Genomic DNA, 72,089 nt, shown 5'->3' on the forward strand with positions numbered 1-72,089 from the left:
CACACACACACACACACACACACACACACACACACACACACACACACACACACACACACACACACACACACACACACACACTGCACACATTTCAACATAACCTGATTTGACAATGATAAATCAGCAGCAAACTGAAACTGAGTATATTAAAATAAATAAATAAAATGAAAAAACCCTGGCAACATGAAATCAAATCAGATCAAACTTTATTTGTATAGCACATTTATAACGACCGAGGTCGAACCAAAGTGCTTCACATTACAGAGCATAATAACATACACCGAGGCAAACAGAGAAAAAGAGGATAGAATATAGAAAAAGTTAAGAGGAAGGAAAAGCACAATTTCAAGGTGTCAGAGAGCAAAATGTAAAATACAATAAGCAGTAGAAATAAAAGCGTGGATGACTCTCTCTCGAGGTCAGTACGGGGCAGATAGGCCTTTACTCTAGCTAGAAGCCTAAGCTGAAAGAAACTAGCCTTGACCACAGAGCTAATGTGCTTGTCGAATTTGAGGTTACTGTCAAACGTGACACCAAGGGCTCCATTTTCGTCACCGCTAAACCCCTTATCCCTAAACTTCTTTGCCTTTTTTTACTATTTTGAAACACATTTTTGAATAGTTTAACTAGCCAATCTACATAGACACGTTGTGAGCTTGTAGACTGGCCATTTTAACTATTCCAATGTTTTTTGCAAAATAGTAAAAAAAAAAAAAGGCAAAGACGTTTAGGGATAAGGGGTTTAGCGGTGACGAAAACGGAGCCCCAAGGCTCTTAACTGAAGAACGGATATTGGCACTGAGGGGACCGAGTGGGGTGATGGGAGAGCTAGGGTCATAGTTAAAAATGATGACTTCGGTCTTGCTTTCCTTCAGAGTGAGAAGACAGACAGCCTATTACTGATGATGTACGGCCAAAGGGCATGGATCCGCCGACAATAATCTCACTTTTGCCCTCAAACTGAGTTAATGACTTTGAGACCCTCTCTACTCTCATCCCTCTCTGGTGTCATAAGTGAGGCTGATTTCATTAAGCTCTCTCTCTCCGCGCAGAAATGAAAAACTAGGGACGGTTCATTCTGCTCGGCAGCTTGACACTGAGATTACTGGCGAGTCGTGATGCACGGCAGATTCATTTAAATATTTTTCAAATCTAGACCTCGAAAATGTGCTCATCATGCACCCCTGAGCTAATATAATATAAATGTTAATGAAGATTTGTGCAGTGAGCTGGGGAAATGAACATTGGCAATATACCCTAGCAAATAATCCCCCCCCCCCCCCCCCCCCCCCACACACACACACACAGTTCGTTCTGATAGTCACAGTGCATACTGCATTAGGTTTTTACATTATATTTTCTAATTTTCAGTGTCTAAGGAAGATAAGTAATGAGGTGAAAATGTGAGGGGAAACTCTAATTATGAGAAGGAAGCCCGCTTCCCGTTTGTTTATGTCGGCGTGGCTCCGCCAGAATTTTGTTATCACAATATCATTTTTAAGATAATTTCAATATGCAAATCTGGAACACCATGTTTCGAAACTGAGACGATAAGCGCGGCAGCGCGGGCCTCCTCTAATTTGCTTTCAGAGATGTAGCTATTGCGGTATAATATTACAGAATTGCACCTGTCAGCTGCTGTAAGTGCATTTTGGATTGAAGGTTGTCTGCCGGAATGAATAATAAAGTTGTTTAACCCTAGTGGTTTTCAACCCTTTTCATATCGGCCTACAACACACTGGTGTTGGCCTACAAAGCAACCAAGGGTATGGTACCCTAGCCTAGCGGGGCCAGACTCATATGGTGGATTCACTGACGCTTCCTCCCCGCATATGAGGGAAGAATCTTCAGTGAATCCCCGCTATGAGGCTGGCCAAGCCAGGCTAATGGCACCCTCTAGCATGGTCCATACTCCATAGCCCTAATGCCTTTTGCTGCCGAGGCATTAGAGCTATGGATCGGAGCTAGGCACCCTCATATCAGCTCGCTCAGATCAGCCAACACAGGGAGGCAGAACCTTCACTAAAACAGCCGGGACAACGCTCCACACATCCCGCCTCTAGCTGCCGCTGATTGGCCAGGCCGTTTGGTGGCTGGAGCATCAAGTCTGCCTGAGAGTTCCCAGATGGGAGCAGGAGGGGTACCCAGTGTACTCTCTGCTGCCCCATCTGGCAGAGTCAGGTTAAGAGACACTATAGATATGATCAATTAAACTTAACGTAATATCAAAAACCAACAGCCATTAAGTCATCAATAATGTTTACAGAACACATTGTTGTGAATTCTAAGTAGTTTATGTTCTATAAACATCATTGATGAATGAATGGATTTTTAAAATGTATATTATGAGAAGTTTCAGTGATCATATCTATAGAAAAGTGCCTCTTACCATGCGAATATATCAGGCCATTGTGTTGTGTTGGATCATGTCCATGCAATCAAGGAAAACATTCCAATCTGCCTCTAGCTTGTTTCATTTTCTAAAGTAGCGTTCCTTGTCGAGTGGCAACAAGGATCTGTGCATGTGAGCCATGACTCCTACTTTTAAATTAGTAGTATTTAAAGCATCTGCGTTTGAAAACCCAACACTCCACTGTTTATTCCGGTTGGGAGAACTCTGAACTTTCCCCGGGCTCCACCCCCAGCTATATTGACGCCCCTGATGACAAAAGTCTGTGTGAGCAGTCTCGTATTCATGTACAGTATATAACAGCCGAAACAGAAGTATTTGGCAAGTTTTTGGCTGTGTGTGTGTGCGTGTGCTCGACATTAAACGACGTTAAAGGACAACTTCGTTTTTTTCCAACCAAGGTTCATGGTTTAGTTTGTTTTTAGAGAAAGTAAAAGGTGAGTGTTATTCATTTATTTGTATTTATTTGCTGCCTTCTTTCGTTTCAGCCAATTTCAACAGGGGGCAGGGGCAAAGCAAGCAAGTGGCTAAATATAGGCCTATATATATTTTTTTTTTTACAAAGAGTATTTAATTATTGTTCGTTACTATAGTCCTACTAGACGACACCAGCAAATTACATCTGTTCACAAAAGATCACGGGTTCTACTGAATGTGAAGGGGATACTATAAGGGGATCCGGGATGCCATACTGTGTGTCGTTTGTCACCTCCCCCTTGTACATTGAGTAGATCCTGTGATCTTTTGTGGCCACATGTAATTTCCTGGGGTCTAGTAGGACTATAGTAAATAATTATAAATAAATCGCCGTAAGATTTTGTAAAATAAAAACATTTAGAAAGCAGCAAATGAAAATAAATAAATAACCCTTTTACTTTCTTTAATAACAACCTAAAACATGAACCTTGGTTCAAGTTGTCCTTTAAACTCACTTTGCCACTCACTTTGCAACTCTGCTGGTGTAAATAAAGCAGCATACTTTTTATATCTTTCTTTTTTTGTTTTTTTTTTACGATTTTGTAACCCATATTTCACCCGGTGCCAATTGCCTGAACTGTAATCCTGGGCCATACTCTTCCTCTGCCAACCTGGAGAGAGCCCCGAACCAACCTGAGCTCATATGCTTCCTTCATTGCATGAGAAGTGAGCAGGCATGCTTCATATCACCTGACGGGGGAGTTTCCCCAGTAGGACGTATAGAGCATGGAAGGAACACGCTATTCCAACCAGTTCCTTTTGCATCCATCAGGCGCCCCGGCTGACCAGGGGTACCCACTACAATGCAGTTTTCTAAAAACCTGTGTGCAAAACACATTTCCTCTAGTCTACAGTGCAGACCCTCAGTCCATTAGAAATAGTAGCTACATTCATGTCTTTGGAACGACGACACTCGGAGTAATTTCCACTATGTCGAAGACTCTCAGAAAGGTACTGGAGCAGCAACAGATGGCAGATTTAAAGCCCACCATAACAGTAAAAGTAGTAACTGCAGCAGGGTTAATGAGGGCTAACATCAATGCCACAGCCAATTAGTCTGCTGCTGTATAAAGTCCCACACTCCACTACTTGTCATGATGGCCCACAGCTGTTCCCATTTAACCTATGTATGAGGAAACCACTCAACCCTGACAAGGAAATGCAGTTGGTTGGCTCCGTCATGATTGAAAAGCCTGGAAAAAAAACTGGAAAACTGAAAAAATAATAATATTCAGAGCCATCAGTTAAGCTATTGAAAGATTCAGAATCTCTCTGCGGTTTATTACTAAGGGTGCGTTCGGAAATGCGCCCTGAACGCACTGGTGTGCTCTCTTGTCGTTCGTTTACTCAGTGCACTCGGTGCGTTGTCGTTCGAAAATCCAGTGCGCTGCGCACCGGGTGTGCCGAGTGCCCGCACTGAGCGACCCTACCCTGAAGCTGTCCGGTGTCGGCGGTGTGAATGCGTCACAGCTGTGGTCGTTCGTAAATAAGGCACACTGTGACGTCACCGCCCACCACACTCAACAAACTGACCACATTCCCGGTGCGCATTTCCGAACGCACCCTATGTGAAAATCGCATCATTCCGGGCCTGTTGCTAGTTTTTTCCCAGTCTGTCATTTCCATTCACACAAATTACTATTTAGACTAGTAATGCCGGAGAATATAGAAGCTTGGCTTTCACTTTGAATTTATTTGTAAAAGAAAGTGTCCATCGTTAAAATATTTTACCGGTTAATTATGTGTCACAAACAATAACATTTTTATTGACTGAGAAGAACACAAGTGACATGTCATTGTACTTTGACTTTTGCCATGTTTTATAGAAGCCTTAAAACAGTTTCAATCATACATACGGACATGAAATTAAAATACAAAGAGACACTAAACATGCCTTTGATTAAAAATCTTTACAAAAATGTACATTTCTATACAACAGTAGTCAATTGTAAGTCTCTACTAGTCCCCCGTTCGATATCCCACCCAACCATGATTCTAGATAAAACATATGGGGCGTTTACCAACAATTCAACATTCAATAATGTGGCCTCAGCCTATAATTTTATCCAACACAATAAAATGTTCAGTTAATCTACTATGTATTTTAAATAATAATGACAAAACCTATTTACAGGGCAAATAAACACTCTTAATGAGAGAGAGAGAGAGAGAGAGAGAGAGAGAGAGAGAGAGAGAGAGAGAGAGAGAGAGAGAGAGAGAGAGAGAGAGAGACAGAGACAGAGACAGAGACAGAGACAGAGAGGGTGGGTTATTGGGTTAATACTTTTGTGGAATGCGACAATGTTTTATCCTTGCAAAATATTTGACACGTCACTATGTTTATTAAATAATAGAGCACCAGCAATAAAATATAAACACATAGCACAGCCATTCTCTCAAATAAACGTTTTGCCATATAAATATGACCCAGTCTCATTGTTACTGACATGTAATAATTAGGCTAGTTGAATTGAGCAGTAGGAAAAGATGTCTTTTTGGTGCTGCCAGAATTTAAGCAAGGTGACTTTTCCATAGGACAAAAGTACTACAATACAATCATGGAGAAAAAAAAATACTTTAAAGGAGTAGTTCACCCCAAAAATGACTTATTTTCGTATCGATTACAGTTTTAGTTGTCACATTCCTAAGCCAATATTTTGATGACCAGTGAATGCTAAAACAGCCATAGCCGTCATCACAAATGTGATGAGGTCAGCACATTTGGGCACAAGTGGATATGGCCGAATTTAGCCAATGAGTGTTTTTTGTGCAAAACTAATGCTTGGAATGGATTCAGAATCATGAAAACTCCCTAGTTTCATATGTCACATGCTACTTAAAGAAGGATGAAATTTGGACTTTGTTGCCTTATATAGGATGTTAAAGGTATGGTCACATATTATGCTAATAACTCAAAATTTCCCACAGGAGTTGAATTTCAAACTTTTAGTACATGTTATTAGACACCTTTAGAAACACATTGGTGAAGTAATTTCTTGGTAACGATTTAGTTCCCAGATAAATACCTGATAAAATGTCCTTACTGGAGACTCCAACAGTCATCACATTATTGGCTTAGGAATGCGACAAAAACAAAGAAATCTCCATGAATTCAAGGCTTCATGGGGTGTATTTAGAAAATAATTAATATTTTCTGGGTGAACTACTCCTTTAAACTACTAAATATGGAATCAGTTAAACAGAAAGATATCAGCAAAAGTTAAAAAAAATCACACCTGTGCGAAGTGAGTGGTGCAACTCCGTGTGGGGGTCCCCGGCTAGGGGGCCGGGCCAGTTCCGGCGAGCCGCCCCACGTCCTAAACGAAAATGACAGAGTGGGGGTCCCCAAGGGGTCCCTCTACTGTACTGTACTGAACTGTACTGTACTGTACCACACAAAATCATCATATATACAGTTAATATGTGTGTGTGTGTGTTAGGCTGCACAATAGTGACACTTGGTGATGAAAACCAACCAAACACAATTTTCGTGCTTGGACACAGGGACCCAGGCAGGGACACAGAGACCCAGGCAGGGACACAGCGACCCAGGCAGGGACACAGAGACCCAGGCAGGGACACAGGGACCCAGGCAGGGACACAGGGACCCAGGCAGGGACACAGGGAGAGACCCACAACACTCCGTATAGGAGTGGTTGCACCACTCAAAAAGAACAATGTGCAGTAACTTTTGACAAACAGGATGTGAATGATCATTAATCAAAAAGAAGAACATTTCCATATGCAGTAACAGTTTATCCACTTCCCTATACATTGTTTATTTGTTAATTTGTTTATTTGCAAATATTCTGTTTAGCCTCGATAGGATACTTTTGCCATTTGATTTGTCCTAATGTTGGTGCTAAATAACACTTCAACTCACGGCCAGACCGGGCGGGGAGGAGGGGCCACTTTAGCTCTGAGCAGATCCATTATGTTATACTTTATCCATTGAAAAATAGCAGATCTACAAGCTCATGAACTTGTAGGTCTGCTATTTTTGAAAAATCGTAAAAATGTGCCTCAAATCTTTGAATATATATTATTACAGAGTGAACATTTTTTAACTCAAATCTTTGCTTCTGGAGGGTCCCTGGAACAACATATTTTCAGATGGAGGGGCGGAGGCATATTACATATAATTCTTGGGGTCCTTCATGAAATATTGAGCACCACTGATACAGAAACATAAGGTTTTTCAGAAAACTGTCAGGATTTTGAAGACATTTTTTTTTTAAATCTCGACGTCAGGCCTAAATGGCTTAAGCTAAGAGAGTGTGGTGCACTTTTGCATTACAATATTTTCCATTCTTTTGCAGAAAGTTTACTCCCCCCGCCGCCTGACCAAAAAAGGTCAAATCAATGCCATGACAGGCAAAGGGAGACTTGGGGGAGGGGGGGCGTCAATTCCATCACAGCAGCAGCAACAGTCCCATGTTGGGAGGCTGCATTAAGACAAAAGGGGCACTGCTTCCTGGCATGGGACCAATGCCAGTGGGCTGCCAACAGGGAGGCATTTCTGCCTCTGAAACTTGGCAGGAGCTTGGAATAATAATGATGGAACAACCTCAGAGGGCAGCCATGCAATAAATGCATAAGCTGGGTTACAGTTATGCTCACAGCTCTACTGGCTTATTAATGGGTTCGGAAATTCAAAACTTGCCAAAAACAGATGTTACATGTGTTCGTATATGGAGGTGGTTGATCGTGAGAATGCTGTTCATTTCTTCTTCTTTTTTTGTTCTTTTTTGTGTCGCAACAAAAACTTCAAAACATAGGGTGGAATATAGTCTCATAAATGTTGTGTACATTGATTTCACATTTTAAAAAGCAGTAACAATTGTCATCAACAGCAATGCTCCTGTCCATCAAAATAATTTCTTTAATCAGGAAAAAGTATATATTTTTCTTATTTTTTAATACTCTCTAGCAGGTAAACGAGTAGGGCAATTAAACACTTTAAATGGCGGCCATGTTGTGGTTCCATTCATTTTTCCTATAGAAATTTCCGAAAATATTTATGTTCATTATTTTAAGCCTTAAACAAAGCCAGGCTCCTGGTGAATCATGATCATTTGATTATGTGTAAAAACAAACAGCAAAAAGGGTATTAATTGAATATACTGTATATATATATATCCATCCATCCATCTTCAAGTGCTTATCCGGAATCGGGTCGCAGGGTAACAGTTCCAACAGAGATTTCCAATTTCCAGTCTTCCCTTTCCAGTGCAACCGAGGTGTTCCCAGGCCCACTCATGTGGTCTTTGGTCTGCCACGGGGTCTCTTCCCAGTGGGACGTGCAGCGAGGACCTCCCTAGGGAGAAGCTCGGGAGGCATCCGTACTAGATGCCCCAACCACCTAAGCTGGCTCCTTTCCAAATCAAGGAGCAGAAGTTCTCACATGAATGATTGCACTTCTCACCCTATCTAAGGCGAGTAGGAATGAATATTACTCGGCATATTGAGAGATTTGCCTTCTGGCTCAGCTCTCTTTTCGCATATACTATAAAATATTAAAATATTATTTGACACAGAATCAAATGTTTTATGGTCATGATTCACTGGGAGCCTGGGAGCTTAATTAGTTCCGGGCTTAACATAATTAATATAAATATTTTCAAAAATCTCGATGGGAAAAAACAATGGGCTTTCGATCTGTGGAACCACAGAAAAGGGCAGCCACTGCTATGCCCCTGACTCTTTCAGAAACGGTACACAATTCTGTCATACGATCGGAACAAAAAACGTCAGAAGAGGTCAAACTCATCAGGCCATTGGCCAATGCATTAAATTGATATATTTTCTTTTAAGAATGCACATCGCAGTCCGTTTTTGTGGCACAGACCACCATCTAAATGTTATTTATCTCGAGGATACAACGTGGGGTTTGGAGGGGTAGGCGAAGGGTTCTTGGTCACACCAGTGGTTCCCAAACCTTTTAGCTCAAGACCCAAAAAGAGTAATTTGATGTGTCCTCCCGGGACCCAAACTAGTGAAAATAGACAATCTACATATTTTGCTAATTCTTAAAAGTGTTTTTTTTCCTTCTTCCCTAATGTATGGCATGTCTTTAATTGCTTTTCTTATTCATCTATAAAATTATTTGAATTTCTTTTGAATTCATGAAGAATTTATGAAGAACTTTGTTTTTTATTGGAAGAATAATAATCAAAAACTAAATGTAGGTAACAAACCAAAAAAGGGATCCGTGACCCAAACATGGGTCTCGTCCCAGTGTTTGGGAAACGGTGGTTCACACCACAGAGGAGGGTCTTTCAATCCCCTCTTGAAGGCGGCGATGACTTCTTCTCACACTGCAGACAGACTGGGTTGGCTGTTCCTTCACCCTGAAGGGAGAGAAAATGATGAAAACACACTATCAGAGTTTTATTCCTTCCTTCTAAAACATAATGCCTGCTGCTATGTACAGTAAATCTGATGAGGATTAAGACAGAGCTTAAAAAAGCATATCCGGTTTGAACGGCCACAGAAATATCTTGGGAGAACATAAACCATTAACCCATTTTAGGCGGGAACCCCTTTTGGTGTTTTAAACATTGTTATACTTTAGCTATTGGTGGCGCGCTACGCACTTGTAAGTCTGCTATTTTTGAAAAAAATTAAAAAAATGTAATATATATTTTTTCAGAACAAACGTTTTTAAACTTAAATCTTTGCTTCTGGGGGGTCCCTGGAACAACATATTTTTAGATTGGGTTCAGCGGCCTCTTACATACAAATGTTGCTGGTTCCTTTACATGAAATATTGAGCACCGATATAGAAACATAGGTATTTCAGAAAACTGTCAGGATTTAGAGAAATTTTTTAAATTTCGATGTCAGGCCAAAATGGGTTAAGACCTGACGCTGATTCCACACATGGTCTCTGTCGGGTGGGAACCTCGTACTCGTATGTCCAAAACTGTTAACTTTACAGGATTCAAATTCAAAAACAGCAAAGGTAGCATAACTTTTGATGCTTTCGTGTGACGCTGTAGATCAATAAGGTAAGGCGTTAAGTTACAAAACAAACAAACAAACAAAAAGATACGAGATTTATGCCCGATAGCAACAAAATAACTTTAGAAAAACGTATGTTGCTATACTGTATATAGAGCTAACATCTAAAATGACACAGCCGCTTTCCCATTTTTAATAGGTTAAGAGATGCTTGCTTTGGAGCTGGCTGTCTATAATCTCTCTGGATATAGAACTTTGTATAAGATTCTTCACGCTGCTATTTTCTCTGCTCAGTAGCGCCTGCAAGCAGAACATTCACATTCTGTCCCCCCCACACACACACACTTTTATTTATGTATGTGCTCTGGAGAGGTTCTGCATCTTAGAAATATGGGCCACAGCTAGACATTTTAAGTACTGTAGTAGATATATATGGAAATGAACCGGACTGCTCCGTATGTAGCTGAGCAGAGGGAAAATAATCACACTCGTTTGAAGTGAGGGGCGGCCACTGTGGCGTACACGTGGCGTCACTGCTTAAAGCAAACATTAAAAGTCCATAGACTTGAATGCCATATGACGTCGCAGGTGGTGGCCTGTTTTTTAGCGGCTTTCATTTCTGAAAGCCAGAAGCGCCCCTCAAAAACCATGCACATGCCTGGAAACCAAGGCAGTGAAGGACTTGTGTGGTGTTAGAAGAGACTATTCCATATTTATTGGTTCTACAATTGGCCTTAGTGCCTTAATATAATATTTTTTCTACTTGACTATGCTCTACAAATGTATGTTAGCTTATGACAGTAGATGTGTGTGTGTGTGTGTGTGTGTCTGGGGGGGGGTGTCATTTGACTACTCTGATTATCTTCATATCTTCATTGCAAAGACAGCTTGTCGACCTGTGTATATAAAACACGCCTACTTTGTTATATACTCATTCCTGATGAAGACCCGGAGGGGTCGAAACGTTGATTCCTGATTCCTAATAAAATTGATGGGAGCTTAAAGAACGGTGTGCGGACTTGCTACCTTCTTCCTGGTGTTAAAAGTGAACATTCGTGTCATAAGGTCTTAATGGGTGAAGACTCCGACAAAAAAGTCAGACTTTTATGAACAAAATATTTTACATTTAAATGAAAAAGCCCCTGCGGTTAAACTTTTACCTAGATGTTAATATCTCCTCGTAAATAATAAAGGAAGAAGCAGCTTAACACAAGTTCTCTATTGATGATGTGACTGCATCATTACCCGTACCCTGAAGAGACGAGGGAACACTTTACCTTGGGCTGTGCCATTTGCAGCCACTTTTTTGCACAATTCAATTAGATGAATGTTGTTTATAGGGCCGTTCTGGGCCATTGGAAACATCATTATTGCTCCGTCTGTCAAAGTCTGCATTAGCTGCCCTTCACTAGACCCAGACTTCCAAGTGTCACAGAGCCTGATGACTTTAGGAGACCATTAATGGATATTTTGGAAGCTTGAGATCCAATCCATTGGCTGCACCTTTAAAGGGATAGTAAAAAAAACAAAAAAACTATCGATTACTCACCCCACAGGGTTTTTGTTTTTGTTGCATTCCTAAGCCAAAAATGTATAACCAGCAGTGGTTCTCTATGGAGACACAAAGAGTCTCTGCTATGTCTCCATAGGGAACCACTGTTAGTCATCAAAATATCCATTAATTCAAGTCTCCATGGGGTGAGTAATCACCCCCAAAAAAAAATCATTTTGGGGGTGAACTATCCCTTTAATGAGGACATTTAAAGAGCCCTGCACCCCCAGGACCGTAGGAATCTAGAAAGATCTACGAAGGGATTAACTGGGATCTACTGATCAAGGAATAGGCAAGCTAGGCCCAGGGCAGAAGGGTTAAAGGCATACAGTATAGCGTCACAGTCCCGCCCCCTTTCATGACGACGCCAGGCCCAGGAAATAATTCTCAATGCATTTTTCCCATAGACATTTCAAAAAGTATTTATTTAAAGACATTTTAAGCGTCGTACGAAGCCAACTCGAGTCGTGACAAATCATGACAAACACAATATTTTGGACCAAACAAATTACAAAGAAGAAAAACAACAAAAAAAGTGTTGTAACCTGCTGTTTTTTTCTTCTTTCCAATTCTTTGTTTGGTGCAAAACATTGTGTTTATTGTCATGATTTGTCACGACAAGAGTTGGCTTTGTCCGCTGCGTAAACGTCTTTAAATAAATACTTTTTGAAAAGTCTATGAGGAAAATGAACGGGGAGTTATTTTCCGGGTCTCTTGAGGGGGCGGGACGCTCTATAACCCAATAAATTAACTTTTGTCTATCGTTTACCTAGTGTCATAGAAATTTAGATGTAAACATTTAATAATACCCCTTTATAAAAGAGTATCTCCTCTAAATTACAGTAAAGCCATTTCCTCTGAGATTATCTCATCTGTCACACCCCTGTGGTGCCGTTTTGTCTCACAATGTTACTGTCCCATTTGTTGAACTGATAGGCTCAAGTCTTGAGGCTGTGTTGGGGGCTGGCTGTTGTGGGAGTGAAAGCTATAAAGGCTGTGATCCTATGTTACTCTGGGAGTCAGACTGGGGTTTCCATTAACATGAACAGGTCATAGTAAGGCTCGATAGTAACTTGATGAATGGAATTAAATCAGAGAGTTCATGTAACAACAGGCAGCAAAACGATATAAAAAAAGATCTGTCCATAAAGTCCAACAACTGCTTAGAATAATAATGCAGTCGGGTGTCTCTTCACGTTCCACATGTTTTCTTCTGCGGTTGTAGAACGAGAACATACACTCTGGTTGAAACCTAAGGGCACGTCCTTGCGCGCTCTTCGCTCCTGCATGAGCCGGTTTAGCTTCGGTGGGGTTTAAAAGTTCATTTTACTTCTCTGGTGATATTTCTGGAATGTTTCAGAGCGGACTTCGGTAGAAGAGAATCTAAATGAGAATATGAGCGATGTTTTGGAGTTTATGGACAGAACTCTTATATTGTTTTGCTGTTGTTACACTGAGTCTCTGATTAATTCCATTCATCAAGCTTTTTCTTCCGTTTTTTTATTCTGGATTCACAGTAAAGGAATGTTTTCCAAACTAAAACACTGTTGAAGTGTGGGTGGCTGATAATATATTCACCACTTCCTTGTATTATGATAATTAAATAATTCACCACAGTGCAAGTCAGGACCCAGGAGAAAGTGCCCCCTTTCCGTTTAACCCATTTAGGCCTGACGTCGAAATTTAATTTTTCTTTTTTTCTAAATCATGACAATTTTCGGAAAGATTTGAGGCACATTTTAACGATTTTTCAAAAATAGCAGACCTACAAATGAGCTTGTAGATCTGCTATTTTTCAATAGCTAAATTATAACATAATGTTTAAAACACCAAAAGGGGTTCCCGCCCAAAATGGGTTAAATGTCTGAATCTACTGTAAGTAAGTACATATTTAAATCTCCAATCCATAACCTTTTTTTGTGAATACAACTTTAACGTTGCAATCTAATAACCTATTCCATCCCTGCTCTGTCTGAAAAGCTGTGCAGTTGTTTATTAAGAGTTTACTGGTGCAGATCCTTGTGAAAACAAACAACAACGAAAAATATTCAATGTTTTTACCAGTTTTTCCTCAGTTGTCAATATCTGATACGTGGTTCTCTATCTGAAAATGAAAGGAGAGAAATAGCACTGGCATTTAGGATACAACAGCCATTTGAGTTACACAATTGTCAATTATCATGACAAAAAAACACCCGCACGCGCACGCACATGCACACGCACACACTCAAATCTTTAATCATCAGCCTTCCTCTCAACTTGTTTATTTGACCTTGTGAAGTAAAATTGGCTTTTGCCATCAGTCTAACAGTCAACTCTGAGTGTTTAACTCCACAGTTACATCTTCATATCTTAATTTGTACTCATGCCAGTTTGCATGCGGCTCTACCAGCTCTCTCTTCTTCTTAATGCCAGCAGCATTCTGCTTTAATTACAGCTTGTGACATTCTGAGCGTGTCTCCCCTTTCCGCTGCGTTTGTGCGCGTGTGTGTGTGTGTGTGCATGCGTGCGTGCGTGCGTTCGTGCGTGCAGCAGGGAGATTTGTGCCGCCACTTCTTCTTGAGCCAGGGTCGACAGGGAGAGAGAAACTGTCAGCCGAGGCGCCCTCACCACTCACTCATGTGCAAAACCTCTCGCTCTCTCAGATCCGAGAGCCATGAATAATTCCGGAGAGTTACAGACAGACAAGCTTGTTTGCCCATTTGAGATTCCTCCCCCGCACCTCCCCACTCTGTGTGTGTGTGTGTGTGTGTGTGTGTGTGCTTTTTGTTTTTATCCCACGATTTAGCATTTTTCACCCAGTGTCAATTATCTAATGAAATCTTGGGCGCTACACTCCCTCTGCCAGCCTGGGGAGGGCAGCGGACTGACCTCATGCTTCCTTCTATGCATGAGGAGTACAAGCTGCTTCTTTTTACCTGACAGGGGAGCGTTTCCCCGGCCGGACGTAGCACGTGGAAGAAACACGTTATTCCAACCAGTTCCTTTCCCCTCCATCAGGCGCCCCGGCTGGCCAGGGGGAGGTGAAAGATCTTTTGAAACATTCTAACAACACAAATCTGGTACGGGGGCTCCCTGGCACAAACAAAATTTAAGACTTTTTAAGACCCTTTTAAGGACCCGCGGGAACCATGACAGAACATTTTCAGTCTTTCAGATGGAGGTTAGGGGACAAAACACATGCCTATTAATTTGGGCCAATTAATCTGGGGGTCCATGAGTCATGGACCCCCAGATTAATACCATGACATGGAAACGTTTGAGAACCACTGGTTTAAATAATAATAAAAATATGTGTAAGCAAGCCGTAAATAAGCAACTACACTACAATTTAGAAACAAGCCCGCCACAAAACGCAACCCGCAATATTTACAAGCAACTTTACAAAAAAGAAGCCCCTCAGTCCGTTGCTCTCCCCAGGTTTGCAGAGGGAGTGTAGCGCCCAGGATTACACTAGACAAATCAACACTGTGTGAAACAAATGGGGTTACAAAATCATGGGATAACAAATATCAACAAAAAAAAGAAAGGAAAAGGAAGCACAAAGTCGCTTATAACAAGCGGACACGGCAACACTGCAGTGTCCCCTCCCCTCCCCTCCCCGCCCCAATCCCCCCCCCCCCCCCTCCTCCTCTGTCCACTGACAGGCCCCTACAGCTGTCAGACGGTTTCACCTCGTACCAGATGGTGGCTGCTCTCCTCGTCGTAATCGTCCTCTCCGCCGTCGGTCATCTCCCCCGCCTCAACGTCGTGCGGCCCCTCCTCGCCCGCCTCCTCCCCGGAGTTGTCCGCCGTCTCCGACACGGACTCCTCGTGCAGGGAGTCGCAGTTGTCCTCGTACTTTCTCTGGGCGTCTGAAACCGAGGTTGACATCGAACGCTTTTTAAGACAGTGGTTCTCAACCAGTGGTCCCCCAGCTAAATGATGAAGTTGATAACCAAATGGACCACTTAGGCTAACTCTTGAGAGTCTGGCCCGGGCCGCTGGCGCGGTGGTCCGGGCACCCTAGGCGATCCTGACAACCTTTGCTGCGTGTCACTCCCCATCTCTCTCCCCATTTCCTATACCATTCTACTGTCAATAAAGGCATAGCCTAGCCCTATAGAAGCCCAAAAATACATCAACAAAACTCTTGAGTGTAAAATGAAACCGGGTCCATTTAGTTTCGTCTTTCAGTTTTAGAATTTAAATCAAATACCACTGAAGCGGGAAAACGCGGCACTCCAAAGTAAACAGTGCAAGACAGCCTTCATCAAAGCAGATTCAATCTTTAATATGCTCTGAGGAAGTCTGAGGCTGAAACTTCGGTGGTATTTGATTTAACCCATTCTGAACAGGAACCCCTTTTGGTGTTAATTATGTTATACTTTAGCTGTTGAAAAATAGCAGATCTACAAGCTCATAGCACGGCACAGAGTGCCGCTCTACGAGCTTGTAGATCTGCTATTTTTGGGAAATTGTGAAAATATGGCGCAAATCTTTGAATATATGAGTGAACATTTTTAACTCAAATCTTTGCTTCTCCCTGGAACAACACATTTTCAGATGGGGGTCCGTGGCCAAATAAAGATAATTCTGGGGGTCCTTGTTATGAAAAAGGTTGAGCACCACTGACATAGAAACAGGTTTTTCAGAAAACTGTTATTTATTTATTTTTTTAGAATCGGCCTCTTTTTAGGTCTAAATGGGTTAAGTTATTATTTATAGCTGAGCACCCACTGCCTAAAATAAAAAGGAAGGAAGTGCACCTGATTTTCTTTCTTGCCAGTTTGAGATAATGAATTTATTTTAATTCAAACATGTGTTGCATGAATGAATAATATAGGGCATAAGTGGTTAAGAAAATGATCAGATTTCTTTGCTGCTGGATAGAGTGATGCTGTGCCTCCCAGTCTTTTTTAACTTAAGTAAAAGTATCAATACTGCAATATAGAAGTACTCTGTTACAAGTAAAAGTGCGGAATTCAAAATGTACTTGAGTAAAAGTACAATATTTGGATCTGAGTACAAATAATTCAAAATTGTACTTAAGTACAGTACTTGAGTACAATAGATGTCCTCCGGTGGAGGACATCTATAAAGACCTCTCATATAAAGTGAGTGAATGCTGTAATGGCACCTGTCTGCTGTTATGACAGAGAGCCTGCTCGCTCGTATCTGCCTTGTGATGTCAGGAAGACAGATGGCCCGTGTGCGCTATTCATTTTCTTCCCCCATAGTGTTTCCGGGGACCCATGTTCGGCTCACGCGGACCAGAGCCGGAGAAGAAGAGAGTCGCGACATGCTTTGATCTCGCCGCAAAGCGGGTGCTATTATGGGCTATTATATGGGCTGTATAGTTCCAAACATTGGAATTGAGATAGAATGAGCACTTCCGCATTAGCTCTAGTTGTTTCAGGTTTTATAATTGAATAGCTTCCTGGCATGTTGTGGAGAGCTCCCCTCACCAGACTCTGCTCTCTGTTGCTTCTCGATCTTGTCGAGGCGTCCAAGAAGGGAGTCGATCTTCACCTTGATCTGAGTCAGCTCACGCTTGATGGTCTGAAGCTGGTCCGTCTTCACGGCTGAGGCACGGAGAAAATAAACAAAACAGCATATATTAATGTGTACGTTTTAGTTTGGCTAACCTCACCTCATGGTATTCTAGCACCTCAAACTAAAACGCAGTAAAATAAAACTACAGACCTTTCAAAACAAGCTAGTCAGACTACTACTAGACCTCACACCTATAGGATTCACCTAACCCCTGCTCATTATGCTAGGGTGGGATGGCCCAGGGTAGAGTACAGCAAATTCAAGATAGCCAAGGGACCAGTGCCCATTCATGTACCTTGTTAAAAGAGAGGGAGGGAGCACCAGAGGAAGCTCCACTGATGTCATTCCCCCCAGATTGGGCACAAACATGTGGATTACAGTAATTCGTTCTACTATTATCCCACCAAAAGGTGGATTGCCCTACCAACAGCCATCAAAAACAGTGACTCCCAACCAGAGTCCTGCACGGGTCCAATTTTCGAAAAACCTGCATCTGCCCCGCCCGTCAATCATCAGTTCCGTGACCCGCCCGTTACCTGTGATGATCCGCCAGTTCCGCCCCGCCCGCCAAAAAAATGGGCCCGTTGCCCGCCCCGTTACCTGTTCGTATCACCGCTCGCTATCTTTGACTTTATTTCATCCAACACTGCATGTGATGTGGTGGTGGTGGTGGGCGGGCTGCGGTGCATCACGTTGCACACGGAAGTGGTGATGTAAGTTGACTGAGGCTACTGCTGCTTATTATCAATTTACAATTTACAATTTAGGCATTTAGCAGACGCTCTTAATCCAGAGCGACTTACAACAAGCAATAACAAAAGCATGGCATACATCACATATATAAAAAGTAAACTAAGAACGTAACAGTGGAGTATCTATGTTAACTATACATACTATACTATATAATATATTATACATGTGTACTATAAAGTGCTATGACTACATAAAGTGCAATTCTAGAGCTGTCTACGTAACAAGCTATAAGTCTGTTTAAAATACTATCTAAGTCTACATAATGTGCTATCTAAGGGGCTAGGCTAGGGCAAGTGCTACTTATTATCACAACATAAAGTTATATTATGATTTTGACCTAAATGGTGTTATATATCAACAACGATAGGATGATTAAAAAAGATTAGCCTGATGACCGTCTTGATCCAAGGCTCAAGGCTGTGTCTGTATCACAAATTACGTTAGAACTTTAGTTAAACTTTCAGAGTGACGCATTACTTTACCTGGGTTAGAGCCTACAGTACATCTTGTACTGTAGACATTATAATCCCTTGGTGTTTCATTAGCGCGAGGTGACGAAAATAGGCTACAGGCTACAGCTCAAAGTAGTGATAATCACAACACGTGAAATGCCACGATAAGGATGCAAGGATTCGGCCGTGATGTCACTGCTATGCAACAAGGAAGTATAGCACAGGAGCAGAAACAGAACGGCATTATGAAGGAATCGTCAGTGATGTGACATCACAGTGACATCACAGATAAAAAATGAAACGCTCGATTAACACCAATTCATCAATTCTCGCTATCTCTGGCGTGGCATCTAAATAGTGAATAGCGCCCTCATGCCCAGGCCGGCTTGTGATTGGCTGAGACCGCGGCCGCCATGTGGGTATAGGGAGCGATCTGCTATGTTGACTTGGACCACGCACGAGGCGGTGCAGACATGTCGGAAGGTACAGAAACTAGTGTGGGCGAGGATTTATGATTCTGTCCCTATCGGAACGTAACTTGGATGGTGCGTCGTCTCAAACGAACTTGAGACGACTCGGCACCATCCAACGTTCCGCACGCCTCCGTCATGGTCCCGAAAACAAGTGCTCCCAGACGTCTCGCCTCCGATGGAAACAATAATAGGGTCCACTCTGCCCAGGTAACTCCTCTTTCATATTATACTGTCCTTTACTGTTGAGCACTGCAGCCATCCTCTACTCATAACTTCACTTCTTAACACTTAGCCCGCTAGCATTTATTGAAAAATTAGGATCTAATTCACGCCAGCATTTTTTTCCAGTTGAGCTCTTATTTTGAAAAGCCAATTACCAGACTTCCGGAAGTAGACTTATCCTAGTAAGTTTAACGGGTCTCGTTCAACTGTCGTTTACAATATGGATCTATGCCGGGGCACTGGAGGGCTCCTCATCGCCGGCTCTGTGCCATCAAAGAAACGCTGTTTTGACCAAAAATGCCATCTGGGACAAGGAATAGGAATTACAGGCGATTGAAAGAAACATAGAATGGAAGACGGAGTCTTGTGACAACAACAGCTAGCTACCCGATGCTAACGTAAGTAGCATTATGGCTTGATCGATCGAATGCACTATAAAAGCGCAATTGCCATTGATCTACGGCAATGGCGTTAAGCGTAATAACAAAAAATAGGCTTCAATTGCCATTGATCAATGTCAATGGCGCGGAACCTGTTAATTGCCCTCATAGCTTGGGGGGGGGGGGGGGGGGGGGACGCTCCTCCTGCGTTTCAGTTGCTTTGCAGAAATCTTATCAGAGATCAAAGGCCACAGCATGCTATCATCTGTTAATACTTATAGAGCGCTTTTTTATCACACCCATCAGCTTAAATGACACTTTCTTCAGGGACCAACCCCCCTCTGCTTTGGAGATTAGAAAATAGGCTTACACCCACCATGCTGTGCAGTTCCATTTCTGTCTTACTAGTGCCAGTACTGTAGCTGTAGATACCTTGTTATGGTAGTATTGGACTATCAAATATTGAGCTATAATTTCATATTGATCTACCATTCCATGATTGAATTATATTGAGACTCCAATCCATTTACTAAGAAAACTTGGCAATTTGGTGAAATAAAAACTAGACACAAATGTTAGGAAGGGACTATAGTGGAGAAGTGATCCAGTAGAACTAAATAAAAAGAAAGCTCATTTTATGCTTGGTTTCACTCTAACAATCCAATCCATCTTTTACTGGTTTCCATATAATAGAGGGTATGCACGTGACATCATCATCAAAGTCAAAGTCGTACGATTTGTCACACACGTTACCACAGTGAAATTTGTTCTCCACATTTGACCCATTACATCTCTTGGAGCGGTGAGCCGCAACCAAGGAACGGTGAGCTGCAGCTGTGCCGCGCTCGGGAATAATTTGATTAGTAGATTTGATCCCCCAATCCAACCCTTTTGATGCCGAGTGTCAAGCAGGGAGGCATTGGGTTCCATTTTTACAGTCTTTGGTATGACCCGGACAAGGATCGAACCCCGGGCCGACCTCCCAGTTTCAGGGAAGACACTCTAACCACAAGGCCATATAGTCTAACCTTTCTTTTTTTGTAAATTAACATACTTCAGTGGGTTTCAATCTTTTTCATAATCAAGGCCTATTCTTTTTTCGGCATTTGAGCCACGTACGGACCACCATTTGATGAGATTTAGCCTCTTACCATATAGGCATACGTTGATCATAATGTCAATCATTCTACATTCTCTACTCATTCTTGAAAAAAGTAATGCAGATGTTTAACATCAATTTAACAATTTAATGAAATTGAATGAAATTTAACAATTTAATGAAACCAAATGGACCCATACGGGTCCATTTGGTTTCATTTTACGCTCTCAAGATTTAAAGATCTAATAAGGGTCCATTTGATTACCAACTCCCCATCATTTAGCATGGGAACCACAAGGAACCCCCTCAAGGATCACTGGTGGTTCCCGGACCACTGGTTGAAAACCAATGTCCTACTTCAGTGGTTCCCAAAGTGGGGTCCGGGGACCCCCAGGGGTACCTGAGGGAGTTCCAGGGGTCCCCAGATAAATGATAGTTTGGAACCAAATGGACCATTATGGGTCTGTAACTCAGAGAGTGTACAAATGGAACCAAATGGGTTCCATTTGTACACTCTCAGAGTTAAATTAACATTGATTTTACAATATAAATTGGGGTCCCAGAGATAGAAATGCCATTAAATGGGGGGTCCGTAGCCTAATGCATGTGAAACTTGGGTTCCTTGAAATTAAACGCGGGCTAATTAGTGTCAATTTGGGGATCCTTGACATGAAACATTTTGGGAACCAATGCCCTACTTGATCATACACATACTGTAACAGTGTCAAACAAAAGCATCAAAAGTAGCAGATCTGCAAGCTTCGAAGCGCAAAGCTAAGTTGTTTGTTTTGAGCTTGTCAATCTGCTACTTTTTCCTATCAATTTGAATCGTGAAAATGTAACCGTTTTGGAAATATGTCAGGTTTCCACCTAACAGAGACAATATGATAATGATGCCCTATAACCCAATTGGCAGTGCAAAGTGTGTCATGTTTTGAAAAGGGAAATAAACAGACATCATCACAAGCTGAGAGGCAAACATAAAATTCTCTTTGACACCTATGAGATCCTGGCTGGCTGTGAGGGGTGGGTTCTGAGTGGAGAGTAAACAAACCCCACTCCTTCTGGCGTGCAATTGACCCAGAATTACAGGGTCCCAATGGGTGAGGACTTCATTTAATTATTCAAGTGCATATTTTCTTAATTTGCTACTACTTGTATTTGCCTGTATCTCACTCTCTGTCTCTCCTTCTCTCTCTCCGCCCACCCTAGAGTCTGGGTCTGCTATAGTTTTCTAGTTAAGGGGGTAATGTGTAATGTTAATGTAACGTTTCTTTGACACTTGTGATTTGACACTTTAATAAAATTGAATTAATTTCAGCATGAAACTTAGTGAACTTACAGCTCATCAGCTGTAAATCATTGTCTGTCGACAAGTCTGTCGATCTGCTATTTTCTGCGAAAGCTGTGAAAGAATGGTTAATATTGAGAATATGGCCAAAAAGAATAAGAATCAGCTGAACATAGCCACTGCTGTGTGAGTCTTTGCACAGAGTGGCGAGAGGAGAGAGAGAGATAAGAGATGGATTATTTCAACAGATAATCCTACACTATTTTTTGGACCCGGCAGTTTTTGTTTACAATGCCTAACAGAAATGCCATTTTTGTTTACTGTTCCAATGCGGAATGTATTATTAAAGATGGAGTGCCGTGGTTTTTGTATATATTTTTTCAATGTGTTGTGTTTATGAGGTGACAGTACTTCATTCGACACCATTCGGTGTGGTTTATCATACAACAACAGCTGTGGGTGCGGCTTCAGTTCAGGTGGATCACCACCCATCAGTCAAACCAGGCATACTTAATGAAAGACATTTTAACAAATGCTGTACACTTTAAAAAAAACGAAATCTTCCCCATTATATAATAATAATACCTGATGATCATGTTTTAGAGAGGAAATAAATCACGGCACTCCATCTTTAAACTATTAAACCGTGTCATAAAATGGACCCAAGAAGACAATAAACTCATTATTGCAATTGTTAATCGTCAACTGGAATGTCATATCGTGACAGTATGAGGCGGATAGCCTTCCGAAAATCTATAACCCACATTTGGAACGTGCAGTGCAGTTTGTTATTTCAACTCCATCTGAGCTGGCTTTGGGCAGCTTATTGGGCTTTGCTTATTGTCCTTTGATGATAAGAAACTGTGGAGCCATTTCTAATTTATCAGTGGCTGCAGGCTCTCTTCTTTTGTGCTATCAACCGCATAAGCTGCAGAGGTGGAAACACGCACTGTCTAATCCACAGCATCAGTGCATCAGCACCAGATAGCCAGATAGTTCTGGCTATAAAGACATATCTTACTTTAGCTTTGGAAAATCTAATTTCAGGATATCAAGATGACCACAGGTAGGGTCAGTGGTCTGTAGAGATGGACATGGACAAACTGATGCAATTTCAGCACTTGCTTGAAAACACAAGTTTCCGCAGGAACATTAGAGAAACTTTAAGACCAAGAGAGTATTTAATGGTGTTTTCAATGGTCTGCATTATGCATCAAGGGACGTTGTGGACTGCTACCCTGAACACTGAAAAGTGATGCTAAACTTAAAGATGGAGTGCCACAATGTTTGTATTTTTCCAGTTTTTCATGTGTCTATGAGGTGACAGTACTTCATTAGACACCCTGGAGTCGTTTTTATGTGCAATGGTGTATTAACTTTGTATTTAGGGTTTCTTCCTGGAGGCTGAACCCTTGACAGTCAAACGGGCCAATGAAATAAACAGTAATATAGTGACACCACACTATCAGCCCCTCCCCTAACCCCTCCCCTTGTATCATACAACTACAGCTGTGGGTGCGGCTTCAGTCCAGGTGGATCACCACCCATCAGGCAAACCAGGCATACTTAATGAACTGGTGGGCGTGTCCACATACAAACAACATTTTAACAAATACTGTACACTTTTTTGAAAAAATTATACCTCCTTATATAACAATAAGAACTGATGATCATGTTTTAGGGTGGAAAAAAATCACGGCACTCCATCTTTAACCATGGCAAGACGTGCTTGGAGTGTCCGTGTTTCCTTATTTGTTTAAAGCATACAGTAAATGGTTTTAAGTAAGTAAGTAAGTAAGTCGTAGAGGCTTGTTGTCGGTATCAAGCGATACCACAGGTGTCTGTCCCCGTTACATTGCGCTAGACCACTGGGAGATGGATCGCTGAGGTGGAGCGCCACAACTACCATCAGCTTGCCTACCGCACGACTTGCCGCACCCAAGAAGTGATACTCATACGCCGAGTTGGCGGTGCCCGGGATCGAACACATGACATTGCGGTCCCAAGGCGAGAGCTCCACCGACTGAGCTCATGGGTACATAACATAGTCATAAACTACCCATGTGCTCCGAATAGAACGGTGAAAGTTGGACCATGTAACCATATTTTGCTATCTCATCCATCTAAGCCAAAATCAATACATAAAGCAATCTTTCACAATTCTGGCTCGAGCAAATGAGTCTGGCAGACTAAAAACAGCATTGCCTTGCCAGACATGGGAGAGAAGTCATTGATTCTGTCCAAACAGAGGCTGTGTGTGTTCCCCCCCCCCCCCCCCCCCCCCCCTCCAGTGAGTCTCCAGTGAGACCAGAATAAGCGGTTCCCCATGACTGGACCTCAACAATCTGCTGGGCAAGATAAAAGCTACTCTAAAAACATACAGCAACGAAACAAACAGTGGTGGATGAAATACTCACATTTTTTACTTGAGTAAAAAGTATCAATACCACATACTCTTACTTACTCGTACTAGTAAAAGTCCGGTATTAAAAATGTACTTGAGGAAAAGTATTGGTCATAAAAATATAGTTAAAAGTACAGAATGACTCATTGTTCAAAATGCATACAAATGTTTTTTAAAATGGCAGCTCACAACACGTCACAAAGCGACGCGTGGTGAGCTTGGAGTTATGCTATTTTCATATATCCGGTAAAAGTTGCAATACTAAATAGGCTATACTTAAACGCTTCAGCCCTATACCGTATAGGGCTGAAGCGTTTAAGTATAGCCTATTTAGTATTTAAAATTTGAAATACCTCAGAATTGTACAAAATTGTACAGTACTAGAGTACATGTACTTAAGTAACTTTCCACCACTGGTCCAGTGTTGTTTTCGTTGACTAAAACTATGACGAAAAATGTTTGTCGACTAACTTTTTTCACTGACGAAAATTATATGAAAACTAAGCTATGGTGACTAAAACTAAGACTAAATATACTGTCGATTTCGTCAACAAATAAAAACTAGACTAAAATGTTAGGAAGAGGCTAGTGGACAAGAGATCCAATAGAAGTAATTTTACACTTGGTTGCATGCTGAAAATAGCAGATCTACAAGCTCGTAGATCTGTAGATCTACAAGCTTGTAGATCTGCTATTTTCAGCAAGTGTAAAATCAGCCATTACGACGTCATCAAGGCCCGCCAAAATACATTTTAGTCGACTAAATCAACTGTAAATTTAGTCGACAAAAATCTTATGACATGTAGTCGACTAAACACTAAAACATTCCAGGTGACTAAAATGTGACAAAAACAAAAATGAAAACGTTTCAAGAGACTACGACTAAAACTAGAAATAGAAATTAAATAGAAATTTGCTGCCAATAACAACACTGCACTGGTCCTAAACATACAGCAATGAAACGAATAGAAAAACCAACCAAAACACAGCAGCCCATAATAAAAGGCCATTATGCTTGATTATGATGATGTTACAATCTGGCTGGTGTTGTGTGGCTTGATATTTGATCAATATTAAAATATTATTTTAGAAAAAAGTAGAACTGCTGAATCATGTCATCCCATAGTTTGGCACAAGGTTGTACTAAAGCTTGAATGCTTCAATTTTAAATGACCTGAATACTGGAGAAGAGATGACAGAATAGACGTAACATGTTTAGATGTGGAGAGGAGAAGAGTTTGAGGAGAGGAGAGGGGGTAATAACTAATAAAACAGTGTTGATTTTGAGTTGTGAGAAATTATGACAACAAACAAAAAATTTCGGGCCAAACAAATAATTAGAAGAAGAAGAAAACGGCAGGTTTTAAGGTTGTTTTTCTTCTTTGTAATTATTTGTTTGGTCCAAAATGTTGTGTTTGTTGTCATGATTTGTCACAACTTGAGTTGGCTTTGTACGACGCTTATAAGGTATTTAAATAAATACTTTTTGAAATTTCGATGGGAAAAATGCATTGGGAATTATTTCCTGGGCCTGGCGTGTGTGTGTGTGTGTGTGTGTGTGTGTGTGTGTGTGTGTGTGTGTGTGTCTTTATGTGGAGGGCGTTGCTGAAAATGAGCACTTGTGCTCAGCTACTACCCTGGGTAAATGCAGGGTACGTTGTGTGATACGTTGTGAGCTTGTAGATCTGCCATGCATTTTCAGAGCGCAACACTCGAGCACAACCAAACATAAAATTACATTTCTTTTAGTTCCGCCGGCAGTGCTGGATATCTTCTAATCCCTACTAGCTAACCTTTTAGTCTAGTTTTTATGTGTTGACGAAATAGTCTTAGTTTTCGTCCTCATAGCTTAGTTCTTATTTAGTGTTCCTCCGTGAAAAACGTTGACAAATGTTTTTTGTCATAGTTTTCATTGACAAAATGAACACTATAATAAAAAGAAAAGAAAAGAAAGCCGACGTACATTTGAGTCCAGAAGAGGAAGTGCAGTTTGGGGGTCTGGAGGATGACGAGGAAGAGGAAGAGGACGTCTTGAGCGGGAAGGACGTCTTCCCACGGCGTAAGGAGGGAGCTAGGACCCTGGAGCGCTTCAGAGGGACCACCGCCCTGGGAGGCGGAGCAACCCTGCCGTGGTAGTCAAACAACCTGCAGAACAATGTTGCGGTGAATAGCCTTAAAAGGGATATTTCACTTTCAAACATGTTTTGGCTCATTTTATCGTCTACTCAGGCTTTTGTGAACAAACACCCCAGGCAGTTTAAGTTGCTTGATTCAGCAATTTATATATTTGATATTCAATTTAGCAGCACAAAAAAAACGGAACATCCCTATGAGGCACTTATTTATTGGCATGGGATGCTGCAGAGCAGGCAGCACAAAGTAAGTGCTTCGGTTTCAAGGTTGTTTTGGGTCTGAGAGGCTAAATCTCATCAAATGGTGGTTCCGTGGCTCAAATGTTGAATAAATAATGGGCCTCGATATGAAAAGGGTTGAAAACCACTGAATTAATGCAAAAAATAAAAAGGTGCCAAGTCTGTATATGCAATTTGTGAAACTGTGTGAAATGAGCCCCCACACTGTGTTCCAATTTTGTATTTTTTCCAATGTGTTGTGTTTATGTGTTGTGTTTCATGAACAATTAGAATAATATGTAGAAGTATGAAGTTTTGGTAGCCATACAGCCATCCAGTTGAAGACATTGCAGATTGATCCTAAAGACGGCCATACCCTGACAAATACATAAATAAATAAATAAATCTAAAAAAATCAGAGGGTTAAGGCTCATTCATAGTCTGGAGTTTCGGTGGTGAGGTGACCACGCTGAAATAATGTTGAGCGGTGGTGAGTAAAAACAGAGAGAAGGGCTGGGGCGGTGGCGGTGGTTTGCTCTTCACCGCGGCTCGTGACGTCATGTTGTAGTTCGGTGGTCACCTCACCACCGAAAATCCAGACTATGTAACTTTTGGAATGTTGGACATGGCATGTCATGATTCCATAGATCAGTGGTTTTCAACCATTTTCATATCAAGGTCCATTATTTATTCGGCATAATGAGCCACGGAACCACCATTTGATGATATGATAGCATCCCAGAATATTTGAATATTTTGTTGTCCACAAGTCCATGCTGTATTGATGTGTTACCATAGAGTTAGCATGCAGGCAAACATTGATCAAAATAAAAATGTGTGTACATTCTTTAATTGTGTAGACTTCTAGTAAATTAAGTAATGAAATGTTTAAACTGTAACTCTATTTGTTATACTCCCATTGTTTTTTATTATCGGTGTTATTATGTTTAATATTACCAGAAACACATAAAGCCCTGAATGTCAGTAACAGGTCTGGAACTCTGATGTGTCCATTTTGAGAGACATTTTTAATACAAAAAAAAAGAAAACAGGAAACAAAGAAAAGAAAAAGACCATTGCGGCATCAAATGTAATAGCATTATGAAAATAGCCACTTGTAGATCTGCTATTTTCACAACATGTATCTGTGAGTAAAAAAAAAAATGTAATGCTGGGCGGGTCCCCAGTTCAAATATGAAAAGGTTGACAACCAGTATAAACAAACCATCCCTCCTGGGCATTGTTCACAAAAAGAGGCGTGGAGTGGCACCGGGAGACGTGTTAAATGTCAAAACAGAGGTCTCAACTCTGCCCATCTACTTCAATCACGCTCCGAGAGAGTTTGACATTTAGAAAAATGTCTCGCCTGATAAATGCGTTGATGAATAAATGAGTGGGGGAAACAAGAGCGCCTTTCATCATTTCAGAGTCTGAGAGCGCAGAGCGCAGAGCACACGCACCATTGCCTCTGCCTCCTCAGTTCCATTTGCATCTATTTGAAGTCTGTTTCGAGGTGACACAATCGATTGGGGGATTCGAATGGCGGCTGAGTATCAAACGAGCAGTCGGATGCATATCAAATACACTTTTAATTGTTTTGACTCAGAATTCAGAATGATTCAACCGGAGGTCTGTCTGTCTCGTGGATTCAAAGCGAAATAAAATGTGTGATTTGTGAAACGGTATATGAAAAGATCCTCTCCCTCGCCACGCGCACACACACACACACACACACACACACACACACACACACACACACACTAGCGCAGTTTCCCAACGAAATCACAGAGTGAGGCTTTAACCTTTTTGCATTTATATGGAATATCAGAGTCTCTCTCTCTCTCTCTCTTTCTCTCTGTCTCTCTCTGTCGTGGCGACTGAGAACTTTAATCCATGTGTTACATAGAAATCCACATTACATTGAAATCAAACATCAAGTCGACATTAAAACAGTAAAATATGAGCGATACATACCGGCTGTAGAAGTCGTCTCTGTAATACTCGTAATCTAATTCGTAGCCGCTATAAAGAAGAAGAATAACAGAGAGAGAGGAGTGAGAAAACAATGTTGCACATTAAGCTATTAACCTGGGGACCCCCCGAAATACCCCCAGTTTGGGAAGCACTGCAGTAGACAAGACAGTCAGCCTGGGCACACTTGAACTGCCATGCGCGGCCAAAGGAAGCTGTGTTTTGCGTCATTTCCGAGTTTTTAGACAGCTGGTGGATGGAAATTAAGCTCCACCCACGCGGCATAATGCCGCTGGGGCAAGCTTTTCCGGAAATCTGTCCACCAGCTGTCTAAAAAGTCGGGAAATGACACAAAACACAGCTTCTTCTGTCCGCGCATGGAATCTAAAGTGTGCTCAGACCCAGAGAGTGGAGTGCAATTACTGTGCATGCAAATGTGCTCCTACAGGGTAAGGGAAATATGCAAGGCCTTCTGCTACGTTAGACCATGGCAAACAAACGATCGGTTATAGCGAATAAGGATTATGTAAATCTGTCCCGGGCCTTCTGTCACATTAGACCAGGGAAAACAAACTTAACTTTGAATTTGAAACGGAGTACGAGGCAGAAAACTACAGGGTGACACTTAATGAAGCTTACACAACAATGTTTCCCCTGAGCATTAAAATGACCCCAAACATGTTTGCTGTCGTGTGCTGAAAAGAGGGGCTATTTTATGCAGGGCTATTCTTTTCTGTGCAGGTTAAACAAGTCAAGCCATCAAATCGTGCTATGCATGAACAGAAGAGAAATGAACGTGTCAGTACTTCACACATTCTGGGCGGGAACCCCTTTTGGTGTTTCAAGCATTATGTTACACTTTAGCTATTGAAAAATAGCAGATCTAGGTCTGCTATTTTTGAAAAATCGTGAAAACGTGGCGCAAATCTTTGAATATATATTCTTTCAGAGCGAACGTTTTTAACTCAAATCTTTGCTTCTGGGGGGGGGGGGGGTCCCTGGAACAACATATTTTCAGATGGGGGACGGCGGCCAATTACAGATATTTGTGGGGGTCCTTGACATGAAAATGTTTGAGAACGACTCATAAACAAGGAATTTGAAGGCATTTGTAGAATCGTCCAGGTCTAAATGGGTTAGGCAAGTCAAGCCATCAAATTGTGCTATACATGAACTGAAGAGAAATTAACGTGTCAGTACTTAAGTGTTTATGACATTAATATAAAGCAAAACTGGATGAGCTCCTACTGTACCTGTACACAGCTGAGAGGGGTCGTTTGTTCCCCGGCTTGGGCCTGTACGGCTTGGGCTCGCCCGCCATGTTTATGTCTGGAAAACGTGGCGCGCGCGCACACACACACACACACACACACACACACACACACACACACACACACACACACACACACACACACACACACACACACACACACACACACACACACACACACACACACACACACACACACACACACACACACACACACACACACACACACACACACACACACACACACCTTTAGGATTCATAATAATTTCCTGATGGTCCGATTCCTGTAGGGGGTTCCAAATGGACTCTTACTAGGGTTGGAGCCCAACAATCGGGTCCTTTACGAACCGGGTTCTGAATTTATTGGGACCCAAGTATCATTTTTAAGCATTTCAGAAACGATCCGAGTAACAAACCGTTCTCTCACTGTGAAAGAGAAGGAGGCAGACCTGAGCGTGTGTGTCTGTGTGTGTGTGTGTGTGTGTGTGTGTGTGTGTGTGTGTGTGTGTGTGTGTGTGTCAGAGCTAAACAGAGATCATCAAGTCATAGCCTAGGAACAGACAGCAGATGGTAACTTAATTGCAAGAAGCGAGCAGGCATTGTTGGAGAAGAGAAGGTGCCTGAAGGTACAGCGCTTTCCAAATCCTTGACATTAAACTAATTCATTAGTCCATCAAATCAAATCAAACTGTATTTGTATAGCACATTTATAACGACCGAGGTCGAACCAAAGTGCTTCACATTACAGAGCATAATAACATACACCGAGGCAAACAGAGAAAAAGAGGATAGAATATAGAAAAAGCTAAGAGGAAGGAAAAGCATTATTTCAAGGTACAAAGGGAGTCTACCAACGCGCCTCAAGCCTGGATCGGCTGATCCGGCGCTTCACAGGTACAAGGACATAAGTTGCAGAAGGAGGAGAGGACACTGAAGCAGCACGGACATTTAGAGCCTTTTATTAGGTGCTAAGTATACAGAACGACTAAGAGTTAGACTAGAGATAGAGTTGGGCTAGAGATACAGGCTCTAATTGGCTGAGGGTGGCAATGGAAGGAGATAAAGGGGGGGGGGGGGGGTAAAGGCAGAAGGGGTGTGAGCTGACCTGAGGGTGGTGATTTTAGCAGTAAAGAAAGTGAGGAAATCTTCACAAAGGGAGAGTGAAGGCACAACAGGAGGGCTCACGGGGATTGATGATGGAGTTGAGAACGTTAAAAAGAACCTGCGGTTCATGGCTATTTTTGGAGACAAAAGCTGAAATATAGTTGGTCTTGGCCAATTTGACCGCATTCTGGTAGTCAAAGAGACAGCCACGTAGGATTTCAACAGTGATCTGAAGTCTATCCTTCTTCCATTTTCTCTCAGCGCGCCGGCAGGCGCATCTGAGAGAGCGAGTGGAACTATTGAGCCAGGGCTCTGAAAGTGTTTTGGTGCTTTTCGTCTTTAATTTAAAAGGAGCTTTAGTTGGAATCCAATGTAATGGAGCATGTGGCATCAAAGAGGCGATATAGTTCCTCAGCGCTATGAGTGCTGTCAGAAGGGTAAGGAGGGGAATTATTAAAAGTGAGGGGAAACTGGGAGGCCGTTGTAGACGTTATAACACGCTGACGACGAGCAGGGGACTGAGACTGAAAATAAAATTGGGAAGTGGTTTGATATCCTGAATGAAGAGCAGATGTCGCTGACAGAGATAGATAGTCCATAGGATATAATCAGGTCTAAAGTATGGCCAAAATCATGAGTTGGGCCGGTCACTGATTGAGTTAGGTTAAAAGTGTCGAAAAAGGTTACAAAAGTCCTTGACTAGTGGCTTAGGTGGGCAGCATGCGTGTACGTTCAAATCACCTGAGATTAAAACAGTCATATTTGATCATAATTATAGATACAAATTTGGCTAGCAGAAAGGCGGACGCCAGCTGCTGCTCCCATGTTGTGTAGGTGGGAGATTTCAGAGGGCTATAGCAAATAATCTGTACGTCCGATCGTTAAAACAACTTGACCGGATTAAAACAGACTACTAAAACTACCCGTGAGTAAAGATATGACTAAAAGAATATAACTTAAAATCGGTAAAATAAGCCAAATATTAGGACGCTACTAACCGGCATCGCACAAACGCTGGCGCATGCGCAGTCCAGGTACGACATCGATGTACTGCCATATCTTGAATGGTAACAAAATGGGAACAAACCTTGTTGGACGCAGTTTTGAATAAAACACATCTCTGTCTCTCTTTGGTAGTACTCTACTGTCATATCTCCTTTCAGGCCGTTGTGCAATAGCCAACTAACCAGGTACCAAGTCCATGTACTTTGATGTCAAATATCAAAACTGAAGAAGAAGAAGAAGAAGAAGAAGAAGAGTAATTCAAGTCGTAGTAGCGTTTAATGTACTGCCAGTGTCAAAAGTCATATTCAATAGAACGTGTCGAAGTTTCCAAGATAAACACAACCCTGCCCTTCGTTGCTGCAAGCCACTTACTCTTGATAAGGTCATGAGAAAAACATCAAGTGTACTTTTTCTGGTGAATTGCACTGACGGGGCAGTTTGCTCATGAGTCGGTGTCCCTCAGAATGTCACGTCTAAGCAGATGAGTTCACTTTATTGTTGTGTGACCACAACAATAATTGATGTGGTCACACTTGGTTCCTCACATGAAGCAACAGCCAAACCCTGGTGTGAAACAGCAGAAGGTTGGGAAATACAATTCTGGCAGATTCATCCCCGTAACCAAGCATAAGCCCTAAGCTGTTCTACAGTATTATACTACCGACGTATGCTCTGGAATGCTACTTCAATGCATCATGGCCCAATAATGTCGACATGCATGCAAATGTGTGTGCACGTGTCGCCCGGATCTTCAAGCTCACAACACATTTGCGCTGCTTGTAGACTGGCTATTTTCAGGATGCAAACGAAACGAGTGTAAAATCAGGCATTACGACTCCATTAACACATTTAGACCATAGGACGTGTACAAACGTCATTTCTAATCCAACCGCGGGTTCCCTTGGAATTTATTTTTTTGATAAACAAAAAATAAAAATTCTGATTTTTTGATTTTTATTATCTCCTTCTACACCATACTCCTTGTTGTTTCGCGCATGCACGCTGCCATTCAGTTCACTTCCTTGTTTACGGCTCAGAAAGAATGCCTCGTATCTCCTAATCTAGAGAACTATCATGGTTTTGACCAGATACTTCTGTAGGGCCCAGGCCCAGGGGCCCCTGAGCAAGGGGGTCCCCGAGCTTGAGCCTCCGCGCGACCACGTTGCTGTCACACGGAGGCTCAAGCTCAGGGGCCCCCAAAAAGTGCAAAGTTAATAACAGTTATTAACTTTGCACTTTTTGTCAGACAATGGGCTTATTCATTCATGTCAATAAATTAACCCCAAAGGTCCTAAACCATCATATGATACATGTAGTGTTTAAACCCTCAGTGTATCCATAAGACTTCCAGAGGGTGGTCTCCAAAAACCAGTGCAAAACAACAACATTTAGAACGCTCTAATATCCACGCAGAACTTGAGGCAAGTAAATTGACTCTATGGGAGCCAACCCAGGGCAAAGCCAGGAGGGGAAAGAAGTGTACTGTCTATGTTGACGTGCTGCGGATGTTGGATAGGAATTTGTGGAGGGCAGCGATCCAGGAATCCCAAGTTGGTGTTGGCTAGACCTCACTCTCGCAGCAACTAACTAACTACTAATATCCACGCATTACAACAAATGAGGGGATCTATTTAGATAAATTGAGGGTATATTACATATGTTATTATGGGGGGAGGGGCGGGCGAATAAAAAACAGCAAATCTCAAAACATGGCACGTAGAGCTTGCAGGTCTGCTACTTTTGATGCTTCTGTGTGATGCTGTAGGTATGATCAAGTAGGGTGTTAATTTATGGACAGAAAAAACCCACAAAAACGTTAAAATACAGAAATAATTGGTTTGGCCCCGACAGCAACGATATAATCAAAAGCGTGAAGTGTAGAAAACCAGATGGCACAAGATTGGATTTTTATTCAGACAATTTCAAATAATCAAAAGTCTCGCCTGAATAAAAACCAGGCTACCTGAATAAAAATCTTTGTGACAGACAGGTACGCTTGATGGAGGAGACCTGTAATGATTTAAGACACACCCGCACTCTGTCTGCACTTGCTCGACTATTAAGGGGAGCTCAGTGGAGCGAAGATCTCTGCCAGGTGGCATGTCCCAAAAATAATACTTATTGGCTGATGCAGTAAAGTCAAACTCACTCTCCCACTCTCTTGCTCTCACTATCTCTCGTTTTAACAAGCCTTAACAAGTCTTATAGTAGAGTCATTGTTACCACTGTGGCCAGACAACTATTCCACAATCTCTGAATTCTATATAGAGTCTGGAACTACACCTCCAGAAAACCGAGCAAAGAAGCTGGCATTTCAGTTCACGAAAATATATGTTTAGAGCTTTTTCTTTTTTTTCCTGCTAAGCAACAAGCTATATATGCTTAGATGATTTATATTTACTGGTAAATTAGGATAAATGTGCGTGACTGTAAAGACGAAACGGAAGTGAGGAGGATGCTCCACTTCCGCTATATATATTTTACTCATGATAGAACTTCCGTTGCTCCAGACAGGGGCGTAACTACCGGGACGCAGACAGACAACGCGACTGTGTGGGGGCCCAGAGGCAAAGGGGGCACACGGCCGCAAACCGGTGCCGTCTGTAAAATACAATTATAAACACATACAGAGATGCAATGACAGTTGAGTTGAACAAAGTTTGGCGGAGCCTGGTGGTGGCTGCTGCTATAGCACACACAGCCACCATACTATATGCATAGGCACACATGTGCCCCGCCTCCCCAACAGCTCCAGACTGTATGATGGAAGCATTTGGAAATTGCGAGAGGCAACAGTCTGGCAAAACGAGACTAATCTAACACTATAATAGTCAGGGGGCGGCAGTGGCTCAGGGGTAGAGTGGCTGGATGGTAACCGCAAGGTAACCGCAAGGTTGCCAGTTCGAACCCAGGCTCCCCCAGAGTTAGTGTCAAAGTGTCCTTGAGCAAGACACTGAACCCCTAATTGCTCCTGATGTGCTGGTTGCTGCCTTGCATGGTTTCTGTGTATGAATGTGTGTGTGACTGGGTGAATGTAATGCACAATCTATGTAAAGCGCCTTGGATAAAGGCACTATATAAATGCACCATTTACCATCAAAATGCATGAATGGTCATAATATAATACATATTAGTGTTGTGAGCTTGTAGATCGACTATTTTGTCTGTGGAAACAAGTGAAACTAAATGTAATGCCTACAATAAATTGTAAGTGCTTGTCACGGTTGGGGGTCCCTATAGTTCAAATATGATTATTTAGTGTAGGGTGTCCACAGTTCAAATAGTGAAATTATGATTATTTTGCAGGGTCGCAGGCAACTTCTCTTAATGAGTTGTTCTCACATTATAATTCAATAGGATGATGATCAGAGACTTAATAAAATTCTCCCCGTGTCCCCTGGGGTAGGTACCCTCACAAAAAACATGCAGTAATCCTGATCTCTAAACTGCCTCCCCCTGGCCAGCCGGGGCACCTGATGGAGGGGAAAGGAATCGGTCGGAAAACGTGTTCCTTCCACACGCTACGTCCAACCAGGGAAACCAAGGAGCAACTTGGACAGTCATGCATGAAGGAAGCATGAGTTCAAGTCCGTTGCTCTCCCCAGGTTGGCGGAGGGTGTGTAGAGCCCAGGATCACATTAGATAATTGACACAGGGGTGAAAAATGGGTTACAAAATCGTGGGATAAAAATGTAGGTAAGAAAAAAATAAAAAATAAAAAAATAAAATGTATTGCAGTAATGGTAAAAGTACGTGTTCCTTTCTTGCGCTACGTCCTACTGGGGAAACTCCCCCCTGAGTGTCAGGTGATAAGAAGCTGACGCTGATCACTCCTCATGCATTGAAGGAAGCATGAGCTCAGTTCGGGGCTCTCTCCATGCAGAGGGAGAGTAGCGCCCAGGATTACAGCTTAGGCAATTGGCACTGCATGGGTGGAAAATGTGACAAAAGGTGTGGAAAGAAAAAGAAAAAAAAGAAAAGAAAAAAAGATTGCAGTAAATGTGAAAGTCCCGGTGAATATATAACTCAAGTAAAGTATACAGATCCTCTGGAAACAAATACATCTTGACACCTCAAGAAATAAAGTACCTTGAGCACATCAGGACATTCTGACGGCTGAAGGATTCTCATTTCAAAACCATGTCTTCTCAGGATACAAGAACAGAATGGAAGGAGAAGTCTTTCTTTGATGTGATGGAGGGCAACTCCAAACACATCAAAGCACGTCACAATCTTGACAATGTGGTTTTGTAGCTTTGCTTGACTGCAGCTTGACAACATCTACAGTACGTGGTGAAAAACAGATACCTGACGTAGCTTAGAGATAGGTATTGGGACAAACCATCCAATCGCTTTATGGATTTATTTAACCCGTTATTTATTTTATTTTATTTTTTTATTCTTTATTTACCCAGGGAAGTAGCTGAGCACATGTGCTCATTTTCAGCAAAGCCCTACACATAGAAACACACAGACAGACATTAAAACCTGGGAGCTGACCAGTACAACCACAGTCTTATACTGTTGGCCACTAAGCAGCTCCAGGGGGAGCAGTTGGGGGTTCAGTGCCTTGCTCAAGGGCACTTCAGCGGTGTTGGGTGAGTGATGACAATCACTTCCCCACCCAGACTTTTCCTGCCCGTCCGGGGAATCGAACCGGCAACCTTTCGGCAACAAGGGTGCTCCTCTAACCCTTAGGCCACCGCTGCCCCAAAATATATTAGTATATTAAGACCTGAGGCCGATTCTGTAAATGCCTTCTAAATGAGTAGTTCTCACACGTTCAAGATTATTCCAAACAATGTTCAAATATAGCAGATGTGCTGTAATGGATGGATGTACTGGGAGCTGACCGGTACAACCACAGTCTGATACTGTTGTACTGGGAGCTGACCGGTACAACCACAGTCTGATACTGTTGTACTGGGAGCTGACCGGTACAACCACAGTCTGATACTGTTGTACTGGGAGCTGACCGGTACAACCACAGTCTGATACTGTTGTACTGGGAGCTGACCAGTACAACCACAGTCTGATACTGTTGTACTGGGAGCTGACCGGTACAACCACAGTCTGATACTGTTGTACTGGGAGCTGACCGGTACAACCACAGTCTGATACTGTTGTACTGGGAGCTGCTGACCAGTACAACCACAGTCTGATACTGTTGTACTGGGAGCTGCTGACCAGTACAACCACAGTCTGATACTGTTGTACTGGGAGCTGACCAGTACAACCACAGTCTGATACTGTTGTACTGGGAGCTGACCAGTACAACCACAGTCTGATACTGTTGTACTGGGAGCTGACCGATACAACCACAGTCTGATACTGTTGTACTGGGAGCTGACCAGTACAACCACAGTCTGATACTGTTGTACTGGGAGCTGACCAGTACAACCACAGTCTAATACCATTGTACTGGGAGCTGACCAGTACAACCACAGTCTGCTACTGTTGTACTGGTAAATGGTGCATTTATATAGTGCCTTTATCCAAGGCGCTTTACATAGATTGTGCATTACATTCACTCATTCACACACACACACACACACACACACACACACACACATTCATACACCGATGGCGGAAGAAACCATGCAAGGCACCAACCAGCACATCAGGAGCAAAGGGGTTCAGTGTTTTGCTCAAGGACACTTCGACACTAACTTTGGGGGAGCCCAGGTTCGAACTGGGAACCTTGCGGTTTCCATCCAGCCACTCTACCCCTGAGCCACCGCCGCTGGGAGCTGACCAGTACAACCATTATACTGTTGGCCACTGGAGTAGTTGAGGGTTCAGTGCCAAGTTTTCAAAATTTAGAAAAGTATCTTGAAAATAGCAGATCTACAAGCTCACATCAGGTCACGTAACACATGCATGCTTTAGTGGTTACTTTATGTTTTGTTGCGACAGTAGGTCGCAGTTTACTATGAAAACCTGTACCAGGCATCCGTCACACTCAAGACACGTCTGTCACACTCAAGACACACTCCATATATAGCCAGTACAGAATTCATTCCATATGTTGATCTGACCTCATCAAACCCCTAGATCTCCATATATGGAGCTGGCCTGTTCTGACATCACAATGATGTTCTGACATCACAATGATGACTTGACCAGCTCAACAGCTATCCAGGGTTTGATGAGGTCAGTGTTGTGATCTTCATATATGGAGAAGACTGGATCATCATCCAGCATATCTGCATATATGGAGCCGGCCAGGAACTCTGCATCTGACCTCACGTACACCTGATTAACAGGATAGATGCCATTCTGCCATGTGGCCAGCAGATGGAGTGGTTCCCAATGCCAGACGTTTTTTGAATAACCTCTCCCAAAAGCTACCGGATGTTTACACCAGTTTGAACCGGAACTGAAAGTCGGCCAGGTCACAACAGTGATCTGGGGCCTATGTATTAGCGCGATCACTTTAAAAAAAAATCATAACTAAGTCAAATTAAGCTCTAAGCAAGCGCTGAATATCGCATTACTTTGCAGATTATGAGCCATAATGCATATAAAGTCGGCTTGTGTGCGTGCACATGGGTTTTTTGGCCATTTTTACGTGATCGCGGCCTGGAGCTATCTAAAAATGCTACAACATGCTAACTTCGATGCTAATCAAAAGCTGATTAACGTGGATTAAACAAAACTCGCCTTTACGGCTATGGCAAGCTGGACAGAGTTAAGGTAAACTCGTCTTTATGGGCCCGGCACTTAAGCTTAAGAAGCTGTTGTTTCAGCGTGACCTCGCCCTTAGGGCAAGACCGCTTCTCGCCCTCAGCTGTCTTACCGGTAATACCAATATAAATCTACAAGGTAACTAGTAACTTAACTTTTCAAATAATTGTAGCGGAGTAAAAGTACAATATTTGCCTCTGAGATGTAGTGAAGTAGAAGCAAAAGTATTGAAAATTGGAAATGCTCAAGTAAAGTAAAATCACACCCGTGTGAACTGAGTGGTGCAACTCCGTGTGGGGGTCCCCAGTGGGTCCCCGGAACTTCCAGACCCACAGGAACGCGCCCAGGTAGCCAGGCCGGTTCTGGCGAGCCTCCCCACGTCCGAAACGGTCGAAAAATGACAGTTACTATGTGGGCATTTAGCAGACAGATTTTGGAACATGTTACCACCTCACATTAATATAACACAAAATAAATTATCTTTCAAATATGCTTTAAAGGAACACTTGTTACAGCTGACCACATGACCATAATGTTATTCTTATTATGTTGCATTTAATTTTATAGAATAAATTGTAATTATGTATTTTCATGTATTTAATCTCTCTCTCTCTCTCTCTCTCTAGAGATCAAAATGTACTTAGTTACTTTCCACCAGTGGTGTGTATGTGTGGTTGTCAATTTCTCTGCCGTTTGTCATTCATGTCTGTGCCGTGCGCAGTGATCTGTCATGATGAGTGCAGAGTGGAGTGGGAGCTCTCCATGGTGCTTAAATCACTGCTGCAGGCTGCTGTGGTGCTGCTGGTGGTGCCAGTAATGATAAAGAAGAGAAGGCTATACTGGTAGTATAAAAGAAGATAATATATGGATGGTGCAACATGAATTTATGCATGACTTGACAAGTCAGTTAGTCTTGCTTGATATTTGTCCTTGCTGTGATGCAGCCAGCCATGGCAGAAAAAAGGCACCATGGGTGAAATGGTTTTGTCAGTATATTCTTTGAGCATAGAGGCAATCAAGTAGATATGCAATCAAGCAGACCAAAGCCTACATATGTTCCATGTCGGTATCTTAAAAAAGTGATCTCGTGTTTATTTTAGCTTTAGTCCATTTGTGATTCTTGGTAGGGGGTGGAAAGGCTGAGCTGAAAGCTTTCCATTCAAAGGGGCTCTCTCCCTGGATCACTGACTGCATCCCAAATGAGTGCTAGTTTTAGTCCTATTTTAGTCACTTAGTAGTTAAAGTCGACTATAAATATCCAGATTTTTGTCTTTTAGTCTTAGTCAACAAAATTAACACGGTGGGAGGAATACAGCTAAATTGGGGAGAAAAATGGGGTGAAAAATAATTGGCTACTAAAAAAGGCATACAAGACGACACACTCACTCACTCTGATTGTTCGTCCTCACATCGCGCAAGAATACAAAGCTGGTCGAAATAATGAAAACGAAACCGTAGACAAATAACGAAGGACGGCGTTCTTGACAGAAGTGGTTGAATAAATAATGGTGAAGCGGGTGAGGGGGGTGCAGGGGGGGGGGGGTGCAGGGGGAACATGACGGTGGTGGTGGGGGTGAGGGGGGTGCAGGGGGAACATGACGGTGGTGGTGGGGGTGAGGGGGGTGCAGGGGGAACATGACGGTGGTGGTGGGGGTGAGGGGGGTGCAGGGGGAACATGACGGTGGTGGTGGGGGTGAGGGGGGTGCAGGGGGAACATGACGGTGGGAGTGAGGGGGGTGCAGGGGGGGGGGGGGGGGGGGGTGCAGGGGGAACATGACTGTGGGGGAAACGGAGAGATACTGCATATCAAAGACAAATATTGTACTTTCACTCCGCTACAATCATTTGAAAACTTTAGTTAGTAGTTACTTTGTAGATTTTTAATATTATTATAAAACATACATTACCCAATTCAGCCATCCATAAACATTTCGGCCATTTGTGTCGCATCGCCTTGTGGATCTGCGATTTTCAAAAGATGTTGTACATTTGGAAGCGTGCATAATGCACAATGAGCACTCTCTACTTTCGGTACCTTAAGTACATTTTTGATGCCAATAATGTTGTACTTTTACTCAAGTCAATTTAGAATTCCTGACTATTTCTACCTGAAGAAAATCCTAGTGATCAAAACTGAATACTCTTAAGAAACCAGTGGAGCCGAGTAACGTTAATACCAGTGTTGCGGACTCTATTCTTTCCCCCTGACTTTTACTTTTAATTTTTAATTTTTTTATTATTTCTACTTTGCAGTATTGCTACTTTTACCGAAGTAACAAAATAATGTGAGTACTTTTTTCCACCATGCATTCAGACTGGGGAGCATGAGTAATCATTTACAGCCTGTGCTCTTCTTCCTCTGACAGGCAAACCGTGAGATGAGATCCATGACTCCCTGGAGAAAAGCCCGATCGGCCCTGCGTTTTATTGGGCTCATTTGTTCCCATAGAATCCTGCCTCGCTCAGATGGCCTCGCTCGCGCTTTAACCCATCACGACCGGGAAAGCATCTGTGCCATCTTAGATTTTAGCTATAGCACATTGGTTCGGCCCTTCAAAAATAGCAGCCATATATTTTAGTATAGATAGATAAGACATTTTAACTCAAATCTTTGCCAAATACATATAATTAATTATAACAAAAAGTCAGGTCTTAATGGGTTAACCCTGTGGCGCTCTGCGACGCTTCCACTATCTTCATTGCCCCTTGCTTGCATTCGCTCTGTCAATGTACTATTTCATGCACGCACACGACGCACGCACACACAACTTGTACACTATATCAGACCTCTACGTATCCAATCTCTCTCTAATGCCATGCACGCTTCCCCCCCCCCCCCATCTCTCTCTTCCCACAGAGAGGAAGCTCATTAGGAGGCGTTTCACTGACGAGCATCACCTGTGGGAACATTCTACTTGGCATGATGTAACAGCGGTGAAACGCCTACGTCCTTTCATTAGTGGCTGATGAATAATAACGGATCAACAACTCAATAACTTCAAACATAGATGGAGGGCCAGCCTATAGCCTCGGTCGAAGCCTTGCTCCTCTGCGAAGAGAAAAGCCTTGTCACGACCTAAGCCAAGGCAGAGAGTGTATCGGCAGAAGTGTCGGGCTGGGAACATCCGTCAGATGTATTTCCCCCGGATACCATATTTTTCGACCCAATCACAACACTTGTTTCATTCATGGAGAATGTAAACAGAAAGTGTCACACAGACAGTCACACAGACACAGACACAGACACAGACACAGACACACAGACACACACACACACACACAATGTGTTGTTTGTTATACCTTATCGGACTGCGGACTTGTGAATAAATAATAAAAAGGTGAGAGGAGATGAAGTTAGCACACCGGTCTTGAGCTCAAAACTTATATTTTATGAAGAGATATGTTTCGACGCCTTCGGGTCTTCGTCAGTCATTCATGTCGAAGACCCGAAGGGTATAAAAGTTTGGAGCTTCAAAGAGGATAAAAGTTTGGAGCTCAAAACTTCTCCTCTCACCTGTACGTATTTGTGCATGCTTTCCTGCTGGATCCTATTTATCAATAAATAATATAGGCCCTGGTATAGAATGGGAATCACAGTCAATGGTCAATGGTGACAGTCCTGTGGTTGTGCTTCTCAACGTGGGGTCTGGAGGCCTCCCTACTTGAGTGGAATGAAGAATTAGTCGTAATACTGCAGTATCAGAATCAGTTTAACCAATTAAGTCTATAAACTATATGTATATTTGAGTAAAGTAGCCGATCTCCAAGCCCACAACGTGCCACGTTGTGAGCTTGTGATCAGCGATCTTCAAAAACATCTTGGAAAAAAAGAGTCTCCTTTGTGTCTCCATAGGGAACCACTGCTGCATGGTCATCAACTGATTGGCTTACGAATGCAACAAAAACTAAAATAACGATAGAAAAAAAAAAGTCAATTTGGGGGTGAACTACCCCTTAAAACATTGTAACAACAACAAATGGCCCTGGCACAAACTATTTTCACACGGTGGTCCACAGACAAATACATAAAGAATGTTTTGGAGAACCACTGGTGCACAGGTGAGAGACTCTTGTGTATTGCTGCCAAAGGTCTTCCTCCTCAGCAAAACACACGCAGTCCCTTGAAACTAACAGCAGGAGGAGAGCAGCTTTATTATAGCCAGAGGCTGCAGCAGAGACAATCACAAGATCAGCCGTATGTGTGTGTGTGTGTGTGTGTGTGTGTGTGTGTGTGTGTGTGTGTGTGTGTGTGTGTGTGTGTGTGTGTGTGTGTGTGTGTCAGTGATGATGGTACACAGATGTTTTACTTAAAACACCAAGGACTATAAAGAAGAATGTCTAGACTCATAATGCTGCCTCTCCACTCCGGGAAATGGGGCCACACATATACGGTAAGAATTATGTTACTGTTAATTACAGTTGTAATCAGTCTCAGCCAGCCAGCCATCTTCTTAGTAGACTAACCTGACCAGACACACAGACAGAACACACAGCTACTGATTGACACACTATTGTTCAGGGAAGCCTTTGACCTTTCAGTAATATGGAGCCGTCTCGCTCAGAGCATTTAGCCCATACTGTCGGAACTCAACTAAGGAAGAAGTGACAATTAAAATATGAGAGCGGCTGTTGCCCATCATCACCGAACATCGTAATTAATTGAACAAAGTTAACTAATTATGCAAATTGACTGTCAGTGGGAGTATCACCAGACAGTAAGGCAGTGTGAAAGGTAGAGCCCTGCTCTTACAAGCTACCAAATGTATTATATAAGTATCATATAATACATTGTAAAATATAAAGGTTGGACATAAGCAACGATATAACTTCCACGGGTTCCTCTGCACCTTATTCGTATATGTATACTGTACATGCACTGATACTGTTCTTGCACTTATAACAGATACCAGCTGCTATGCTCATTACCATTTCTCTTTTTCTCTTTCTGGAAACAATCAGGAAAACAAAAAAAAACAAATCTCACACAGTTTTACACCTGTAAATCTGTGATGTGACAATTAAGATAAGGACATTGAAGTGAAATTTCAAAATAAAATAAAATATTATCTTGAACAAGAAGCAAGGCGGGGAATCTTATCTGAACTCGAAGCAGCGGCCATGTATAGTACTTTGATATCGGCTCCACGCTGAGAGACGTGAAGCTGTGCGTTTGGCCTAAAGGGAGGTGGGGCGGAGGTCTTAACGAATGCAACGGCGTTTAGTCACCAACCAACCAGCAAGAATCACGATCTGTCAACAAGAACACCAGCTGCTGAGAGCGTTTTAAAAGCCACAGGTATGCCTTTCATCTTCAACAATTTATTCACCATGTATCCACACATCCTATGCCAACTTAAGGCCATTTAATTTTCAACCTGCAGTAAAGCAGCCTTGGTTTTGCCGTTACTACTTCTCGTCAACAGAAAGGCAGGCTATAGCTTTTATTATTTAATTTTCGTCAGTGGAAAAAGGTGGTCGACAAACATTCTTTGTCATAGTCTTAGTCGACAAAATCAACACCGAACTTCTCATAATTGACACGATGGCCATTCATTTACAGACAGTAATTTATTTTCAACCGTTCTCTGCAGACATTTGTGTGCCAGTCACATTACATCACATACTGTACTACTGAACCCCCACCACACATGCACTTTTTGGCCAGAAAGGGATTTTTTTCCACTGGAAGGAAAAGTCTTGTCTATGAGGTTTTCTCTAGGCAATATCGGTAGAGGATGCAGTGGAGTAACTAAAAGTATATTTATGTACAAAAAGTGAATTTTATACGTGTGGTGGCGGGCTCAGAGTGCATCCACTAAGGAAAGTAGGCTTTCTAATAACACACGCCGCATTTGTATTGGCGAGTAGCAAAAACGTTCTTTATGTTTTCGCTACAGACGAGAGGCTGGTCTGCATTTCATGCGAGCGCAGGAAGAGAAGAGTAACATAGCTCTAATGAAGGCATTAGGCTAGATATGGACCAGAGCTACTACATCACTCACTAGAACCCCTCGCTCCACAAACCCTGCTGATTTCCTGTGGGAGTTTGGACAATTTGACATGTTATGTCACACCCTGTTACAGACCTCATTAGAGGGGAGCAAACACATGAGTATTGTTTTTTTGTTTTCACCTGTTTTCTGCCAGATGTGCACGTGTCTCGCAATTTTCTTGACAATGTTACGTGACAGGCTGTACCACTGGCTGTTGCATTCAGACAGTGTTGCCAGATTTTGCGAGAGAAGTAAGCAACCAAGTCTACAAAGACAAGCAGAGAAGAAGCGACTATAATAGACCACATGAGCACTTTAAACCTATATAAGTCGGAAAATAGCAGATCTACAAGCTCGCAACTACCAATATTTACAAGCAACTTTACAGAAACAAAAACAAACCCTAGTCGCTTATGCAGACGTGGCAACACTGATTGCATTCCAGAGACGAGATGGGGATGCTGAGAGAGAGAGAGGGTACAACTACACTGTCGCGTCCAGAAACTCCTAGTTTCAAATAAATTAATAAAAGTCTGAGTTTAAAGTCTTGCGGGATGCCTGTCTGTAAGAAAATAGTAGGCCTGTGCCGAAGCTCAGCGGTCGGGGTACCTTGGCCGGTAGTCCGAGTCTGGCAGTGTGCCGCGGGTTTGACTCCCGATCCCGACGGCCTTTACTGCATGTCACTCCCTCATCTCTCTCCAACATTTCCTGTCAGCCTATACTGTCTGTCCCTCTATAAAAAATATGAAATAAAGGTGAAAGCCACAAAAAAAACATTAAAAAAAAGAAAATAGTATAAGGGGACTAATGATTTGAAGCTACTACGCCGATGATTTCTTGGAAATGCGATATCGGTCACTTGGCGTAAAGTTGTCCACCACCATGGAAACTATAGGGAGTATAGGGAAGGGACGGCATGAAAATTACATGTCACGATGATTATTGTGGCATAAAGTATTGCGATTAACACAATATGCAAAATGATGATATTTCAGTAATAATACTGTTCCTGCTGTCCTTGTGTAAATACTGCCAACCAGGTGAAGAAATCACAGACTGATGCTTTAACCTTTGCTTTTATATGAAACATCCGAGACCGTTAGTGTCAACAACTCTCTCTTGGTTGTCTCCTTCTCTCCTAGCCCCCCCGACAGGCATCATCAGCACACCCCTGCACAGTGACATATGATAGCATCTGCAGTGCTGAGAGAGAGAGAGAGAGAGAGAGAGAGAGAGAGAGAGAGAGAGAGAGAGAGAGAGAGAGAGAGAGCTGCCATTCATTCGTCATGCACTGCAGACTCCTAAATCATGACAGGAATCGTGGCCACTTTGTAGGAGCAAATAGCACCTACAGCTAGGGCAGTGGTTCTCAACATGTGGGTCGCCACATGGTTTTGGAGGGGTACACAAACGACAGTGAATTGACAATTTAAGGACTTTAAGACCTTTTTAATAACTAGAAGGAAAGAAAAGAAAGAAAAAAGAGCATTACTGCATCAAAAGTAATCAACAAAATATAGGCTACTACAAAACTTGGTGAAGCATTGGCCAAATTGTCAAACAGGCCATTTTACAGATATATTCAAATTATTCGTGTGGGACCATGTAAAATGAACTGCCTACAATTTCAAGTACTTGTCAGGGTGGGGGCTCCCCGGTTCAAATAAGATTATTTTGGGGGTCCCAATTTCAATTATGATTATTTTGGCGGGGGTCACAGCCTGGAAAAGGTTGAGATACTTGAGAACCACTGAGCTAGAGTACCGTGGCAGCACACAGCACAGGAGTAGAAGTCGAGAGAAAGTAAGTCATGGTCGGATACATTGCCTGATGAAATTTAGAGGGCTTCTTCAAAGTGTTTTCTGGCTTGAGGCAAAAAAAAGAAAAGAAAAGCATTTAATTTACAAGCAACTTTACAGAACAAGCCCAATGTTGCTTATAACAAGCAGACATGGCAGCCCTGCACACAGATGCTGCACACATCATGTAGGGCAGAGAGACAGACAACTTCAACCGCAGCCTCCATCCATATTCTGCATCATCCATATATTGGGGCCACGATGTAATTTTAATGCCGTCCCCTCCCTACTTGGTATAGAGGGGGAAAAGGCGGTCCAAATATGGTAAGTAACTCAGGTCTGCATTGTAAGAATAGAGGGAGAATTCAAGAAGCATACGTGAACTTCCCTACATCAGAACTTCCCTATACATTTACATTTTGATTCAACATGTTTATGCTCTAAACTGACAGTACCTGTAAGGAGTATAAAGGACATATACTGACGTATTTGCACTGTGCCCTTCTTGATGATGTGTGAAGGGTGAAAGGGAGGATGGGAGCATTGGGAGAAGGCTGTGTAATGTATCTGTATTGTATCTGTGTAGTGTGTGTACTGTATGTTTCCATGTATCTTGTTCATGTTTTTACGGAACCCCCTCAAAAATGAGATGGTGCATCTCATCCCTTAAAATTTTTTATAAATCCAAAGATTTTAAGCAAACTAGTGCTCTTATAAGCCTCATTTTATACTCTTGTTTGTTGCACGATGTGGAACATAAATTAGGCATTACACAGTACACACCCCCCTGGGCACAAGGCTGGAACCAGATTTCGGAGCTGAAAAACCATCAATATTTACGGTGTATCATTTTACCAAATCAAATTCACACAAGCTGCGCAGCAGGGGGACAGGAGACTTTCCGTAAAGGACCACTTCACCACTTTTCAACCTATCTTCATATAATTGGTCTTCACTAATGTTCATGATAAGATACTTTTTTTTTCCCATACTCGGTCTGTGTCTCATAGAGGGCTGTGGGCAGTTCAGAAACCTGTCCACCTGCAGTGAGGGGGGGGCGCTTTAGGGACTTGAATGCACCAAACTATTATCGTCTCTGTCGGGTGGAAACCTCATTAAGTCCAAAACTGTTACTTTTCAGGATTCAAATTTAAGAGTATAGCTCCACACGCCCCAAACTCTTCTCCCTTCTGGCTCCAAAACTATGGAATGCACTTCCCATTGTAATCAGAACTGCAGAGTTCAGACTCACTCACTAATCCTCCTCCGTAGCCTGAAAACTCACCTCTTCAGACTCCATCTTAGCCGTAGCACTTGCCCTATAGCCTCGACGACCTTACATGCGTATGCAAAGGCTCAACTTAGCATTTTATGTAGACATATAGCACTCTATATATAGTGTATACTATATGCATATGCGTTTCATTATATAGATATTCCACTGTTAGACGGATGTTCTGAGCTCACGCATGAATCTTGATGACTCATTTGTATTCTCTCAGGGCCCTATCCTTGGCCCACTCCTTTTTTCCGCGTTACAACGCATTGACAGTTTGTAGATCTGCTATTACCATCACATGTTTGCTCCAGAATTTGGAGGGAAACTAGGACTCATGTGGTTAATAATACTGTACAGTAGGAACCTAGGAAGCATATCTTTGATGTCGGGCAGAAAGCTTTTATCTCCATATTTTAACTTGTTTAAAAAAATTAACGCCCTATACGTGAGCATACTACAGAGTTACATAAAAGCATCAAAAGCACTACTTATAATGTAGCCTATAACTCCAATGATCTCGCAACATGGAGTCTACTGTCCCCCATTGCTGCTCTCTCTATACCCTATACTGAACGATCAATAAAACACCTAACTGTAGCCCTCCCACCAAATGTTGTCCACTATTTCACCTACGTAGGTCCTTGGCTCTGAGAAATACTGCATAGCAGCGGCTCCTAGTGAACCAGGACAAACAAATGAGAAAAGGAAAAATATATTTAAAAAAAAACGAAGGGAATTTATATAGTATATGAATTAATGGGTTTTCTGTCCGTGGCACCACAAAATGGCCGCCACGGCTATGCCTTATAAAGCTGTGGTGTTCTTGTTGCCAAAAATGAGCACACCAAACTACAGTAATTACAATTTACAATTTAGGCATTTAGCAGACGCTCTTAATCCAGAACGATTTACAGTAAGCACAGAACAACACATGGTAATACATCAAATGCATAGAAATAGTCATCAAGGAACATAAGTAAGTTAATCCATTCTGGACGGGAACCCCTTTTGGCGTTTTAACTAAGCATTATGTTATACTTTAGCTATTGAAAAATAGCAGATCTACAAGCTCATAGCGTGCCACCGAGTGGCGCGCTACAAGCTTGTAGGTCTGCTATTTTTGAAAATCGTGAAAATGCGTCACAAATCTTTGAATATATATTCTTTCAGAGTTTCAGTTTTTAACTCAAATCTTTGCTTCGGGGGGGGGGGGGGGGGGGGGGGGTCCCTGGAACAACATATTTTCAGATGGGGGTCGGCGGCCAATTATATATAATTTTTGGGGTCCTTGACATGAAATATTGAGAACCACTGATATAGAAACATGAGGTTTTTCAAAAAGATTTTTTTTTTCCCGATGTCAGGACTAAATGGGTTAAGAACCTAACATCCATCTTACAGTATAGGAGACTAGGAATAGAGTATATGTACAATGAAACTATACACCATAGTGTATACAAAGTATACACTATGGCAGGGTTATTCAACTGGCGGCCCCATGGGTCAAATGAGTCCCGCACACATAAGCTATCCATAATCAATATGTCTCATTAGTGCTTTTAGCTAAACTCCATCACACAAATCCATCGGTAGAAAGCCACATGGACAAGGCATTGCGCCAAGTATGATCATTACTATAGGCAGAGCTTTATTTGACGTACTAATCTTATATGATAAAAGGACATGGAGGGATGCCATTTATCATGGTGGTGTGTGTGTGTGTGTGTGTGTGTGTGTGTGTGTGTGTGTGTGTGTGTGTGTGTGTGTGTGTGTGTGTGTGTGTGTGTGTGTGTGTGTGTGTGTGTCTTGGATGTCTTGGATGTTTCATATGAAAGCAAAGGTTAAAGCATCAGTGTCTGTGATTTCATTTTAGCAATTGTTTTTGCACATTACAGCTAATTGATATTCAGGGTGATAATCATTGCAATTAGGTCTCTTAATATCTATATTCACTATAGCAGTGTGATGTGCAGCTATACCATTGGCACTACTTAGGGGCCTAATAGTGTTAACTAATTACTTTCTATTGAATTGAATTAAGACATTGTGGAGACAGTGTTTGTCTTGAGATCACCAAGGTACAGATTCAGCATACAGCAATACACTCTATAATAATATAGGTGAATACTACTACTACTGGTGTAGCCTACTACTACTACTACTACCACCACCACTACCACTACCAATAATAATAATAGGCTAATAACACAGGTACATTGGAATTCCAGTTAAACTGATCATTTAAATAGTCGCACAGTCCCAGACTCCCAGCCTATAATCAACTACTCTGAAATGATCTTAACTCTTAACAAGAACAGGTTAAGGGTCGAGATGTACCACCAGCCAAGCGAAATTAGCCTACTTCTGTAGTCTAGACTATATGATCTTCTATCCTACTGATTCCTCAGATCAAGACTATAGATACGTATCGAGTATACATGCAAACGTCGATCATATAGTCTTGAAAGTATTCCAAGGCTATACTAGTCTACTTGCCAGGCCATAGAGCCCCATTGTGAACCCGGACATGCTGAGTACACCAAGGTTTTATGTTAGAAAATGTTGAGTATGGGTCCCTATAGCATGTAGAAACTGCCGGATGCTAACTTGCATATGTTGAGCAATTTTTATAATTGGCATAATATGTGACCATACCATTAACAATCTAGAAGGCCATTTTTTCCATTTTTTTTAATGCATTCCATGCATTAGTTTTGAAAAAACTAATGCTTGGAATAGATTCAGCATCATGAAAACCCCCTAGTCATATGCTACTTAAAGCATGAAATTTAGATTATTTTTTTCCCTTATAGGTTGTTAATGGTATGGTCACATATTGTGCCAATTATGAAAATTGCTCAACCTATATTCAAGATAGCATCCAGCAGTTTCTACATGCTGGGGACCCATAGGCCTACTCAACATGACTGGGTTCACATTCTGGCAAGTGGACTATAGCCTATCAGTGCCGTCTCCAGGCACTAATCAGCAGGGGGCCATACTTTTTTCCAAAGGGGGCACTTAATTTTTCAAACCCCCCCTATGTATAACAAATAGTCGCCTAAATGATGCTTGAAAAAGGCTACAAGTAGGCTACAATATGCAGCAGCACCAACAACAAACAAAGAAATACAAATATGTTGAGCATTATAATGTCTTCTGCATGCATATATTACCTTGTATTTCTATTAACTATTCAATTAATTTGAATATTTACAATAATCATGAAGAACTTATAGATTTAACATTTGTAAAACATTAAAATATTGGTAGTGGCCAATCTGGACTGGAGGGACACAAAATCCAATCTGGGGGGGGCAATTTGATTGATTGATTGATTGATTGATGACGACACCATAACGCATTACACTTGTTTACAATAGGGCCCACCATTTTCAATTCATCAAAACAATTTAGACGTACGAATATACACAACTATATAGTCAAAACAAACTCATCATAGAGGTAAAAAGGGAAAATAAACATATACAGTGAGGGGAAAAAGGGGTAGGTGGGGGGAAATGACCCCCAATGCCCCTCTGTAGAGACGGCACTGAGCCTACTGACAACTGACCATTAACCTTGGATCATGAAGAAGATCAAATGTATCGGCTATAGATAAAAGGCTAGTGACTCGATAAAATATTTGACTTTTACTTGCAAATGTCAGAATCGATCAAATACATCTTGATAGTCTTGATCCAAGACTAATCATATCAACCAACCAATAGTGATAACTTTAGCGGTAACATGGCATAATAATTATATCCGGAACGTCATGGGAGCAAAGCATATTCAATTCGCTCTGCATGGCCGATACAAGGTAATTGGATGCATACGAGCGAACACGCGCACAACTTCCCTACGTGTTGCTGCGCGAAATGTCTCATCATCTGAAACGGTCCGCAGAATAAATAAATAGCCTCATAAATAATGCTGTGAAACTTACATCGATGGTTGCGACGCTTCCCTCCCTTGTACATGCTCATCCTGTACGGGTCCATCAGCTTTGCGACTCTTTTCTTTCAGATAAATAATGACTTTAGTTGGAACTAAGAACGCGCAGCAGTGTGTGAGCCAGCTGGGCTTGTGTTTGTTGTGTGCTTGCTGCTATCTAGTCTACTTAAATGCCTGGAAATAAATGACTAGTTCACTTCACACAGACAGGGACAACTGGAAGCACACAAGGATCATACCATGCACAGCAGCAAGGCAGGGGTGTCCAACCAAACAGATAGCAGCATGCACGCAGTCCATCTCCATGCAGTGGCGTAAAGTATAAGAAAATTACATTCACTCAAGTACTGTACTTTAATATAATTTTGAAGTAGGCTATTTCCAACTTGGAATAGGCCGCCTACTTTTACTTCTACTCCATATAGGCCTACATGGGTATTAGCCCAAACATTTAGACTCTCGTAGAGGTTTTTTTCGATTCTGACGAATCTCTCAGAATCGAAAAAAAATCTCTACGAGAGTCTAAATGTTTGGGCTACATGGGTATATAGTGAAAGAGTGAAATAAATATAAAATAATCCCTTTGATTTGAGTAAAGGTATGCTAAAATTCCACGTTTATTCAGCTTCAGTTACAAATAATATAACTAATCGAATTAAAACAAAATCTAAAATGTGATTTATTATATAGTTCTAAAGCTTCTCACTAAACGTTATTGTGATAAATGTAGGCCTACGTCTTACGCTGATGCAAATCCACCTGTAAATGTCAAGGTAGCACAAGGTAACTATTTCTCTAGCCACATGACTTAATTCAGAAAGTAGCAAATATTTGTATAGTCTAATTTTCCTTTTTATCAATGTCCCCCCTGTTATGTCCAAAATGTGTGTGCGTGTGCGTGTGTGAGACGCCTATGCCTGGTTTGCCTGGTGATGGGTGGTGATCCACCTGAACTGAAGCCGCACCCACAGCTGTTGTTATATGATAAAGGGGAAGGGATTAGGGGAGGGGATGATATTGTGATATCACTATATCACTGTTTTTTTCATTGGCAAGGTGACTGTCAGAAACCTAAATACAAAAATTGCACATAACGACGACACCAGGGGGGTCTAATGAAGTAGGCTACTACTGTCACCTCATAAACACATGAAAAACTGAAAAAATCAGACCAGTCTGAAGTGAGTGGTGCAACAGCGCTTAGAGCTTATTTTTTCCCACTCTCAAGAATAATTACAGATGAGGGTCCACTTGGTTTAATTTAACATTTTCAAGAGTTAAGATCTATAAGGGTCTGTTTGGTTAGAAATTCTTCATCATTTAGCTGGGGACCACCTGGAACCCCTTCAAGGACCACCGGTGGCTCCCAGACCACTGGATGAGATGGTATAGACCTACGACTAATTTATGCTTGCATTTTCCACAAGCACAAATTCAATTATGTTTGAACATTGAATCAGTGTGACGACAAGTTGCAAATTACTATACATATTATTTTAATTTAAGTTAGGCATACATATTAGGTTGAATTGTTCATAGCCCGTCCAACCCTGTGCGACGATTGTTGTATGTAGCCTACTTGTGCATGCTGCAAAATACTCTAGCTCAAAGCCGAAGGGGTTTGGAATTTGGAGACATTTTGATATTTCAATATATTTCCAAACCACTTGTACTGTAAATCTCCTTCTGACACTTTACTTCCAGAATCCTTCAATTAAAATTAAATAGGCCACTATTGTGCATTCAAATTTACACAGGAGAAATAAAATAGTAGTAGCCTGTTGAATTTATTGAAGTTTTCAGACTAATTTCAGGCAAGTTTCCAGACTAACTTCAGGCAATTGAAGGTGACATACACTGCATGTACATGGCCTAACCTAACCATTCTTCACTGTGAGGTGACGGATTAGCCTGGTCTGCATGTGCATGTATACATCACCTTTCTTACAGAGGACTGGGGTTGCTAAGGAGACAGGATTGTTGATCCAAAGCCATGAATCTATTCAAAGGGATAAAATCACGTTCAATCAGGGCCCGGCTACTGTCTCCATTGAATAGCTATGAATAGATTGATGGAATTCGAAGTGGGTGGATCTGATCACTATTCATTCTGCAACATTTGCATCTGTTAACAACACAACTAGATCAATCGCAGCAGGGTGGACCTAATGACTCGCATAAAAACCCACAGCATAGCAAGAATCAATCGTCTATCAATTCACTGCTTCTCATAAAGAAGGGAGCAACGGAAATAGCCGATCTACAAACTCTGTGCTCACTGCTCAGATCTACAAGGTGTTTTGTGTTGTTGTGAGCTTGTAGATCTACTATTTCCAGTGTGCAAGATGTGATAGGCTAAAGCAAGCCATTTAGCACTATGAAACTTAATGTACAAAGTTGTATGAGATTTATCTTAAAGCCATTTACTTAAGATGATACTTGTTTAGAATGACCATTTTTATGTTGACCAGGGGTATCATACAGAAAGCATTTGGTGACTGATTGGTATAAAATGCATGATGTTTAGAATGAAATAATATTCAGTTTGGAGAGCATTGAGTATTATGTATACATTGGTGACATCTACTGTTCAGAAGGAGGTATTGCATCCCACAAGGCTGTATTAATAATGAATGGATAGCCTACTATTGAATACATATATATAAATATAGGCTATTTCGGAGAGGAGGAGAGATTGCTTATCATTTAATATTTTTCTGTATGCATGATATGTACAACGGTTCTGTTCAAATCAACTGTGCATTGATTACCATGCATCAATATTGTTATAGTCTATACGTATGCATCTGCAAAACATGATCACATTTTAGTAAATTTGTTGTTCTAAATCATCATTTGTCTAAGTCATCATCGTGCAGATTTTATTGTATTACAGTTGATCTGTGGTTGGTCCAGCACATGGACTATTACATTGTGACTATCCATCAGTGTTTTGACAGCACACTTCATCCATCCATCCATCCATCCATCCATCTTCAACCGCTTATCCGTAGTCGGGTCGCGGGGGCAACAGCTCCACCAGAGTGTTCCAGACTTCCCTCTCCATGCAGAGCAACATAAGTGACTTCCTCCTGGGGGATCCCGAGGCGTTCCAAGGCCAGTGAGTCGATATGTTTCCTCCAACTGCGCCTTGGTCTGCCAACCCACTGACCCAGCTTGAATTGTCCAGGTCCAGGCTAAATATGTATTTTTTTTTTTACAAAATGTTATGGTGATTTCTTGTTTTATTATTTACTATAGTCCTAATAAAGCCCAGGAAATTACATCTGGCCACAGAAGATCACAGGATCTACTGAATGTGAAGGTAGACTGGGGGGAGCCTTATACTGTGTGTATAGGCTCAATATGTCAGTTTGTCACATTCAATAGATCCTGTGATCTTTTGTGGCCAGATGTAATTTCTTGGGGTCTAGTATACTAGGACTACAGTAAAAAATTAAAAAATAAATCGCCATAAAATGTTGTAAAAAAATACATATAGCCCCATGCTCAAATGCCCCCCCCCCCCCCCCCCTGTCAAAAACTGCTAAAATCCCTAAAACGAAAGAAAGCAGCAAATGAAAGAAAATTAACACTCACCTTTTAGTTTCTCTAATAACTACCTAAAACATGAACCTTGGTTGAAAAAAACTAAAGTTGTCCTTTAAGTAAAGTTTTTTTCAACTGTTTTTATTGTATTGCGACACTTGCTTTGGCAATGAAAACGTTTGTTTTCTCATGCCAATAAAGCTCCTTTGAATTGAGTGAGTGAGTGAGTGAGTGAGTGAGTGAGTGAGTGAGTGAGTGAGTGAGTGAGTGAGAAGGGGGTCAGTGAGTGAGTGAGTGAGTGAGTGAGTGAGTGAGTGAGTGAGTGAGTGCATTTCATCTCTCTCTCAGCCCAGCAGAGGTCCTGGACCTGACCTTTTTTGGTGGAGTAGGGGGTCAGTGAGTATGAGTGAGTGAGTGAGTGAGTGAGTATGAGTGAGTGAGTGAGTGAGTGAGTGAGTGAGTGAGTGAGTGAATGAGTAGGGGGTCAGTGAGTATGAGTGAGTGAGTATGAGTGAGTGAGTGAGTGAGTGAGTGAGTGAGTGAGTGAGTGAGTGAGTGAGTGAGTGAGTGAGTGAGTGAGTGCATTTCATCTCTCTCTCAGCAGAGAGAGCCTGACCTTTTTTGGTCTGTGACTAGGGGATAAAAAAAATCACACCCGTGTGAAGTGAGCAGTGCAACTATACTTTTATTGTTATAGTTGTATATATAGCATATATTATACTGTAAGCCTAAATGTACTTTTCCCATATTGACTGTTATTCCATAAATACCTGACCGTTAATGTTCAATAAAGACCTTTAAGATAGACAAATTCACAGGAGATAAAGTTATCAGTTTATTTGTATGTACTGGCCTCCCTTCATTGGTTGCCAGTACATTTTAGAATAGATTTTAAGATTTTATTGACAACTTTTAAAGCTGTGCCAGCTATATCTCAGCCATGCTAAAGCCACAACCCAGCGCATACGGCTCAGATCATCAGGTAGGGGTCTCCTGACCCCCTGGAAACCCAACTCATCACCATATGGGTGATCGGGCCTTCGCAGCCAGGGCACCACATATTTGGAATGGCCAACCCCAGAACCCGAGGGACGCAACCTCAGTGGCTCTTTTTAAATCACTGTTAAAAAAAAGAACCCCACCTTTTCATACAGGCTTTCCACTATATTTGTTTTATTATTTGTATCATGAGGTGTCACTTTTATTGTATTGCTTCTGTGTACGGCAGTAATGATATGTTATTGTTGTTGTTCATATTCCACCAGCTGGTGTACTGCATTTTTATAGTCCAATGCAAAGCACTTTGTAACTCTGTTTTGAAAAGTGTATTATTATCTATTATTATTATTATTATTATTATTATTAACAGTCAATTTGTATGAAAGAAAGTTGCAATGCCCTGAGGTTGCACAGATTGTCATGCCAGAGCGTGACGTGTGTGTGTGTGTGTGTGTGTGTGTGTGTGTGTGTGTGTGTGTGTGTGTGTGTGTGTGTGTGTGTGTGTGTGTGTGTGTGTGCGTGCGTGCGTGCGTGCGTGCGTGCGTGCGTGCGTGCGTGCGTGCGTGCGTGCGTGCGTGCGTGCGTGCGTGCGTGCGTGCGTGCGTGCGTGCATGCACATATACTGAAAACAGTAATTGAGAGCAGTGAAACACTGACTAGTGGGCAAACATCTACAAAAAGCATCCCGAAACGGTGGAGAAATAATTACCGTGTGGGGGTCCCTGGAGGATGTTCTCCGGAGGGAACATCCAGAGCCCCAGGAACGTGTAGACTCGGTGCCACTTTACTCTGTGCTTTACTTGCTGTACTCTAGTGGTCACTTTAGGTGTTGCAGCTATCCGTGCTCAGACACAGAGCCACGTACCTACTTATAGGGACACACATTGCGGCGTAATGGAGCGGAGCAAGCACCGCTCAAAAACAGAACAACCAGGTGCTCACTGCTCACAGGAGATAATAAAAAGGTAACAATACTGTAGTTAAATGTATCAATGGTGTCAATACTTTTGTACTTGCAACAGAGTATTTCCATATTGTGGTATTGGCACTTTTACTCAAGTAAAAAAATACTATGTATGAAGTATACTCACATTTTATATATACTTTTAGTATACTCCCGCCATCACCACTGCCATGATCTACTTAGGCGTGTGGGCGTCGTGCCTGAAGTAGATGTGTTTGCCACGAGCGGTGCACGTCTAATGAGCTGAGAGACGCTAGCTGTGTCAGAGGCCAATGGGATTTGACGGCTTTAACAGATTTACATCCATCATGTAGAGAATCTAGCCCACGGGCATCTACCGTGTCTCTCCATCTCAGCCTCTAATGAGGGTCATTTGTCAGCAGCCATGCGGGCAGCAGTGTATTCCAGTTTTGCCAGCAGAGAAAAGCACATCCCAGAAAAGTGCTTTAGATGGAACTGACTGCGTGGACATATTCAGGATATTGCCTTCAGTCGGTACATGTCTAAAACAGTGCAGTGAACCGTGCATAGGCCTCTAGTTTGAGGTCGGTAAGGGTTAATGTTTATTGGCAGGGAAATTGATGGTTTTGGAGGATTCTTGACATGCGGTGGAACGGGTACAGGCTGGCGTTATAGCCACGTAAAAAGGTGGGTTGGACTGATTAAAATGGATGACCCGCCATAAGAAGAATGGCTCATTGGTTTATTGTCATCTCCTTTTGAAGAGTCATCTCCTTTTTTTTTAAAGAAAAAAGGTCAAAGCATGGCTTTTTAGAAAATGTTGCAGAATAGTATGGTCACTTAAATTTATACTGAGATCCTTTTTATTTTTGCTGTAATTAGTGTAGCTCTATAGTGTGTTTTATTTATTGCTGTACTGCCTGTTGTTTGTGGTGCCGTAATAACGTTTTATTAGTGTGGTGTAACAGTGTAACAGTGTAACAGTGCAACCAGACTATTGACTTTATTCCTTGCTTTTCAAATAAATTAAAACAAAAAAAGACGGCCTGACATGTTACAGTGTAGGCAAGGCACAATGAAGCAGCAGTGTTATGATGAGAGTAGATTAAGGCAGAAATATCAATTTCGTCAAAAAAAAAATACACAGGCAAGTATGCTTTGATGCTATGCTAACGATGCTAACGATGATTTGATTTAATTCAGCCAACATATTGTCGTGACCAAGGTGCCAGGACATAAAAAGAGCCTCAGACATTTCACAGACGTAGAAGGAAGAACAGCCATGGGCTCCGAAGTGTCTTCTCTGTTTACACACATTAGGTTGATATAAATGCATTAATTTCATGGTGTCTAATTTGGACAACACTGCCAAAAACAATCCTCTCTTGCTCGGGGTAGAGACAGTGCCATTAGTATTGCCACTGTGTTTATGGAGGTTTATGCTTCATTTCACGTCTTTATATCACCTTCCTTAACCCAATTATTTGCATGAATTCGGAACAAATCGTGCTGAAAGGGGCACAGGAAACAAATGACTGCTGAAGACTACTCGGATCCATCTCACAATGAAAAGCAGCAAGTGATTGTTACTTTGATTGTTTTCAATTTGTATTGGTTTCTATTTGTAATTTCAAATGTAGGCCTATGCCTTTTATTTTTCCCATGATCCTCAGATTTTTTTAATGTACTGTATTGTGTTATACTCGGCGGCACTGCAAATTAGTTTAACTACTCAGGGCTCCATTTTCGTCACCGCTAAACCCCTTATCCCTAAACTTCTTTGCCTTTTTTTTTTTTTTTTTTTACTATTTTGCAAAACATTTTTGAATAGTTAAAATGGCCAGTCTACAAGCTAGTCTACAAGCTCACAAGTGTTTTTCAAAATAGTAAAAAAAGGGAAAGAAGTTTAGGGATAAAGGCTTTAGCGGTGACGAAAATGGAGCCCTCAGTGTATTTTCGAGAATAAATAAATCTTGAATGAATATAGGATGGAAATCTTAATCTCATCAACCGCCAGAGTTCATTGATCATTCAATCGGTAACAGCTGGTACCGTAATCCATCTTGCCCTCGTTCTTTCCCCGCTGACCTCTCGCCGACCGCTCGGCTCGGCGGTTCTTGTATTCTTTATTTTGTTTTACTGAGAATAAGGTTAGAAATAAGTTTTACTGGGGTTAACCCATTTCGGGTTAACCCCTTTTGGTGTTTTAAGCACTATGTTATACTTCAGCTATTGAAAAATAGCAGATCTACAAACTCATAGTGCGGCACAGAGTGCCGTGCTACGAGCTTGTGGATCTGCTATTGAAAAATCTTAAAAATGTGGCGCAAATGTGGCGCTTCTGGGGGGGTCCCTGCAGGGACGGATTAACCCCCACGAGGGCCCCTGGGCCGGTAATGTTTTTGGGGCCCCCATAGCGCGCGAGCACGCACAATGTTCGTGTTTTTTAGCCCAATGGCTAATTTGGCCCTGGGTCCCTGGAACAACATATTTTGAGACGGGGGTCGGAGGACAATTACATATAATTTTGGGGGTCGTTGACATGAAAATGTTTGAGAACCACTGACATAGAAACATGTGTTTTTTTTTCAGAAAACTGTCAGAATTTAGAAGGCATTTGTAGAATTGTCCTCAGGGCACCGTTTTACTGAGGTTAAGGTTAGGAATGAGGTTAGGTTTAACCGTTTAAGCGTAATTTACTTTAGGTTACTTTAGGAATACCAGGCTGAGCAGTTCCGCCGGCTGTACGCCCGGAGCGAGTTGGTAAAAGGGCGACTTCGTTGTTAGTTACACATGCATGAACAGACGAATTGCACTCTCTAGTGCAGAGTGAACACTAACATGACACCCGTTTCCAGTTACCGTTAGAGACAGTCAATAAAATAAGACAAGAAAATCTAGCATTTTTACTCAAAAGACTGTGACTAAAACTAAATCAAAATGTTTGTCTTGGTTTCAATAAATGGTCCATCACACTCAGAGGAAATCTCTCTCTGCCTGCGTTTCTTCATCTGATGCTTTGATGCCTGGTTTCCACTACTCTACACAGAGACAGACAGTAGACTGACAGGAAATGGGGGGAGGGATGGGGGGAAGACATGCAGTAAAGGCCGTCGGGATCGGGAGTCGAACCCGCGGCACACTGCCAGACTGGATTACCAGCCAAGGTGCCTGGACCGCTCGGCCGGCCCATGCAGGCCTAAGTTGCCTAACCTAACTTTTTGTCAGAGAAAACAAAACACGAGTATACCATTCACTTCACTACTTCACTAAATGTGGTTTTCAGGTGTGAAACTGCCCCCTCCATTATCTCATCCACATTTGCGTTTGTGAGTGAAAACACTGCAGTTTCTGAATGACATTCTGAGGAGAGGTTTTTATCAAAGTGCTGCCAGCTGCCAACCAGTGATTAATGCACTATAGAGGATGACAGATGGGATATAATATATGCCATCCCACATCCCAGCTATAATATTATTATAGTCCTGTACATTTCCAGGTGGAAGTGTGTGGATCATATGGGGCCAATAATGAGTTATACGCTATAATGCTGTTTGTATTATTATGATTGTTGTTATAATTATTTGGCATAGTATTAGATGGTATTGGTTTACCGGTATATTAATGTATTATTTCTGGGCACCAAGGGCTCTCAAGGGCTTATGCATGGACAGGTGAGGGAGGAAGGGCATGCAACATAGTGCGAGCCAAGAACGTGGTTTTGTTTGTGTGCTCACTTGTGGATCAGTAAATAGCCAAAGAAATTCATTGAAATGAAATGAAATTCAACCTGTGGACAATGTTTTCTTTCGTCTGCGTACAACTTAAGTCCCACGGTGCATACGTCGGTTTTATTGACTTCAGTGAAGCAAGCCATCAAAAGGCCATTACACTCAGTCTGTGAGCTGTGGTTCCATCATTATCAGTTTCACAACGTGAATGGGAGTCAAAGCCAAATTGGAGCAATCTCTCTCTCACACACACACACACACACACACACACACACACACACACACACACACACACACACACACACACACACACACACACACACACACACACACAGTGCACGACAGAAGACAGAAAGAAGCCATCTCATTCAGACACATCTCTTTGAGAAATCTACATAAGGTAGAGCAGCTGCTTGGGAACCAGTTGGATCCCGGGCTCCCCCTGAGTTAGTGTCGAGGTGTCCTTCAGCAAGCAAGCACACACCTATTAAATTGTTCCCGATGTGCAGGTTGTTGCCTTGCATGGTTTCCTCCACGGTCTGTGACAGTGTGTGAATGTGGGTGAATGCAATTCACCTCAGAAAGGATTTCATGTGATGTAAAAAGAGACGATAGTCTCTCTAGTCGGTGGCTAAAAGATACTAGGCTAGTCAGTGACAAGGTGATGGCTATAGTGGCAAGGTCCACCATGCACTGTGCAGTTTAGTCACACCATCTTTGTAATATCCACTGTGTGCCACAGAGGGGAGCTCTACAACTACAGAGGAAAACAAGAGAATCCTTTCTCACCCATTTCCCATTTCATGATCTCCATTTGCTCTACTTAATGTGAGGTGACCTGACTGACTGACACTGTCGTAACCCATCATTTCAAGCCAAATTAACGTTTGATGTACTTGTCATAACAAGTGCCCATCTTGAGAGGATTCAAATTGCATTTGATAGAGCGATCTCCGACTCACAGTAATAAAGATGGCTCATTTAAATTACTTCCTGTCAGAAGAGGGGCATAATAGGCCTACAGCCGTGCAGTTGTGTAGTGCATTCATAATTGTGTGGTTACACAGGTAGCTATAGAGCGTCGCAGTCCCGCCCCCTACCATGGACCAGGAAATGAATCCCAATGCATTTTTCCCATAGACATTTCGAAAAGTATTTATTTAAAGACGGTTACGCCGCGGACAAAGCCAACTCGAGTCGTGACAACTCATGACAACACAAACAATATTTTGGACCAAACAAATAATTACAAAGAAGAAAAACAACAAAAAAAGTGTTGTAACCTGCCGTTTTCTTCTTCTTTCTAATTATTTGTTCGGCCCAAAAAATTGTGTTTGTTGTCATGATTTGTCACGACTCGAGTTGGCTTTGTCCGCGGCGTAAACGTCTTTAAATAAATACTTTCTGAAATGTCTATGAGGAAAATGAACGGAGAATCATTTCCTGGTCCATGGTAGGGGGCGGGACTGCGAAGCTCTATAGGCCCATGCATGCAGCAGAGACATAGTGACACACTTTAGAACTCACACGGTCAAGTCCACACAACGCATCGTCTGCAATAGAGCACCGAAGTCTCGCGTCAATATCGGCTTGTTTATTTTTGGACCACAATGCTTACATGAAACGATTTTAAGATGACCCCATGTTATTCTCCATAGAGAAATTACTTCCGTGAAGCAGGCAGAACCAGGGGATGAGCGAGTGACATCAGGACTTCGGCGCTCTATGGCCTATTTTGTTAGTTCATGCAAGGCACGCCTCAGCTGTAATCAGCTGTCAACCTGCTGATTGCTTTCAATCAGCCATGCTTTTCCAAACACACCAATCACACTTCACTCCCTCAACAAGGCGGTCCGTTTAAATACGGCTCCCTCCTACACTGGATCTCTACTTTTCAATTGCTGGCACATGCTGCTACTGCTGGCAAAGGATTTTCCACCACCCCAGCCTCCAACTTGCATCCGGCTTTGTTGGACATCTACAGTAGGCTATATGCGAACACAATTGGTCTGTGTTCAGGGGCGGGAAGCTGGGCGGGGACTCCGGGGAGGATGTCAACAGAGGACTCTACATGAGTTACAAAAGTCCAGGCGTGGCAAAACAAAAGCACGTATAATCATTTCCAACTCTGTAGAAAAACAGAGCTATATCTGACAATATATCTAAGATCACCACAACAAGGAGGCTACGGGACAACATGGTCTACTACGGGACAACAAGACTGAGCTTCTCTTCTTCCCAGCTAAGTCCTGTTTTCATTTCAGCTCAAAAGGCTTCTAAACCCCAGAGAAAACTCCAGACCACAGAAAATCCACTGAATGTTCAAAGTTCAGTTTTTTTGGGTGTAATTGAGGTGTTCAATAGCACTGATTTATGCCAAAAAAATCTAAAACCTCAAAAGTGGCGTTAGGTGCAGGTTTCCTCCCGACAGCAACGATATGAAGCATCAACTGATGGTGAATGTATCCAAAGGGTAAGAAAATATATTTTTGTGTCTCCAAACGCCGACGTTATAAAATATCTCAATATCACATAGATGACACAGAGTAACATACCTGACAAAATTGCTGGTTTGTTTATTTTTGGAACACAATTATTATATGATATGATAAGATTTAGCTACAGGGATTCCAATAAAAGAGAAAACGTCGTGACTCAGGTGTAGTGGGACTGTGGGAGTGACGACAGTAGTGGGATTTTTGACCCTGTCAAAAATAACTAAAATCGCTAAAACGAAAGAAAGCAGCAAATGAAATAGAAATAACACTTACTCTATAATAACAACCTAAAACATGGACCATGGTTGAAAAAAAAAAAGTTGACCTTCATGAACTCATGAATTGAAACGTCCCACATTTGCATTGAACAATTATGCCAAGTTGTGTGGCCTTGTCAGGCACCATCGCTCTAAATAGCCTCCTGACAACCTTCCCATTCTGACTGTGTGTACATACCTACAGCTATATGTACTGTGTCCGAGAGGTTACAACGACCTCAATTAAATCTGTAGTGTACAATCCCCTGCATAGGTGCTGTTGTTGTCACATTCATAAATGACCTTCACTGGACACAACAGGGCCAGAGGCCTCAACAGGCTAGCAACTGCAGATGATGATTCACACCCACCTCTCTGACAAGCATTGCAGATAATTGTGTGTTTGCCGAATGGGCTACTGTATGAGTAAAGGTTTAGTTTTGCTTCGAGAAGAACGGGTGGGTGCGTACAGATACAGAACAGTGCACACAAGTGAGAGAGCGAAGGAGACAGCTAAGAGAAAGGGCGGAGTGAGCAACCAAGTCAAAGCAAGAGTTAGGAAGAAAAAACAGGAGATTGCTCTAGGCAAGCGTATGTTTTTACTGTTATCATGTAACATAATGGCCAAAGCATTTCCGGGGACCCCCAGCCAAAATCGTTGAGAACCCCTGTCCTATAGTACCACATCAATACAGCTTGGAATTGTGGACAAAATCTCATCCAACGATAACAAATATTGGGTCTGAGAGGCTAAATCTCATGAAATGGTGGTCCGTGGCTCAAATGTCAAATAATAATGGACCTTGATGTGAAAAAGTCATCACTAAACAAAGCCAGTGGGCGGTGGCACTACCGTGGATTTGAACCCTTGATCTCCACGGTCGTGGGCCGGCACCTTAGCACTGCCCCACCCAACTGCCTGAAATCTTTCAATATGAAAACAATATGTTTTCGAGATCAGTGCGAGACTATCAGCTGTTGACAGGCTGTCACGCAGAGACACACTGACAGCCCAGTCAGATTTACATTTTCCTCCTGAACCAATTATTTGACAAAGATCACCATAATTCAAAGATTGTGTTCATCCACACACTTGTCCAGTTGTTTGCCTGCCGGTGCCGATAGAACGGGTTCTGTTTGACCTCGTCTTGTTCAATATACTGCTTGGTTTCCTCTCTCCTTGCATCGTTACCTTCAAGCATTGCTCAGTGAGAGAGGCTGAGGTGCAAGAAAAAGATGCAAGTGAGGGAAACGAGGATTCAACAGGGTACAGGACAACGCTCCACACATCACAGACTCTTCTCTCTTCTGGCTACAAATCTATGGAATGAACTACCCATTGCAATTTGAACTGCAGACGCACTCCCAATCTTCTGCCGTGGTCTGAAGACTCATCTCTTCAGACTCCATCTTAGCCCGTACTAGCACTTGCACTAGCCTTGACGACCTTGCAGGTGTATGCAAAGGCTAAAATATGTAATTTAAATAGCATATTATGAAGAAATACCATTCTATAGTGTATACTGCTTGTAAATCACTCTGGATTAAGAGCGTCTACTAAATGCCTAAATTGTAAATTTAATACCAAAGTCCTGACGTCATTCCCACTACCAGTGTTGAACCAGTTACCATTTGTAACCTTGTGAAAGGTATATTGTGATACCAACACTTTAGCGCTTTTAAATTCCAGACTTTTAACAGAGTATTTTCTACATTGCAGTACCACTGCACGCACGCACGCACGCACGCACGCACGCACGCACGCACGCACTCTGTTTTTCTCATTTACACACGTTTACTGAAGCATAGAAACATGCACAATCCCACACATTACATGCAGATGGAAGTTCCCTCTTTGAATACAAACGATAACAGACCTCACAGCATGATCCCTAATAGCATCAACCCAACAGTTAATGCTTATTCTATCTCTACAGTACATGACATACTGTACAGGACATACCGTACACTGGTGCATGTGTTTGGTCTGACGTGCCAACAGTCTCTGACAGGCATTAGTCCGACACACTACCCACAAAACCCAACCCTCAACCTAACCTCACAGGAAGCCATGGGTTATTATTTTAATTTTTTTAAGATCATTTTTTGGCGTTTTTTGCCTTTATTGATAGGGTACAGTAATTAGACAGAAAAGGGGGAGAAAGATGGGGAGTGACACACAGCAAAGGCCGTCGGGCTCGGGAGTCGAACCCGCTGCCATGGGTTAGTTTTAACCTGCCACACGTCGGGAGCCACGGATTCGTTTTTAACCTGCCACGGGTTAGTTTTTAACCTGCCGCGGGTTAGTTTTAAGGTGCCACGTCATGTCGGGAGCGACGGTGTTGTCGGACCGATGCCTGTCGGACTGTTAGTATGTCTAACCAACGTATATGCACTCCCGGAAAAAAATACACTATTTGTTTTGAGTCTCTCTCTACTCTATAGGGTTTTGACAGCAAATGTTGACATAGTTTTAGTCAGTCTTTTGAATAAAATTCCATTCGTTTTAGTCATATTTTTAGTCATATGAAATATTTTAGTTTCAGCAATACCATATTTAAATACCAGTTGATTTCAGTCAACTAAATCTACAGTTGATGTAGTTGACTAAAATGCATTTTGGCCGACAAAAACAATTAGTACTTTTTTCCACCAATACACCACTGGCAGCTGATGTACAGTACAGTACAGTACAGTACAGTACAGTACAGTACAGTACAGTACAGTACAGTACAGTACAGTACAGTACAGTACAGTACAGCAGTGTTTCCCAACCTTTTTTGTCCCAGGGCACACTTTTCATAGCCTAAAAATCTCAGGGCACACCACGGTGTGTAGGCCTATCTATATACATATACATACACATGTGTATGTATGTGTGTGTAAATATATATATATATATACAGTGTTGGGAAAGTTCATTTATTTTAGACTTTATTGAATAAAAAAACCTTGGGGGATTAATAAAGTGACAACTTTTACAATATCTCCATTACCATTATCCAAATTAATTCCTTATTATATATATTTTTTTAAATACATTTTGGAGAAAAAAATAGCTCATATGCAATGTGAAATGCCACCTAATTCTTAATCCTTTTCCTTGTCTTTATTATGGGCCAACTTGTGAAAGCTGCATGCTTTTATTGTGAAGGGTCTGTTCTCACAGCCTGCATATTTCCACGTGCTGAAAATAGCTGATCGACAAGCTCACAACACGTTGCGGACGCAACGTGTTGTGAGCTTGTAAATCAGCCATTTTCAGCATGGAACACGTGTACGACGAAGAATAAATCAGGCATCACTGCGCTTCTGTGGAGGATTTTGTTCGCCGAACGAGGCGATCATGTATGGACACTTGGACAGCTATTTTTCGTGGCACATTATGTTTAATCACAACAACGTCACGTTTACTTTACCTCCTCAGTGTTTGGGTCGGGACATTGTAGGACTGTATGTGTCTGCTGTCTACGTGCGCTCCAGTCTTACTGGAGGGGGCGAAATGTAGCGTCTTCTGGATGCATCTCTTTAGCATTAACATTTCAATGGCCGAGGGTCGTTAGAGTCTATTGTTCCGCAGTTGTTGTTATCGCACGTCTAATGGTTAGACGTGTGACAACAACAACGATTGCTTTCGGGGGAGGGTTAGTGTTATTTTCGGTCAAATCAGGCGGCACACCTGGACACATCAAACGGCACAGTAAAGTGCCGCGGCACACAGGTTGGGAAACACTGCAGTACAGTACAGTACAGTACAGTACAGTACAGTACAGTACAGTACAGTACAGTACAGTACAGTACAGTACAGTACAGTACAGTACAGTACAGTACAGTACAGTACAGTAATGCTCCAACAAGGCAGTGCAATCAAGTTTCTGTTATATTGCATTCTCGTTCTTCTCTCGTTCTGCAGACTGCGCCCCGGGCCAGTGTAATAACTGGATGAACCTATATTTCTCATCTTAAAACGTTTCCAAAAACATATCATTGCTGTCAGGCAAGAAACCTATTATCTCCAAAATATTTCTTCGTAAATTAACTCCCTACTACTTGATCATACTAACAGCGTCACACAACAGTTTCAAAAGTAGCAGATCCAAAATGCGGATCTGCCATATTTTGCCTTTTTTATTTTTTAAAAGTTAACAGTTCTGTCCATACTGTGTGAGGTTTCGACCCGACAGAGACAATATTCTACTGTTTAACTTTAAAGATGGAGTTCCGTGATTTGTTTCCACCTTAAAACATGATCATCAGGTATTATTATAAGATTTCTTTCTAAAAAGTGTGCAGTATTTGTTAAAATGTAGTTCATTAAGTGCCTGGTTTGCCTGGTGGGTGGTGAATCCACCTGAACCCACAGCTGTGGTTGTATGATAAGGGGGAGGGGTTAGGAGAGGGGATGATATTGTGAGGTCACTATATCACTGTATATTTCATTGGCACATTTGACGTTTCAGCCTCCAAGAAGATACCCTACATACAAAAGGAAGACATCATTGCACATAACAACCACACCAAAGGGTCTAATGAAGTAGGCTACTGTCACCTCATAAACACTTGAAAACTGGAAAAAATACAAAAATCACAGCACTCCATCTTTAAAAATGAATTCAGAAACAGTAGCGGTTTGTTTACCTTCAACATGCAGCACCGCATCCTAATGTCTAGCAGCCTAATTAATGTATATGATAACACTTAGCAAGTACACTTAGCTATCTGAAAAAAATCATTAACATGGTGAAACACATCTTGATGATGTCATCAAGATGCGTTTCACCAAGATAATGATTTTTCATACTTACAGTTCTAGGAAACACAGAATGGGGGGACTTTTTTATTATTTCCTAATAAAGCTCTAAGGTATACTAATGACAGTAAAATATTGAAAATGAGTGGAATGCCCCTTTAAGGGCCCATGACGTAGATGTCCGTCATGGTACTGTCATGTGCCCGAGACGGAGATTGATTAATCTCCGTCAAATGAATGATATCAAACCCGGTCGCATCGCTCCACAGCCTAGAAGCGCTTGTTGCGCAATCCTCTGTGTTGCACAACAGTGACACATCATCGAAAATGTTCCCTGCCTGTTTAGCCCACGACAACGAAAATCTTAAAACTAATAACTTGCGATCTAGACGGCCCTCCGCTGTCCAGTCGCTAGTCTCGTTAGATTTGATTTTACCTCCCGTTGTTGTCGATCGCATCGATAGTGTTGTGGCTATTGTTAGCTGCTACACACACATTCACAACAACATCCGGTCCGTCGGTAAAAGTGGTCCGGGTGCTATAAACGATGGGCACATTTTATTAATGGATTAAATAATCCCGGGCCCTTAAGGTGTTAATTAATTCACTCAAGCCCTAGAAGTTTTTTTTACTCTCACTACTTTAAAAAAATGCATCATGGCAACAAGTCTTCTGCTCTGTTCCCCCCTCATGATTGATCATTACAATCAATGCATTGCTGGATATTAAACTGGTATCAACAGTGTTATTAGATGCTCTGTTGTTATCTGGTTGGAGCTGATTGAAGAGGAATTGTACATAAATCACATGGACGATGATGAAAGATAGTGGTACTGACCGAGAGCCACAAATGTGCTGTGCACACGCACGCACGCATGCACGCACGCACGCACGCACGCACACACACACACTCTTGTATACTTGGAAGAACCTTCGGCCGATTTATGTTGACCATGTTGAACTAGTAGTAGGCCTATATTGTGTTTTGTCTGTCATAGTTTCGATGAATTGAGTACACAAGGACCCCAATGGAAACAAGGAAAGCTTTCTTGGGTTTAAATCCTCTTAGCAGACCTTATGTATATAGGCTATACGGGTGCTGCATTGCTATACTCGCCCATTGGGCCATGGCTCTTTAGCCGACTGGTAACGTACGTGCCTTAGGAATATAGGTCCCGGGTTGGACTCCCGGGGGACGAGGCTACATTGGTGGCAGCGGTGTGAATAGGTACCTCTGGTTCCTCGGCGTTACAGACCTAAACCTTGTAGTCGACATCATGTTACCTGCCTGGGGTGGAGGTCCCCCCAGTCAGTCGAGCCTAGCTCCTGGCTGGCACACGTGGATGCGCTTCCAGGTGTGGGGGGGGGGGGGGGGGGGCTGTAATACGGGTGCTGCGTTGCTACTCCCCCATTGGGCCATGGCTCTTTAGCTGACTGGTAACGTACGTGCCTCAGGAATATAGGTCCAGAGGCTACACTTGTACTGAACTGTACTTCCCTGTGCTTTTTTTCCTCCTGCAAACTGCTAATAAAGTAATCATCATCAATGAAAAGCCTTATCAGCGCTATGTCCTATATAAGTCCTAACTCAGATACCTGCGACAATATCCCTCAATTTCAGTATCTTTCTGCCCTTGTGTGGACAGACATTTGGTCCACGTACAGTACACATGCACGTACACACATGCACGCACGCATGCACGCACGCACACACACTCATAGCTTGGCAGAGCTGCCACTGACTGGCAGAGCAGTAAGTAGGCTAGGCATGGACTCAGTGTTGCAGTGCTTCCTGAACCTGCAGGTTCCTAATCACAGAAATTAGCTGCAGCCTTTCACGCTGCACTCTGCCAACATCCACATTGTAATCCATCTCACTTTGTCCACACCGTGGCTCCTGCCCCCCGCTGGCGGCTTTGGGGAGATTTTGTGAGAAAAACAAGCATGGTCTATATAGCCCAAAAGAAACTACTATAGGCCACACGAACATGCATGAAGATAGGCGATCTACAAGCTCACAACAGTGTTATTTTCACGTTTACATTTTAAAGATGGAATTCCCCCCCCCACCCCCTAAAACAAGATCATCAGGTGCTATGATTATACTAGGAGAAATGTGTTTTTCAAAATAGTGAATAGAAAGTGTTCAAGTTATATTTTTATGTGGCCACAGCCGCCACACGCACCAGTTCATCAACACTCTTATCGCCCACGGTCATTTGGAACCATATTAACCCCCTTATGGCTATTGATGTAATTGACGTAATGAATCAAAAAAGCCATCATAACCGTTGACGTAAATGACGTAAACGTTTTATTCCCTATAATCGGTGGCTTAATGTAGCAAAATGTAGCAACCTTTAGCTTGTTTGGCTAACGGCCGATGTAATCTACCTAAAACCGGCCGAAATCCTCACGAGCAGCGCATGTCCGACCAATGTTTCCGCATTTCGGTCCTTTGGTGTGTCGAATCTGCATACGTGCATCCTAGGCTTTCAGCTTTCAGGAAGAAACTGAAAATACACAGGGAAGACATATTTAAATATTCTAACCACACCTCTTTTGTGTCTATTAGAGTAATCAGTAATGTTAACTCCATAGACACATCAAAAACAGGAAAAGTGCAAAAATCACGGCACTCCATCTTTAACAATGCAAATCTGGTACCGGGGTCACAAAGTATTTTCAGATGAGGGTCCATGGACAATACATTTTCGTTGACATGAAAATGTTTGAGAACCACTGGTTCACATTAGGAAACAAGCTCAAATAAGCTACACAACAAGCCCCCCCTAAACAAACAAACAGTTGCTTATAATAAGCAGACAACAACACTGGCTTTGGGGAGTGTTGTGAGCATGTGTGCCAGAGAGAGAGGCAGAGACAAATAACAACTTGTACAAATAACATAAACACTCCCGATGCAGTCAGACAACAGGAAACACGGCAGAACATTGTTATTATACAAGACAAGTTGACATACTTGTCAGACACAGCGGTCATAAATGATGGATATAAAGGAAACAAGGCCTCCTCCAAAATGAGCGGCATCCTATAATAGCTGATAGTGAGCAGTACCTCGATCGTTAACTGCTTGGCCCTCCTTTTGGAGAGGGCGGCCATTTGAAGATCTTTATCCAACACAGACTCAATTAATCCAGGTTTAAATTCAGTACCATTTAAATAAAAAATAAAATCCATGAAGGCCATTAAAGGGAATTTGGTCTATGTTAACTCATGCTAGGGTTTCTATAGAAGAGTCTGTAGCCACTACCCAGTGTTTTTGAGCGTTTTAATCTTTTAAGACCCACATAATATTGTAAAGAGAGTCTCTACTTTCATCGGGATAAAACAAAGTAATTATTGGCACTGGCACTTGAATATAGCTTGTTTTCACCAAAAACGCTGTATGGGAACAGAAAGCAGAGACATTTTTATTTTGTATAAATCCTATAAATACTATACTGAAATATATAAATATATATATAAATACTAACCCGACTTGGATTTGTATTGATCTCGTTTTGATCACGTCTCAGAAATATTAGTTAGTTGATTACTTGAATTACAAACTCGCAGTGTGTCGCATCGTCACGTGTTGTGACCTTGTAGATCTGAAATGTTCAAATAAATCTTGAAAATGTTTTGGAAACTTTGAATATTTTTGAAACACAGTTGTTCCCTGTGGCATAACATCTTTTCAGACATTGTTATTATAGGATCAAAATTATCAGTTACTACTTTTGCCATTTTTGTATTTGAATCCTGAAAAGTAGTGTTGTATTGGCTACTCGACCCGGGCTCGGTCTCCTGTCTGGTCTCATACTACTGCCAAAAACGACAAAATGCCTCCCGTCACTCTCGCTCTCGACTCGGGACTCGACCCCTCCCACACTCGGTCTTGACTTGGACTCGCTTTAGGTGGACTCGACTACGACACTACTGTTTTGTCT

General features: G+C 42.1%; 1 protein-coding gene across 2 annotated transcripts; it reads right to left on the reverse strand.

Annotated features, from left to right (window-relative positions):
- Positions 1–9,017: 9,017 nt before the first annotated feature.
- LOC306913021 (RNA-binding Raly-like protein) lies at positions 9,018–51,702 on the reverse strand. 2 transcript variants are annotated; one of them, XR_013788466.1, is made up of 9 exons: positions 51,420–51,702; positions 29,587–29,662; positions 28,337–28,384; positions 25,975–26,156; positions 16,850–16,966; positions 15,084–15,256; positions 13,464–13,506; positions 11,128–11,353; positions 9,018–9,237 (listed from the first exon to the last, which is right to left on the reverse strand). XR_013788466.1 is itself a non-coding variant. In XM_079489518.1 (8 exons), the coding sequence occupies exons 1-7, from the start codon at positions 51,472–51,474 to the stop codon at positions 13,474–13,476; spliced, it is 684 nt and encodes a 227-aa protein (XP_079345644.1). In that variant the 5' UTR covers positions 51,475–51,699; the 3' UTR covers positions 9,018–9,237; positions 13,464–13,473. The 2 variants fall into 2 exon arrangements, 1 of the variants encoding a protein (XP_079345644.1); XM_079489518.1 differs by lacking the exon at positions 11,128–11,353 and having other exon boundaries at positions 51,420–51,699.
- Positions 51,703–72,089: the final 20,387 nt, after the last annotated feature.

This window comes from Electrona antarctica, assembly GCF_951216825.1.
Source record: "Electrona antarctica genome assembly, chromosome: 20".
NCBI lineage: Eukaryota > Metazoa > Chordata > Actinopteri > Myctophiformes > Myctophidae > Electrona > Electrona antarctica.

What these genes read in the sequence shown, in the direction of transcription:
- LOC306913021 (XM_079489518.1), bottom strand. Translation starts at nt 51,474, where the DNA reads ATGGACCCGTACAGGATGAGCATGTACAAGGGAGGGAAGCGTCGCAAC. An exon ending in AGAGACGACTTCTACAGCCG is followed by an intron (nt 26,157 to 28,336) that starts GTATGTATCGCT and finishes ATTGTTCTGCAG; the next exon opens with GTTGTTTGACTACCACGGCA. An exon ending in GCAACAGAGAGCAGAGTCTG is followed by an intron (nt 15,257 to 16,849) that starts GTGAGGGGAGCT and finishes CCTCGGTTTCAG; the next exon opens with ACGCCCAGAGAAAGTACGAG.